The sequence below is a fragment of the Pongo abelii genome, chromosome 16 (assembly GCF_028885655.2).
Source record: "Pongo abelii isolate AG06213 chromosome 16, NHGRI_mPonAbe1-v2.0_pri, whole genome shotgun sequence".
Lineage (NCBI taxonomy): Eukaryota > Metazoa > Chordata > Mammalia > Primates > Hominidae > Pongo > Pongo abelii.
Window position 1 is genome coordinate 20,727,184 of NC_072001.2, and position 72,089 is coordinate 20,799,272.

The window sequence follows — 72,089 nt, forward strand, 5'->3', positions numbered from 1 at the left end:
ATATGATTTCATTTCTTTTAAATTTGTTAAGGCTTATGTGTCAGGATATGTTCTCTCTTAGTGAACATTCTGTATGTGCTTAAAAAGTATATGTATGGTATGTATATGTATGGTCTGTATATACATATATGTATTCATATATGTATACATATACGTATAAAAAGTATATGTGTGGTCTGTTTGTGCTTAAAAAGTATATGTATGGTCCAGCAGTTTGGGAGGCCGAGGCGGGCAGATCACGAGGTCAGGAGATCGAGACCATCCTGGCTAACACGGTGAAACTCCGTCTCTACTAAAAATACAAAAAAAATTACCTGGGCGTGATGGCGGGCGCCTGTAGTCCCAGCTACTCAGGAGGCTGAGGAAGGAGAATGGCTTGAGCCCAGGAGGTGGAGGTTGCAGTGAACTGAGATCGCGCGACTGCACTCCAGCCTGGGTGACAGAGCTAGACTCCATCTCAAATAAAATAAAATAAAATAAATGTATATGTAAAGTATATGTATGGCCGGGCACGGTGGCTCACGCCTGTAATCCCAGCACTTTGGGAGGCTGAGGCAGGTGGATCACGAGGTCAGGAGATCAAGACCATCCTGGCTAACATGGTGAAACCCCGTCTCTACTAAAAATACAAAAAATAATTAGGCAGGCATGGTGGCGAGCACCTGTAGTCCCAGCTACTCAGGAGGCTGAGGCAGGAGAATGGCGTGAACCCGGGAGGCAGAGCTTGCAGTGGGCTGAGATTGCACCACTGCACTCTAGCCTGGACAACAGAGTGAGACTCTGTCTCAAAAAAGAAAAAAATATATGTATTTTGCTGTTGCTGGGTGAAGTGTTCTATAAATTAGATCCAGTTTATTGATGGTGTTCTACAGTTCTCCTAGATTTTTGCCGATTACTTGTTCTCTCACTATGAAAGGGAGTGTGTGTGTTATATGTGTCTAACAATTCATTGTCCAGTTAGAGTTGCTATTATACCACTTCAAGTGGATGGAGAGCCTCACTGCCATCCATTAATGTGCATTAATCATTTTGAAAGTGAAAAGATTTTTAAAAATGTTTTTACTTTTTTAGGTATGGCCAAGTGAGATGGGGCTAGTGAAATGGGCATGAAAATTGGAAGCTGATAGTGTGTGAGCTAGACACCCATGAATGCTTTTTGACTGGGCAGTTAGAGGGATGATAGGTAATAACATAAGTCAGCTCCATCACACACGCTGGTGACTCCTGTGGAACAGACCAGCAGCTGCATTTGGAGATTCATTTTAGATTGTTCCGTTTCCTCTTAGAGCTGTGCTTGGTCATCGTGTTCTGAGTGGTCCATTGGCCTCCGTGTCCCTTTACGGGTGGACATTTGCTCAGTGACTTTTGAGCAGCTGGATCTCCTGCTGCAGCAGGTGAGTGAGGGAATGGACGGCTCCACGAACTGGCCGCCGCCCCAGGAGAAAGAGTGCATGGCCGTGGCAATGCTGAATCTTCCACGACTTCAGGTATTTGTGATTTCCCTTCCTCTTGCTCCTTTTATAAGTGTCTCAGCGATTTGTAAGGTTTATGTATTTTGAAGGCCTGTTGGATGAAGTATTTTAAAGTAAGATTGTAATGCACTAATAATGGACGCAAGGCTTAAAAAACTTGATCTGTTTATTTTGTTTGTCCTGGAAGTCAGCCTCGGCATGCAGGAAAAGTGTGTATGGATTGTGTTATTTTTGCTAGAATCATTAGTTTGTTGGCATTGTTACTGTTTTACTGTTGTTGCTTGTGGAGAAATGACTGGGTGAGATCACAGGTGATGGAGAGAGACAGCGCTCAGCTGAGACACCAGTGCTGGCCTGTCTCTCCTCTGTACTGTGAAAACCCTGCACCAAGAGGGTCCGGTCTTTGGTTTCCCTGGGCCACACTGGAAGAATTGTCTTGGGCTACACATAAAATACACTAACGATAGCTGATGAGCTTAGAAAAAAATCCCAAAAATATCTCATGATGTTTTAAGAAATTTTACTTTGGGCCACATTCAAAGCCGTCCTGGGCCCCGTGCTGCCCTTGGGCCATGGGTTGGACAAGCTTGATCTACTCAGTAAGCTCGGCTCCCAAAGCAATACCTTCCTTTCCTCACCATGAAGGTTATGGTTATGGTCAAAATAAAAGCTGCAAAAGTCTTCCTCCCTGGCAAAACTAAAGCTGAAGTGTTTGATCATCATCTTTTGTCTTTGTAATAAAACCCTCTAACTTAATGACAGGAACCACAGTTTTCTCGACATAGTAATTTTTCCCTTTTATTACAGTGGTTTCTGTGTAACAACCCGTCATGTCCCTCTTCCAGCCCCTCCCCTTTTTGCCCTGCTTCTAGAATGTACAGAACTGAGTGTAGTGTTTAGTTGCAGTAATGAACTGAGCAGAGGTCTGAAGTGTGCTTCTCTAGTCCTCTGTAGCACGCGTTTATCACCATACCTGTGGCATCCTGGCATTTGCGTGGGTGCACCCCAGGTGTTTGCTGCCCCTCCTGGTTTTCAGTGATGTTTCTGTTCTGGTCGGTGCTGTGGGGCGTGGCCTCGTGTATGTCTTAGGCTGTCGAGGTGTCCCAGCATATGGTTTTGCATTTGCCTCTCCGGGGTCCTGAGGGTTCTGTAGGTTTCACAGACTCTAGGTGAGTGTCGGTGGTCATTTCCTGACCTGTGATATCTACACCTAGATGAGTGGTGTGCTTTTGATTTCACTTCTATTCCCAGGGCAAGGCCGGGTCTCTGATTTCTCGTGGGGCCTCTTGCCACCCAGAGCCTGGGACGGGCAGTGTGTTGCCCCCTGGCTGTGGTTGGCTGGCAGGCAGGTGATCCTGAGTGGCTCCCAGCCTTCTGCAGGAAGCTCGGGTTCAGTGGGTCGTTGTGTGCCTTCCCGTGTGGGAGGTTGTGCTGAAGCCTGGCAGCTTGGCTCTGCTTTCAGAGCCCGGAACCTCTTGATTCCTGCTGTGTGTGCCCATGTGAATTTCGGTTTTGCACTTGAGGAGTTTCCTTGTGTACTCTCAGCTCCACAATCTAATTTTTAGCAGCTTTTTTTTTTTTTTAAGACAGAGTGTCACTTTGTCACCCTAGTTGGAATGCAGTGGTGCAGTCTTGGCCTGCCAGGTTCAAGTGATTCTCCTGCCTCAGCCTCCCAAGTAGCTGGGACTACAGGTGTGTACCATCACACCTGGCTGATTTTTTTATAGAGATGGGGTTTCATCATGTTGGCCAGGCTGGTCTTGAACTCCTGATCTCAAGTAATCTTCCCACCTTGGCCTCCCAAAGTGCTGGGATTACAGGCATGAGGCACCGCCTGTGGCAGCTTTTGTGGTTACATTGTAGCCATTATTTGTGTTTGGTGCAGATGGTTGGGGTGGGGTGGAGGTTGCTGTTGCTAGTTGTTTAGCTCTTCTGCTGATCTTGAGCTTTTCCATGTATGTGTTCATAGTGGGGTTACAAAAATTCCCCTAGAAAATACTTCAACTATTGTGGGTAAGAGTTTTTTTAGTCCAGTTTTTAAAAATACATAAGCTGAGAAGTTATTTTGTCTATTTAAATAATACTTCAAATTGAGTTTTATTCGGTGTTTAATAAGACTTTGAAATTCACTCATTTTTAGGGGTTCTAAGTGAAAATTGTTTTTCTCCTTTCAGTTGCATGCTGCCATTAGTCACCAGGTTCACCCGGAATTCCTTGGTTTAGGTCTGGGCAGCGTCCTCCTGAACAGCCTGAAGCAGACGATGGTGACCCTGGCCAGCAGCACAGGCATGCTGAGCACCGTGCATTCAGCCTCCCAGGCCATGCTGCAGAGCGGCTGGTCCGTGCTGCTGCCCACTGCCGAGAAGCAGGCCCGGGCGCTCTCTGCTCTCCTGCCCTGTGCAGGTGGGCTCGGGGAAGGAACAGGAGACGGCATGGGTCAGGGTGCTGGGAGGGGATGGCGTTTCACTCAAATTGGCACACACTTTCTAGTTCAGTTTCAGGCAATGAAGTGAACATAAGTCCAGGTCGTCGATTCATGATTGATCTTCTGGTGGGCAGCTTGATGGCTGCTGGAGGGTTGGAGTCAGCCTTACACGCAGCCATTACTGCGGAGATCCAGGTATGGCCTTGGAGGCACACGTGACCTGGTGGTGCGCTGAGATCGGAAATACCACACTCACACATGTGAAGAATAACTGAAAACAGTAAAACACTCAACTTTTATCATATCCAAGTATTTTCTTAAATTAAAATTCTTTTATGTGCTAATTTTAAAAATTATTGAGATGATTTAATTGTGATAAAATACTGCATGTTGCCTGTTTCAGTGAAGTTAACAGATAACCTGTTACTCAGGTAGACCATTCCCGTCACCCGGAAATATCCCTATGCCCTTGGCACTTGCAGCCAGGATACTCCCCTGCCCTCAGATGAGATGCATTTCGCCTGCTCTGAGTGTCGCAGCAATATAACTGTATAGTATGCACTCTTTCCTGCCTGGCCTTGGAGAATGATTTTCAGATTCACTCACTGATGTGTCTATTGTGACTTCGTTTTTATTATTGGGAAGTTTTCCATTTTCTGGGTGTAGTACTCTTTGTTAGTTCATTCTCCTATTGAAGGATATTAAATTGTTTTTGGTTTTTGTTTTCTTTTTTTTTTTTTTTTTTTTGAGACAGGGTCTTGCTCTGTCACCCAGGCTGTATACAGTGACCTGCAGCCTTGTCCTCCTAGGCTCACATGATCCTCCCACCTCAGCCTCCTATGTTGCAGGGACCACAGGCATGTCACCATGCCGGGCTAGTTTTTTGATTTTTTTTGTAGAGACAAGGTGTTACTGTGTTTCACAGGCTGGTCTCCAACTCCTGGGCTCGGGATCCCCCCACCTTGGCCTCCCAAAGTGTTGGGATTACAAGCGTGAGCCACCACGTCCAGGCTTTCTTGTTTTTGGCCGTGTAGAGCTGCCACAATTGTGCTGTGAACAAGTACTTTAGTGAACATATGTCCTCCCTTTGGGTAAACACTTGGAGTGGAATTTGTTAGGTTCTGGGGTCAGTGTGTGTTCATAGTTTCCCAAAGTGGCTCTGCCATTTACATTTGAGCCAGGACTTCTGTGTGTGAGAATTCTAGCTCCTTCTTGTCCTTGCAGAGCAGCTGGATGCTGCATGTGTGGGGCAGATCACATTGGGTTTTGTGAGAGCCAGTATGCAGGGTTAAGGATTTTAGGGACTTCACAGAAGGAGGCTGGAGAGCATCAGCAGAGGCAGCCTGGACCTTGGATCTGTAAACAGAAGACACTGTTTGAAACTGCACAACTGAGTTGGGGTTTCCAACAGGGCAGGTGGAGGCCTGTGGGTAGGTGTGTGCAGCAGCCACAGAGGCTGGGATAGCTTGGCATTGGGGTCAGGGCTCAGCCAGCCTGTGTGTCTTCACACCTGCTAATGAGATCACTTGTAAACAATTTCTGTTTATGAATTACAGGATATTGAAGCCAAGAAAGAAGCACAGAAGGAAAAAGAAATTGATGAACAGGAAGCAAATGCCTCAGCATTTCATAGAAGCAGGACTCCATTGGATAAAGACCTTATTAATACGGGGATCTGTGAGTCTTCTGGCAAACATTGTTTGCCTCTGGTTCAGCTCGTACAACAGCATCTTAGGTAAATCGTATTAGCTGTATTGTATTGTGTTTTATTTATTTACTTTTTTTTGTATTTTTGAGACAGAGTTTCGCTCTTGTTGCCCAGGCCAGAGTGCGGTGGCGCGATCTTGACTCACCGCAACCTCCGCCTCCCAGGTTCAAGTAATTCTCCTGCCTCAGCCTCTCGAGCAGCTGGGATTACTGGCATGCGCCGCCACGCCCCACTAATTTTGTAGTTTTAGTAGAGATGGGGTTTCTTCATGTTGGTCAGGCTGGTCTTGAACTCCCGACCTCAGGTGATCCACCCACCTTGGCCTCCCAAAATGTTCGGATTATAGGCATTAGCCACCACGCCTGGCCTCTTTATTTTACTTACTAACTTTTTTTTTTTTTTTTTTTGTGACGGAGTCTCTCTCTATCGTCCAGGCTGGAGTGCAGTGTCAACGATCTTGGCTCACTGCAACCTCCACCTCCTGGGTTCAAGCTATTCTCCTGCCTCAGCCTCCCGAGTAGCTGGGACTAGAGGTGTCTGCAAACACACCTGCCTGATTTTTGTGTTTTTAGTAGAGATGGGGTTTTACCATATTGGTCAGGCTGGTCTCAAACTCCTGACCTCAGGTGATCCACCTGCCTTGGCCTCTCCAAATGTTGGGATTACAGGCGTTAGCCACTGTGCCTGGCCTGTATTGAATTTTAATAGGTGATTATTGGTTTTCATATTAAGATAGTGAAATCCAGCACGAGGATCTCAAAACTTTGTTTGATGATTGAAGGAATATTCTGAAAATTACCTAGTATAGATTTTAGGGTAAAGAGCAGACCCTTTTAAATATAGGTGAGAGGAGAAGTTGGAGGGCATGATGATGTTCAAAAGTTTTTCCAGAAGAGAAATTGGGTGTGCAGTAAGCCTGTAAAAAGATTCTTGCTAATAAGCAGGTGGATGTAAATGAAAATCATCATGGAAGGTTATTTTTAAAACTGGTTGTATCATTGCCTCACTTCATATATTACAGAGTTATACATACTACTTTGTAAGATAACTTTTCTTTTCAAAACCAAAGTCAATGTGAAAGAATGGTGAGCATTGTTTTGGAAGGCCCGACTAGGAGGAGGTGGGAAGAAGTCAGACTCAGCCTGTGAACAGAGACTAACTTTGGCAGAAGCCAAAACAGTCAGACAGTGTTGTCTAAAATGATCATTCAAGAAGAGCGAGAAAACAAGGTGATTTGTGAAAGAGATTTATTAGAAAATGAAACACATTTGTACCTCTGTTTAATAAAAATCTGCTTTTTGTCACATCATGCTCCTGGTTTTTTGTTTCTACACATATAGAAAGCAGAGCCCTGGCAGGTTGGATCAGGCAGCTGAGCACAGAGCAGGGAGCCCTGGGCAGTGGCCGCAGCTCTCAGCTGGCCTGTTCATGGGGGGCATGGTGCATCTGCGGCGTGGGGTGGGCCTGCGGCGTGCGGGGGGCCTGCGGCGTGGGGTGCGTTTGCGGCGTGGGGTGGGCCTGTGTCGTGGGGTGGGCCTGTGTCGTGGGGTGGGCCTGTGGTGTGGGGTGGGCCTGCGGCGTGCGGCGGGCCTGTGTCATGGGGTGCATCTGCAGTGTGCGGTGGGCCTGCGGCGTGCGGTGGGCCTGCGGCGTGCGGTGGGCCTGCTGTCCACAGCCAGAAAAACTAACTTAGTGGACACACAGTGAAATTTTGAAACAGGAAGTTTTAGAGCTAGTTTCTATCATAGAGTTTAGCAAATGCTATTTTGCAAAATATTTTTCTGGTGTTTTGTTTTTCTAATCTGATAATGCATATTTCACACATTCTGGCCTTTAAGCAATGGAAATTAGAGAACTAAACTTAATAGTTTGTGTTAATGGAAAGAGCTGGAGATTTGTTCTCAGAAAATTTCAGTTGCAACAGCTTGTTCACATAGGTGAACTTCTAACACAGTAACTATAGGAGTAAGAATAAAAGCTGTGTTTACTTTCACAGAGTTCAGAAGACATGAGAAAATGGATGTTAAAAACCTTGTAATTAAAGTGTAAAGTTACGTGCAAAGTTTTAAAGTGAGCATTTTCCAGGAAGAGGTGATTTTCTAAGTTCTTGAATGCCTCTCCCTTTTGTGAGGAGGCTGCGTCGTGGGCTGTTGGTGTCTTTGGCAGGGGGTGAGTGCAGGGTTCCTGTTGTGGGTCCTTTGTTCTCACGAGGGCAGCGCCCGTTTCCCATCTCCTGCTTGCCCAGACTGTTCCCGTGCGCAGAGAGACTGGCCTGTTTCAGCTGCAGCGGTGTAGCCTGCGTTGGCTAGTTTGGCCGGCACTCACACCGTTTGCTGATCAGCACTTGAAGTGTGTCCGTCGTAGCTGAGACACTGAATATTTCATCTAATTTTTATTAATTAAAATGCAGGTTTAAAAACTTGATTCTGTTATTAGAAAGCATTTAAGAATGTCACTTGGCCACGTGAGTCTCCTTTGTCAACTATATATTTTATGAGTCTAAGTGCAGATCAGATATTTTCAATGCAAATTTCACTGCAAATTGAAATGTGCTACATATGTAAGCTATGCTGATGGTTTTTGAGGACTTAATATGAAATAACCTATGTAAAATATCTCAATCATTTTTCTTATATTTCATGTTGAAATGGTAATATTTTCAATCTCTTGGGATAAGTATGATACATTATTAAAATTATTTTTTATTTTTGAGATGGAGTCTTGCTCTGTTGCCCAGGCCAGAGTGCAGTGGTGCAATCTTGGCTCACTGCAACCTCCGCCTCTTGGGTTCAAGTAATTCTTCTGCTTCAGCCTCCCGAGCAGCTGGGACTATGGATGTACACCACCACGCCTGGCTGATTTTTGTATTTTTGTAGAGACAAGAGTTTCACCACGTTGGCCAGGCTGGTGTCGAACTCCTGATCTCAAGTAATCTGCCCACCTTGGCCTCCCAAAGTGCTGGGATTACAGGCATGAGCCCCTGCACCCAGCCATTATTACAATTAATTTTATCTGTGTGTGTGTGTGTGTGTGTGTGTGTGTGTGTGTGTTTACTTTTATTAATGTGACTAAGAACAATTTTTTTTCCCCCTGAGATGGAGACTCACTCTGTTGCCTGGACTGGAGTGCAGTGGCACATTCTCAGCTCACTGCAGCCTCTGCCTCCCAGGTTCAAATGATTCTTCTGCCTCAACCTCCTGAGTGGCTGGGACTACAGATGCATGCCACCATACCTGGCTAATTTGTGTATTTTTAGTAGAGATGGGGTTTCACGATGTTGGCCGGGATGGTCTTGAACTCCCAACCTCAGGTAATCTGCCCGCCTCAGCCTCCCAAAGTGTTGGGATTACAGGCATGAGCCACCGCACCTGGCCATGTTTATTAATATGACTAAGAACATTTTGAATTGCACTTGTGGCTCCACTGGTGTCCTGGGCAGGTGGCTCTGTGGTGTCCACACAGGTTGTCTGCTGTGTCTTCATCTTCGCTGCATGTGACTTTTTGGTTCCTGTGGCATGTGGAGTCCTGTATGGGACATTGGTTCTACAGTAGATTTATAATAAGGATGTACCTACTAAAAAATACAAAATAAAAAGAATAGAAACAAACATAGAAATAAGTATCACCTCACAAAAATTTTGGAAAGTAGAAAAAGGAAGATGCATTCACAGTTTTTCAGTAGCCGATATCCAGGCTGTCTTCATAAGCATGGATAACGTGTCCCTCTCCCGCATGGATAGACACCGTTTTCTCACCTTAAGTGTTTGTGATTGAAGGATTCTTGATGTGTTGACTTGGAGGATGCAGTTGTTGAGCAGTAGGTTATCTAAAGATTGTAAGAAACTTTTGGAAACATTTCATGTCCTTTTTTCCCTTGGAAAACATGGGTTGAAGAAATCGCCGCTTGCCAAAAATAAGCTGTGATATGGATTTCAGAGTAACTCTAGTTACATGCTGGCGAGGAGCCGTGGAATACCATTTACATTTGAAAATAGAGGGCTGTGAAGTTTTCATAAGTAGTGAACCCCGTCAGAATTACACATTTTGATTATGGCTCTAAATTTTATATTAAAGAAATAAAAATTTTATCGTATTTTATTACCATCTTTTACTCCTTCAGGTATAGCCTACATGCTAGATTCTAGACCTGTTTCTTGTGTTACAGTGGTGTTACCCAGGCAGGTTATCAGGTAGTGAAGGTGCTGTCTGGTGGTGGTGGTGAGCCCAGTGAGGGCACATCCTTGCCGTGTGTGATGAGGGCCTGTGGGTTGCTGTGGGATTCCCAAACCCTGGCTCCTCTGTCTCCTGCTTCTGTCCTTACTCACACTGCTGGTGGTTTTCTGGTGTGAGCCACGGAGGCAAGTGGGATTGACAAGCCTGCTGTCACATTAGGAACCTGAGTTAAAGTGGAGCTGAAAGCATGTCCTCACTCTTGATGTTGTGCAGAGAACCACTTGTGCTTCTGGCCCAATGGGGCGGGTGGAACCAGGCCCTGGTTTGGCTCTCCTCCCCTCCATGTTCCCCTGTCCTGTCTGATTTGCTTTCACACTGATGTAAGAGTTACTTTCCCTCGGCCTCCCAAAGTGCTGGTATTACAGGCATTAGCCACTGCGCCCGGCCAGCATCCTTTCAAGTACTGGGGTACACCCAAGCTCCCAGCTTCTAGCTAGGAGTCATTTGGTCCCTCTTTATCCCAAAGGACCTGCCACCATCATTGGTTCCCAAAGCCCAGCAGGGTCCAGGCTCTTCAGCCTCCAACCACTTTGCATTTCTTTTCTGCTTTTCGTTCATGGAGATAAAGATTAACTTATTTTTCAGCCTGGGCATGTCTTTTTTATGTACTTTATTTTTTATTTTTATTTTTTGAGATGGAGTCTCACTCTCTCACCCAGGCTGGAATGCAGTGACGGGATCTCGTTTCACTGCAACCTCTGCCTCGCGGGTTCAAGTGATTCTCCTGCCTCAGCCTCCTGAGTAGCTGGGACTACAGGTGTGCACCACTATGCCCAGCTAATTTTTATATTTTTAGTAGAGACAGGGTGTTGCCATATTGGCCAGGCTGGTCTCGAACTCCTGGCTTCAAGTGATCCTCCTACCTCAGCCTCCCAGAGTGCTGGGATTACAGGATTACAGGCGTGACCACCGCGTGCGGCCTTTATTTACTTTGTATATCTCATCTATTACTGCTGCAGTTTGCAGAAGAGAGGATGCCCTCAAACCTAACTTCTCCAGACCATCCCAAATGGGAAGTCTGCTCCACGTCAACAGTGTTGTTGCTTTTAAAGACTATATGTCAACATGCCAGATTATAGCAAAAGGATGTCGAGGGCGCAATAGGATAGCAAGCCTAAGAGTCCTGGAGAGAAGGTGGCAGAGCTGCGTTTCGAAGGTGGTTCCTTCTTCAGACCCTGCCCTTCCTGCCTTGTTCCTCCAGTTGCGAGAGCAGCTGTTGGAGCTCCTCCACGGGCGAAGAGGTGAGGCTGGACTGAGAGGGAGATGGAGAAGCTGCCAGAGGTTCTTTTGGATCTAGAATTGAGACAGCAGTTCCAGCCAGGTCTGGAGGTGGGTGCTGTCACTCAGCCCCCAAGGGAATGGTACTGATTGAAGAATGTGGCAAGAACTCCCTGGCCGGGAGAGGGAGGTGCTCGCTCCTTTGAATCGCCTGAGCCCAGGCTGGAAGGCCCAAGGGGGAGGACGAGGCCAGCTCACTCCAGCTCCATCCCCTCCCTTTAACCCTGAGCTAGTCACCCTCCCAGACTCCAGTCCCTTTTCCTAAGTGCCCTCCCTGCAAAGTCTGCATGGAGCAGCGCTCCCTCGCGCCAGCTCGCCCCGCACTTTCTTGTCTTTCAGCAACCCCATGGGTTTGAACCTGAGATGATTCATTTTCCTAAAAGCCTCTTTGGGCTGAGGGAAGGCGTGGGTGGCTCTGCCAGTTTTGGAGTGGGGGCCGCCTCTTCTCAGAGCCGCTGTGAGGGCCAGGGCCACCCTCCCAGGTGGGTGTCTCTGGGCTGGGCAGCAGCTTTATAGGCAGCCCGGGCCATCCCCACTGGTCTGGGAGGCTGGGGGTGCACCAGCTCCTGCTCCTGATAGAGCCAAGGCACCTTCCTTACCTGAGAGCTGAGTTTCTTGAAGAGTGGGCACAGAGGAGCTGGCAACGTGGGTGGTGTAGGCACCCAGGAGAAAATCTGTGGCTCAGTCTCAGGGAGAAGTCTCCACCAGCACAGCTGTTGTAGAGATGGGGAAACTGGGCTGAGAGGGAAGGGGGCTTGCCCAACTCACCAGCCCTGGAATGTTTTGAGCTTTGGGGGTGGATCTCCCAGGAAATGTGTTTTATGGCACCACCACCTCTGGTCACCCACCCTGAGGTGTGGCGGGCCTGGACAGCCAGCTTGACTGAGGGCCAGGCTGGTGAAGTCAAACGTACCACTCAGGAAGGAGACCCAGCCCTTCTCCAGACAGAGTTCAAATGTGCACTGCCTTCTTTGGGCCTCAAATTCCCCACATGAATTCCAAGGACCCTTCTAGCTCCTACACTCTGGGCCAAGGTTTCCTCTGAGCCCCAGTCAGCCTAGAGGACCTAGGATACATCTTCCTTGGACAGAGACCCACCATACGGGCAGCAGGAGGTAGGGGTGGGGGTAGGCAAGTTTCCTGTGGGGAGGTGGAGCTGTCATCAGAGATGGTGTCTGCAGACAGTGGGTGTATCGTGGCTCTGCTACTACTTGCTGGGTGGCCCCGTGACGTTTCTTTCCCCACTCTGGACCTCAGTTTCCCTATCTGTTCTGTGGAGATAAGATGCCTGCCTGCATATTTGTGGACTGGGATGTGTGGGGGCCAGTTGCAGTGTTTGTTGGTGTGGTCCTGGGGCAGCCTGCACCACCCCATAGAGATTTCTGGGCCCCACCCTAGGCTCACAGGACCAGAATCTCTGGGAATGAAGCCTGGGAATTTGCATTTCCACAAGCATCTGGCTGATTCTGACATGATTGAAAAGCACTAATAGTATATAGCAAGCTCTTTATAAAAGGTAAATTCATAGCTGCCTTTTACTAAGTATAAATCTCACCTTCCCTTCCTCAGTTGAGGACACACACCGCAGTTGAAAATCACTGTGCCTTTCCAGATGCAGAATCTGACGTTTCTGATGAGATTCTGTTAAGTGTTGCTTTCTGTAGTTTGTATTCCAAAACAAGGGGAATATCTTTCCATTTTTTCAATATAAATGTTTAGGTCAGATACGCTTTTTCAAACTGGACACACACAGTCACACAGTTTAGGATTTCAGCTATGGCTTCCTCTCAAATTATTAGCCTCTTTCTGCCAGGGAGCAGTTTTTCCCAGACAAGACCCTGGACACAGGCTGGTGGGGCCCCTCCTCATCAGAATCACTAGATCATGACTGACTCCTAGAGGTGGCTTTTTCTGCTTAAGTGTCAGCCCATGGGCTGGGATGTGACCCCCAAAGTTGCAGCAGAAGCTTCCACCCATCTTGGGCCCCCCCTGCCATCTATGGGGTAAGGCCTGTCCCTTGTCTTCTGGGCCCAGCCGGCCTCACAGGCATTCAGCAGATTGGAAAGTCGAAGCATGTGCTGTGCTTGGCTGGGCTCTCCTGCGCCCCTTTTTGGGGTGAGGTGGAGTGCATCCAGCCCCCAGAATCCCTGCCGTTTATTCCCCCCCCATCCCCACCCCCATACACACTCACAAGTAGAAACACAGGCGCAGTCACTGTCGCACACCACTCTGGACAGCACCATTTCCAGCCTCAGGGGGGCAGTTTCCTTACAGGGAAGTTAATGAGGCACTAAAGAAGGCTTGGGGACAGGGAGAAAATCTATCGAGAAGAGGCTCCTAGACCTGGTTCTGCCTCTGAATTGCTGGGGGTCCTTGAGAAAGTTGCTTCCCCTCTCTGGTCTCAGTTTCCTCAGGTGAGAAATGGGGGACCGGCCAAATGGTCTAAGGTTCTGGGAACCTCTAAGTCAGAGCCTGTAGCTGGTGGTCAAGATGAGGGAGAGGCCCTCAGGCTCAGCCGAATGCCTGAGAGTCAGGACAGGCCCAAAGGTGAGCAACCTGAGCACATCAGGTGGGTTCAAAGCTGGTGCATGAGCCCCACAGCCTGCAGAGCAGCTCTGGACTCGGGAGCCCGCTCGCACCAGCCCAGTGGGACTTCAGAGATGTGGGGTCCAGCCTCTCCTACTGTTGCAGGGCTGGGGGCTGGGAGCTGCAGATTCTGACCCCACAGCTGCCTTAGACATGCCAGATGGGCTGGGGCAAGACACACCCCTCTCTATGAACTGAGCAGTCAGTCCAAATAGATACACTAAAGAAGGGCTGTGGGATGGACCCAGCTGTAGCCTGGGGCTACAGACTAGTTTCCAGGGTACTCAAGCAGCTGGCCTCTGGGGTAGCAGCCCCGGGTATGAGAGGCAGGACTCAGAATCTAGGCCAAGCCTCTACAGGAATCCCCTCTGGAGAGCCTGGGCGCTCTGCAGGAGGGGCAGCAGGCAGCAGGTGCACCAGGAGCATGTTTCACAAGGTGCCCAATATTGCATCTGCTCAGATAGGCAGCGAGTTGGAAAGTGGATGCAGTAGGCAGGGTGGCGGCTGCTCCCCAGAGCCAGGAGTCCAGCCCAGCACCCACCTGAGTCCGCCTCAGTCCTGCTCAACTGGGTTATCTGTGCTCTTGGCCCTCTGGTCCCACCCACAGAGAGAGGGCTTTGGGGCGACTAGATGACCTGGCCCTTGTGGGAGGATGTAACTGACTCCTGAGCCTGGCGAGCCAGGCAGCCCCTCACCAGTGTCCCCACCCCCACATCTCCAGCCACCCTCATTCCCTGATCCTCCCATCTGCTCCCCTGACCCAGCGGTTTCCTCTGCTCACTCTCTTTTCCTGCTCCCAGGCTCGCCTGGTCATGTGTCTTTCACTCTCCTCTGAGTCTCCCTCTTTCCAAGCCGCCTCCACTCTACTTGACACACTCTCCCTTAAGACACCAGAGTACACAAGCGCAAGTCCCTGCACCTCACCTTTACTCCCAGACATGGGAGGGAGATGACATGAAGACCCAAACGCCCCTTGGCAAGAGATCTGGGGTATGCAGAGGGGCAGATCTGAGGCTGTGGAAGCTCCAGGGGCTCCCTGCCGGAGGCTGCATGTAAGCCGGCTATTGAATGTGGCTCTGAGCTGAGACCCCTCCTTGAAGCTCCAGACCAGGAGCCAGCTGCTAGCTCGACCCCTCCATTTGGTGCCTCAGAGAAACCTTGCACTCTGTAGGTCTAACTCTGAACCCAGAAAATCCCCCCATGTAGGCCCTGTCTCTTCATAGGGAAAGCACCACCTCAGACCCAGTTCTGCACCAGCTTGCTGTAGAAAGACCAGTCTGCCACTGTATGGCACACGGATGGCAGGGGCCGAGTGCAGGTGGAGAGAATAGAAGGTGGGCAGGGTGGGGGAGGCAGGGACATGGCTGTAGCCGTGGAGATGGGAGGACAGACAGGACTTGGGGGCTACTTGGATGAACCAAGGGGGGAGTCAGGAAGAGACACCCAGTTTTGTATCAGATGTGTAGAGCGTGGGATGCTGTTCATTGATCGAGGGAGGGGGAGGAGGAAGAGGTATGGCATGGGGAGGAGGTAGCTGAGCTCTGTCATTAATGTCATTTGAAGTCCCCAGGGAAAGAAAGGCCCACCAGCGCCTTCACTGCTTCAGCCAGCTCTCAGGGTGTCTGTGCTCCCTGGCCCTCTCAGCTCCTGCTTCATAGCTGTCAGCTGCAGTGGGGGACAGCTGCAGCAAGGGCCCAGCATATCTGTGTGTTTACCCAGGGGACTGCCGTGTGGCCCATGCCGAGCAGAAACTGATGGACGACCTTCTGAACAAAACCCGTTACCACAACCTGATCCACCCAGCCGCCACCTCCTCACAGCTCATCTCCATCGAGACGGAGCTCTCCCTGGCCCAGTGCATCAGCGTGGTAGGTGCAGAGGATACCTGTGGCTGAGGCTCAGGCAAAGAGGCAGCTCATGCCCAAGCCCCAAGCAGTCAATGTCCAGAGGAATGAAATGACTAGAGTTGACTTAGACTGACCAGTACACGGTGGGGAGGCTGGAGGAGGGTCCATGAGGTTTATAGGTGTCCAGTATTTAATGAGGTCATGGTTTTGTTAACAAAGAAGAAATGAGGGTGGGGGTGGGATCACCACTGGCTAGGCAGCCAAGGGGCCTGCAGAGACTCTGCTCAGCTGTCTCCAGCATGACCATGAGCTTCTCCTCCTCATCCCCCCAGCCCCACCCTACTCTCTCCCCCAGCTTGCTCAACAGGTGTCCTTACAGGCTCCCTACTTGTTGGGGAAAATAAGAACCAGACTGGGGGAACTGACGGGTACAGAGGCCCAGGTGTAGGTGCAGGACCACAGGCAGTGCAGCGTCTACTGAGCCAGGCGGGTGAGGGTCTGGAGAGTGGACATGGCTGCTGCAGGCATGGAAAGGAGGCGCAGGTGGTGGCACTCCCAGGGCCCATTGTCAGGGCCTCCATATGTGGACGTGTGCAGAGGTGGGGGTGCTGAGGGAGGAGGGGCCAGGGAATTTCTCATCTTCTCTCTACTGCCTCTGAGTTGGCGATGTCAGAGGGAGCCATGGCCCACTGTAAAGTGACACAATGTCCCCACCCACAGGGTTAGAACCCCTCCCCTGGAAGCAGCTCTGAGGGGAACAGTCACATGTAGAGAGTGCAGGACGCTGTGTCCAGCCGGGGGAAGGAGGTCACCAAGGGGGTTGACCCTCCTCTGGCCAGGTGGCTGCCTTCTGACACACCAGCCTCTCTCTCTAGAACGGTGGGCCCCACACACCCAGCCTGTGAAACCTACAGCCCTCAAGAAGGCTTTGGCCAAATTAATGAGCGGCTCCCTCTCCCAGGAGGAAGCACAGCTGAAGGATGCGGAGGGCAGTAGAGTTGTGTATGCTCCGCCCCCTCTCTCCAGAGTGGGACGGAAAGAAGGGGGCTTTCAGCCAGGCTGGCCCAGGCTGGGGTCTGAGTGTCACTGTCCAGCTATTGGCTTCTGGCTTAATGGGTGAGCCCAGCTGCTCCTGTGCAGCTGCCGCCCTAGTGAGGGTGAACCGGCAGGTGAGTTCCATTTCTGAAAGCCTGGGAATACAGTCAATATTAGGCTGTGGGCTGCTGGGCCAGGAAGGGGAGTTTATTTTTCAGGGTTTGTTTATCTATCTATTGAGTTGATGAGGGAGGGTTATAGGTACAACCACCTTAAAGATGGAAATTTTGAGAGAGCAGGCAGGGATTTAGTGCTGGGTAAACCTTCTCAAAGCAGCTCTTTTGGGGTGGCCAGAATCCAGTACCAATATCCTCAGCATGTTCATCAGCTGCTGGGGGAGTGCCGGACAGGATGAAAGCACAGGAACACTTTCTGGATGATAGAAATACTCTGTATCTTCAAAGGAGGTAGGTTCCATGGGTAATGTTAAATGAGTTAAAACTCATCAAAATGTAAACCAGATCTGTGCATTTCACTGAATATAAATTATACCTCCAATTAAAAACATTTTTTTAAAAGACAGATGGGCTGGACGCAGTGGCTCACACTTGTAATCCCAGCACTTTCGGAGGCTGAGGCAGGTACATCACCTGAGTCAGGAGCTCGAGACCAGCCTGGAAAACATGGTGAAATCCTGTCTCTATTAAAGGTATACAAAAAAATTAGCCAGGCATGGTGGCACACGCCTGTAATCCCAGCTACTTGGGAAGCTGAGGCAGGAGAATTGCTTGAACCCAGGAGGCAGAAGTTACAGTGAGCAGAGATCGTGCCACCGCACTAGCACCTGGGCAACAGAGCGAGACTCCATCTCAAAAACAACAAAAAAAGGACAGATGGAGGTTTTCAACTTTCACTAAAGGCAGAGGAGCTTGTGACAGATTCGCCTCCCCACAAGAGCAGTTAGAAAAACTGGACAAAAGTGTGCCCTGCCCCCAATCAAAAACAATTGTTGAAAGGTAACTGAAAACCTCAGCCAGAACTTGAGTGACCATGCCTAGGAGGTGACCCTGACAGTCTGTGGTGCTTTTCCCACATTTGGTGATTGGTCAACAGTAGAGGGCTAAGAGGCTAAGAAACTGAGTATGAAGTAGTACTTAAGGGGCTGGAGAGCCTACCTGAATGTTTGGCACTCTCACAGGGCTGAAATGATCTAATGAGAATTTGGGTCCCAGGAAGGAGATGGGACCTCGGTGGGGACCCTGGAAGGGCCACCCCTAGGAGTCCAAATGAATAAAACATAGACCAGCCATCATAAAACCTAAAACTTGCTTTGAACCAGCTTAGTCCCAAACTAGATGAAGGCGATGTGCCCTTACTCCAGTTGTGTGCCATAAAGTCAAAGTCAATACTCTCTGGAAGCAGAACAAAGTTTATTAGGAATGCCATAAGACAACACAAGACTAAACGAGAAAGACCAAGAAAAAACACAATAGAAACATACATGTAAGGAAGAACTTTTTTTTTTTTTTTGAGACGGAGTCTCGCTCTGTCACCCAGGCTTGAGTGCAGTGGCACGATCTCAGCTCACTGCAACGTCTGCCTCGCAGGTTCAAGCGATTCTCCTGCCTCAGCCTCCCAAGTAGCTGGGATTACAGGCACGCGCCACCATGCCCGGCTAATTTTTGTATTGGCCAGGCTGGTCTTGAACCCCTAACCTCAGGTCATCCATTCACCTCGGTCTCCCAAGTTGCTGGGATTACAGGCATGAGCCACCGTGCCTGGCTAGTATTTTGCCACAATTTAAAATAAATAAATGTTTTTTTTCAGGTTTGTGCTCAGACTCTATTCTAAACAGTCACGTGGCAGCTTACTCTTCTCCAGGCCTTGCTGCCGGCTTTTACATGTTTATTGTTTGTGCGTTCTTGTCATCTGCTCGGTAGATGGCAGCTTCCAGGTGCTCCTAAGGGGCCGGGAAAGAGAGTGAGAAGGCACGGAGGTTGCCAGGTCATCCCGCTTGGGGCCCCGCCCTCATCACCTCCCTCAACCGGGTCTCCTGCAACTCTTGGTGGGCCACCTCGGCCACCGCTTCGCCCTGAGCTTCCTGCTGCTGCAGCTGGGCAGTGCCTCCTTCTCAGAGGCCAGCTGCTGATAGGTGGCCACACACTGCTGCAGGTGACCCAGGTAATGGTCTCGCTGCTGCTGCAGACTCTGAGCCTCTTGGCTCTTCAGCTCCACCTGCAGGATAGGCGTCAGGGTAGGTAGTGGCTGGCTTCCAGATTCTGGGCCCATAAACAGGGTGGCGAGGGCACTGCGGGGCTCTGTCGCCTGCCCAGGCCCCTTGCCCTGGCCCCTTCCTCCAGGCCTAAATGACTACCTCCCTTGCCTAGAGGCCCATGCCTCCCTCCCCAGCCTCAAATCTCACACCCTTCTTCCCACCATTTAAACTGTAGGCCACAGACTGGTGGAAAAGCAGAGGGAGCCAACCACCATCTGCTAAGTTGTGGTGAGGTCGTTCTGTATGATCTCCAGGGTTTCCACGCACCTTCGTCTGCTCCCCCCAGAGCTCGGCCTTCCGCCCTAGCTCCCCCAGCCTCTCCTCCAGCTCCTGCAGCCTCACCTCCAGTTCCTGCATCTTCTCCTCCTGGTGCCGCAGCCTCACTTCCTGCTCCCACATCTTCTCCTCCTGCCTCCGCATCTTCTCCTCCTGTTCCTGCATCATCTCCTCCTGCTCACGTATCTTCTCCTCCTGCTCTCGCATCATATCTTTCTGCTTCCGCACCTTCTCCTCCTGCCTCCACATCTTCTCCTCCTGCTCCCGTATCTTTTCCTCCTGCTCGTGCATCTTCTCCTTCTGCCTCCACATCTTCTCCTGCTCCCGTATCTTCTCCTCCTGCCTCCATATCTTCTCCTCCTGCTCCTGCCTCTTCTCCTCCTCCCGTATCTTCTCCTGCTCGTGCATCTTCTCCTCCTGCCTCCACATCTTCTCCTCCTGCTCGTGCATCTTCTCTTCCTGCTCCCGTATCTTCTCCTCCTGCCTCCCCATCTTCTCCTCCTGCTCCCGTATCTTCTCCTCCTGCCTCCACATCTTCTTCTCCTGCTCCCATATCTTCTCCTCCTGCCTCCACATCTTCTCCTCCTGCTCCCGTATCTTCTCCTCCTGCTGGTGCATCTTCTCCTTCTGCCTCCACATCTCCTCCTGCTCCCATATCTTCTCCTCCTGCCTCCACATCTTCTCCTCCTGCTCCTGCCTCTTCTCCTCCTCCCATATCTTCTCCTGCTCATGCATCTTCTCCTCCTGCCTCCACATCTTCTCCTCCTGCTCCTGTATCTTCTCCTCCTGCTCCCGTATCTTCTCCTCCTGCCTCCATATCTTCTCCTCCTGCTCCTGCCTCTTCTCCTCCTCCCGTATCTTCTCCTGCTCGTGCATCTTCTCCTCCTGCCTCCACATCTTCTCCTCCTGCTCCTGCCTCTTCTCCTGCTTGCATATCTTCTCCTGCTCCTGCCTCTTCTCCTCCTCCTCCCATATCTTTTCCTGCTCATGTATCTTCTCCTCCAGCTCCCGTATCTTCTCCTCCTTCTCTCGCATCATCTCCTCCTGCCTCCGCATCTTCTCCTCCTGCTCCCGTATCTTCTCCTCCTGCTCTTGTATCTTCTCCTCCCGCTCCCGTATCTTCTCCTCCCGCTCCCGTATCTTCTCCTCCTGGCTCCACATCTTCTCCTCCTGTTGCTGGTTCAGGCGGTTCCACAACTCGTTCTCTTCCACCTGGGCTTGGAGCTTTGCTGACACACTCTGCAGCTCCTTACCCAGGTGGTCAGCCTCTGCCTGCAGCTGCTGCTGGAATAGTGAAAGTGTTGGTTTGAACCTCAGAAGGAAACAGACTCATGAGCTAGCCATATAAATGTAATCTATAGGCCAGGCACGGGGGCTCACGCCTGTAATCCCAGCACTTTGGGAGGCTGAGGTGGGTGGATCACGAGGTCAGGAGATGGAGACCATCCCGGTTAACACGGTGAAACCCCGTCTCTACTAAAAATACAAAAAATTAGCCGGGTGTGGTGGCAGGCACCTGTAGTCCCAGCTACTTGGGAGGCTGAGGCAGGAGCATGGCGTGAACCCGGGGGACGGAGCTTGCAGTGAGCCAAGATTGTGCCACTGCACTCTGGCCTGGGCAAAAGAGTGAGACTCCAACTCAAAATAAATAAATAAATAAATGTAATCTATAAAATAATGGTTTTCATCCAGTATCCTTTAAAAAAATATTTTAAGCACTAACTCTGAGATTCTGATTCCCCAGGCAGGGCCCCAATTTGTACATTTTTAGCACACTCTAGAGGATTCTATGGTGGGACCAGAACAGGAACCCAAATTTTCCAGCTCTTGGCGGGAGCCTCCCCATACCCTGCATGATCCCTAGACCATGGTCCCAGCTGGGTGGGGCTCCCACAACCCCCGGGGCTGCAGCCGCTCACCTGTGGCAGCAGGAGCTTGGCCCTCTCCAGCTTCCTTTTTAGCTCCTTTACGTTGAGCTGGATCTCAGACTTTTCAGATTCTACAAGTCGAAGTTTTTCTTGTAGTTCGGCATTTTTCTCCTTCAGCTCCTCATCGGTTATGCTATGGCCAGAGGCAGTAGAGAAAGGAATGAACGAAGAACAGAAAGGACCGCTTTGGTGATCAACCCTCTACTTTCAGCCCACAACCACAGAACCGTGGCACTGGAAGGGACCCCAGGAATTAAAGGTCACAGGTGGCAGGCCAGAGAGAAGACATGAGTTGCCTGAGGCTACCCCATGAGTCAGTGGCACAGCCGGAACTAGAGCTTCCCTGTGCACACATGAAAACCTGTAGGAGCCTCTCCCCATGCTCACCTGTACCCCCCACCTCCCAGCACACCACCCACGCTAAGGGCCCCCAGACCTCCCATTCCACCTTCCCCCATCCTACGTGTTCCTGTACAGTTCCAGACTCAGGGTGTCCCTCTCCTTTGTTAACTCCTCGATGTACTGCAAATAGAGAAAGGTTAAGTCAAGACAGAGCAGGCAGAGGAGTAGCTGGACGACCAGGAACAACAGCTACTGTGACTACTCCACAGTAACACTCCCTCACTCTCAATCACACCTGACATGTTCTCAAGGCATTTCCAAGCCCATGGTCTCATTTGTTTTTCATTTGTTTGTTTGTTTGTTTGTTTTGGCAGAGTTTCATTCTTGCTACCCTGACTGGAGTGCAATGGCATAATCTCGGCTCACCACAACCTCCCCCTCCTGGGTCCAAGTGATTCTCCTGCCTCAGCTTCCCGAGTAGCTGGGATTACAGGCGTGTGCCACCACACCCGGCTAATTTTGTATTTTTAGTAGAGATGGAGTTTCTTCATGTTGGTCAGTCTAGTCTTGAACTCCTGACCTCAGGTGACCCACCCACCTCGGCCTCCCAAAGTGCTGGCATTACAGGCATGAGCGAGAGCACCCGGCCCTCATTTGTTTTTCAAAGAACTCAGTGAAGGTGGAAGGGACAGGGAAAGAGACTGAATTTAGGGCTGGCTAACAGGGGCCCAGAGAGATCAGATAATATTGCTATTGTTATTATTCTTATTACTACCACTGTTGGAACCTTTATTGAGTGCTTCACCAGGCACTATGCTAATAATCCTATTTAATCCTCATAACCTCCATAGGAGATGGTTACCATTATTATCTCTATTGTGTAGATGAAAAACATGTGGTATTAAAGGTTAAGTGCTGCCTAAGATCACCTACAGCTGGGATTTCAACACCCAGGTATATCTGATTCTCTAAGCCCATTCTTTCGCTGGAGGTAGGGGCACAGTTAAGAAGGAGGAAATTAATCCTTTGTCGAATTTTTGAAAGGGTGATACGTTCGCATAGTCCAAAACTCAGAAAGTCCAGAAGGGAAATATCTCCCCCCCACACTGTGCCTCTATCCTGAGTTTTTTTTATGAATCCTTACAAACATGTTTTATGTATATTACCATAATATGTACACACACACACATATATACCTGCTCCCTCTCTCCACACAAATAATAACATACTCAAGATACTCTTCTGTACCTTTATGGTAAAAGTACCCTAACCGCCACTTAGGACTTGGCCAAGGCCACAGCCAAGGATGGGCAGGGCGGGCACTTGGCCTCTGAGTTCTATGTCCAGTGCTCACTCCCCACAATGCTCCCCAGCTCATCTGCAGCAGCCCACTCAGCCCCAGTCTGCCTCTAACAACCACACACAAAAGCAGCAAGAAATGGCAATGCTGCCTTCTGGGCAGGACACCTCCATCCTACAGAAGGGAACTTTAGGCTCACTCCTCCATCTGCGAAGCTGGGCTCCCAGTGTATGGGGCAGTGGTTGGACTCACCTTATCCGCCTTCTCCTTCTGTGTAGTGACGGCAGAGAGAGCCTGCTCTAACTCTCCTGCAAACTTCCATGAATCATGCAGGCGGCCGATCAGATCCCTGGCCTCTCCTGGAATGAGAGACATTCAGATGTGGCCCAAAGGACTCCCCCTAAAGGCCTGTCAAAGTGCCAGGTTCAAGGATGATGGGGTGCCAGATTCCCACCTTCCAACTGTTTGACAGCTTGCTGGCTGTAATAGAGTGCCGTCTGAAGCTCGGTTTTCTGACATGTAAGGATTCGTATGGTATGAACCTGGGCCTTTGGGAGAAAAGACAAGCAAATGCTGAAAGAGAAGCAAAGAAACATTCCCCAGAGGACAGGAGGGAACTTCACACCCTCCACTCACCTCTAGCTCCCTCCTTAGAGCTTCCTGATGTTGGTGGTTTGCCTTCTTTTCCTATAGAAAGAGGAAGACAGAGCTCTTGCTAGGAGGAGGCAGAGATGGCACAGCAAGAGACATGCCCCCAGAATGGCACCACTGCCCCAGGACAGGCCCACCCATGGGACCAGTTCATCAGGGACCCTGTGGGGATGGGGTGGAATAAGGGGGGTGAGCCTTCTTCCCCAGGCTAGGAGTGGGGGAGATGAGACTGGGGCCTCTACATCTGAGTGCCCCCAAACCCAGCGGTCATGTCATGAGCAAACAAAGAAATCGTGTTACTTCTTCCAGCTGAGCTCGGTTCTGTTGTTTCTGTGGGGAGAGTCAAAGGAAGGTGACTGAGGGTGGCCTCCTTGACTCTATTCCCCAGGCCAGGAAGCAGTAGGCAGGGGTCAGGAATGGATTTAAAAGGCACAGTTCTCAGACCCAATGGGAACACAAACTGGTAAACTCTCCTCAACTCCCAAAGAAGAAGGATTTGGGTCTTTGTTGGTTTTTGCCCACAGCCACGGAACTCAAAGTCTGAAACTAGATTCTCTTGAAAAGACAGTAACAGAAACCTTCAGAGATGGAGTGTGAGAAAAGCCCACCCTTCTGCCAGCTTGTGATTTAGAAAGGTGCATTCATTCAGCAAACGTTGAGCACATACAGGCCAGGGACAGTTCCTCACAGCGGGGATAGAGGTTAGAAAAGGCAGACAGGAGTCCTTGGCCCTGAGATTTCCATTCTAGTGGGCCTTTAACTGTCAGGCTCTCAGAGCTAACAGAAACCTCTGATACTCTCTAACTCTACCTCAGCAAATGCAAGCCCAAGAAGGAGAGTTTACAGCAGGCCCTGGACTAGGGATTAACATAAAAACACAATGACAAATCTCATTTAAACTTCACAAATACAAGTAAAACAATACCACTCCTGTTTTACAGATGTGAAAAGAGAGGCCCAAAGAGCTCAAGCAATTTGCCCTAAATCATATCCCTAGCAGATGGAGAGGTAGGATTCAAATCCAGAATTCTTAACCAGTACCTGGCAGTTCTTCCACAATCTTAACAATTACCCTCCACCACCCCTTGGGCCCGCTGTCCCCAGGAGCCTGGCCAGCCAAGACTCACATTCTCAGGTGAGTGGCAACCATCAGAAGTGGTTGTCTCAGAGTTAGTGCCATTATTTATTTTCTTCTTTTTGGTGTCGCTTGCTCCTGCACCAACACTAGGGTTGGTCTGGGCATGATGGTCTCTCAACTGTGGAAAGGAAGAGCAGTGATACTCATGAGAACTACAAGCTCCTACAGTCACATCCTGCTTTACAGTTTATACTAAATACTCTTATAGACCATCTGATTTAATGCCACCAACTGTAGGAAATGTTGTCACAATCACTTAGTGACTGAGAGAGATTGATACCATGGCTGAAAAAAAAGGCAGTAATGGAACTTAAACTCAGTTTTCTGACTCTGAGCTCTGGGATTTTGCCACAAATCAGCAGCTGCCAGGGACCAAAACCAGAGGCAGAGGTAGAAAAGCAAATATTAAGTAGGCAGGAACTGTACACCCTCACACGTCTGTTAGTGTTAAGAAGTACACCAGTACCTCTCAAACCTTTACATCAATGTATCCTCATGGCAGAAGGCAGCCTTTCTGTTAAATCCGGGAATTTAGCAGAAAGAGGACAACCCAAGCCTCATTTCAGAGAGAAGTTTTGTATACTCTTATAAATCTATGTGACTTTCATCCCTAAGTACATTAATGTTTCATCTCTCAATAGAATCAAGGGAAACTGATGCTTCAGAAAGATGCCCCATATTTATCCTGTGGCACTCAAAGTACCCCAGGTTGAGATGAGATGAGGAAGACTCAAGCTGTCAAGTCCAGTTTCCCAAGATCTGTTCCACAGAAGATAAGCAGATCTCACTCCAGAAACCAGTGACTGAGGGGCACTCTGGTCCCAGAACAATGGAGAATTCAAATCTGAGGTGCAGAACTCAGAAAAAATGTTAAAGTCTCTCTGGAGAGTAGAAGCCTGGGAGAAAATCCAACCCAACCCGTTCTCCCATTGCCACCCAGAGACACTGTCAACATGTGGAGCTCATGGGGGAGGTGTAGGCTTTTCACACTGTCAACGTCTGTGGTAAGGAAGTCAGGCAGCCTGAAACCTCTCTCTTCTAGGTCCCATGGTCCCCATTCCCCTTCCAGCTGGAAACCTGTGCTGCAACCAGAGGAAACAGAAGTGGGCAAGAACACTTAGGGGACTGGGTCCTAAGACCAAAGGCCGGTCTCGTGGTAGTAATGACAGTTTGTAGAGGGACTGTGACATCACTACATTCCACTCCTCGGTGCAGTGGCGGGGGTGGGGGGGACACATGAGTGCAATGCCCAAGTTGCCGCTTTGAGACTGGGGAGGGGGGTCACAAAATTGGGACCCAGATCCTTGGAGATGTGACCCCAAAGAGCCCCGGGAGGTCAGGCTTGGGGCGGCAGGAGGTGAGGGCCAAGTAAGGAACAAGGAGCCCCAGGAGTCACGTCCCCAAAGTCACCCTGTGGCAACTGGTGAGGGCAGGTTCTGGGGCACCCAGGTCCTTGGAGATGTGAGCCCAAAGAGCCCAGGGAGGTCGGGTTTGGGGTAGCAGGAGGTAAGGGCAGAGTATGGAGTTGGAAGCCCCGGGAGTCACCTGCTCAAAGTCACCCTGGGGTGCCAGGCAGGGCAGGGGCAGGACTCATGTGGGGGTTGGGCTGACTGACAAGATTTTGGTGTGGGGATCCCAGAGGTACTGGGTGGGGCCCAGCCCGGTGTGCCTCGGGAGTGGCACAGACTGGCAGCAGTTCGGCTGTCAGAGGGAGCCTCAACTTGGGTTGGGGTGCTGGTGCGTTTACCTTTTCCTTGGCCTCGGCCAATTTGTTCTGTCGGGTTTCTTTGTACATCGTGGGTTGGGTAGGGAGGTGCGGGTGGGTAGGGGGGTGGGGATGGGTAGGGAGGTCGGGGTGGGTAGGGAGGTGGGGGTGTGTAGGGAGGTGGGGGTAGGTAGGGAGGTGGGGGTGTGTAGGGAGGTGGGGGTGTGTAGGGAGGTGGGGGTGGGTAGGGGGGCTGGGATGGGTAGGGAGGTCGGGGTGGGTAGGGAGGTGGGGGTGTGTAGGGAGGTGGGGGTGGGTAGGGAGGTGGGGCTGTGTAGGGAGGTGGGGGTGTGTAGGGAGGTGGGGGTGTGTAGGGAGGTGGGGGTGGGTAGGGAGGTGGGGGTGGGTAGGGAGGTGGGGATGGGTAGGGAGGTGGGGGTGGGTAGGGAGGTGGGGATGGGTAGGGAGGTGGGGATGGGTAGGGAGGTGGGGATTGTCAGGGAGGTGGGGATGGTCAGGGAGGTGGGGTTGGGGCCACATCAGCACGATCCAGGTGAGGACAACTATACACCTCCAGTCACCTCTACGTCGCTGTGTGACTGAGCCAGAGGAGGCGTAACCAGGGCTGCACTAGAATGCAGAATAGGGGCGTGGCCTTAATGCTTGAAGCCCATTGGCCAATGAGAAAGATGAAAGGAAAAGGAGGTGTGGCCAGACAGCAGCGTGTCATGAAGGACCTGTGTGGTCACAAGGAAAGCTGCCCTTGCAACTGCTGTCCCCGCCCACTCCAGGAGAGGGGCGGGGCTGGCTTTCACTTGAAAAACTTTAAAACTTTATTACCTCAATTGAGGTACAAATCCTATTAAAATGGAAATTTTATAGTGTGCTTGATGATTGATAAAGCAGACTTTAGTATCCAACATTCCAATAAGATAAAGTAATCACAATGTTTTCTCTTTTTTAGAAAAACTTTCTCTTATTCTCCTACATTAGTGTTAAGTTTAAAAAAAAAAAAAAACAAGAAACATGTCTAATATCTTTAAAAACACAAAGCTTTTGAGCCCGGCGTGATGGCTCATGCCTGTAATCCCAGCACTTTGGGAGGCTGGGGTGGGTGGATCACCCGAATTCAGGAGTTCAAGACCAGACTGGCCAACATGATGAAACCCTGTCTCTACTAAAAATACAAAAGTAGCTGGGCATGGTGGCAGGTGCCTGTAATCCCAGCTACTTGGGAGGCTGAGGCAGGAGAATCCCTTGAACCTGTGAGGCAGAGGTTGCAGTGAGACAAAATCATGCCACTGCACTTCAGCCTGGGTTACAGAATGAGACTCTGTCTCTAAATATATACGTACACACACACACACACACACACACACACACACACAAAGCTTTCTGTTTAATAAGCACTCAAAGTTCTTTACAGGGTTAAAGCAAATACAGGACCCTTCTAATGTAAGGCTAAATGGTAAGTGATGGGGGAGAGAAAAAGGACATAAATAACTCCCACTCTCATGAGGTTAATCACTAAATCCTATTTTTCTAGAATCACCTGGCCTCTAAGCCCTGAAAATGAAACTGAATTTCTCACTAGATACTTGGCTATGACTTGCAATCATGAAAACCAAGAATTGTGTTTTGTCACTGTGTATTACTTGTTACCTGGGATCAAGGGTTGACTTTTTCATGATTTGCTCCATTACCTGTGTGCTTCTTATCTCAGACCAAACTAAGCTTTTTTATAGACTTCTACAATTTACAGTTAGTATGTAAGAGTGGCTCTCAAACATATAGTCTCTGGACCAGGAGCACCTGGGAACTTCTTATAAATGTAAATTCTCAGGCCCCACCCTAGACCTGATGAATCAGAAACTCTGGAGTAGGGCCCAGCAATCCGTGCTGCAATAAGCTGTCCAGGTGTTCAGGAACCTCTGCCATACAGCAGGTAGAAAAATGTGTTTCCTTCTATAGGTCCAAAGCCAGGGATACTATATGTTCTGTCTCGATATGAAACAATGACATGCAATTAAAAGACATAAATCTCCTTCCTACTTCCACCCTCCAGCCAGTGTGTTTTATTTTTATGAGTTCAATAAGAAAACGTGTGGCAATCAGAGATTTCATCTAAAAAATATATTTACAGGTATCAGTTCTCATCCAGCCTGATCTCATCCAATATCATTTCTATTCTCTTACATCTAAAGTTTTAGAAAAGGATCTTCACAATATAAGACTCCGGCGCACTAGGAATTCTATGATAAAAGGCAATGTAGATCTGAATGTCCAAACTTACTAGAGAAGAAAAGTGGAGTCACTGGCTATATTTTCAAATTGCATTCAACAGGAAATTAAAGTTTTGAATTTTTTTCACCTTCATCCTTCCAAGTTAATAGAATTAAACCAGAATACTCCATTCTTCCACAGCCTGTAGCCAGGCATACTTTTACTGTGTTACTTCTTGCTTGTCAATGGATATAAAGCAAAGTCCTGGTAGGCACATTTTGTATACTTGCAAAGGTGCAAAACTAAACAGTTCCCTCTATTCAACATTAAAACAAAAGTCCTGTAAACCTCAGATGGTGAGTGTAATACTTCAGCACTAGCACGAAAGCCTCAAATATAAAAAGATAGCAAGAATCTCGCTAGCAAACACAAGTAAGCTCTTGGCCGGGAGCAGTAGTTCACGCCTCTACTCCCAGCATATTGGCAAGCCAAGGTGGGGTAAGTCAGGAGTTCCAGACCAGCCTGGGCAGCATAGTGAATTCATATCTCTACAAAGGAAATTTAAAAATTAGCTGGGCTTGGTGGCACACACCTGTAGTCCTAGAGCTACTTGGGAGGCTGAGGTGGGAAAATCACTTGAGCCCAGAAGTTTGAGGCTGCAGTAGCTATGATCATGCTACTGCACTCCAGTTAGGGTGACAGAGCAAGATCTAGTTATTACATTCTGTCCTGCTCCTGTTTCCACTAAAATCACTAAGTTAAAATGTGTTCATTCAGCAGGATAAAAATTAACTGAAATTTGACTTTGGTGCTTTGCTAGCAAAAAATAAATAAATAAAGTGAAATGACAAATTACTTACTGGGAGAAGGTCTTTGTAACCTCAATGACAGATTAAAGGTTTGTATCCTTAGCCTATAAAGAAATCTTTAAAATTACTCAGAAAAAAAAATGAATGATTTCCAGCAGAAAATGGACAATGGAGAAACCGGCACCTCCCACAAGAATAAAGATGGCCAATAAGCAAATGAAAAAGATTCAAAAGCGCTAGAAATCAAAGAAAGGTAATGAAAACAATGAGATTTTCTGCTTAAAGACCAGTGAAGATGACAAATGGAAGGGGGAACCTGGAGCTCTGTCCCTGTTGGTGGGAGTATAAACCCAACCAATTTTCCTATAGGATGATTTCAACATTTCTTTTAAAAATCCTAAAACTGTTTTATACTATTTTCCTCTAGAAATTCTACTTCTATGAATTCAGTGTAAAAATCCTCACTCGAGTCCATTAAAATATATATAGAAGGAAATTCACCTCTGGGGTGGCAATCATTCACTTACCATACACCCAGCGATTAAAAGTGATGATGCCAGGATATATTTCTCCCATAGAAACATGCTTAAAATATAGTAAGTGACAAAAGACCATGTACTATGATTCTACTTTTTAAAATGTTTGTAGCATAAAAAGTGTGAAAAGCAACAAACCGGAATGTTTTGAGTGGCAAAATTAAAGATTTTTCTTTATATTTTGTCATCCAAATTATTACAAAAACAATGTGATTTCCTTTATAATCATGGAGAAGTGTTATTTTCATTTATTTATATTTACATTTCTTTTCTTTTTCTTCTTTTTTCTCCTGTATGTATCCCATGTAGGCTACAGAGCTTAAATCCCTGCCTCTTGAGAGAAATCAGCCCATTTTCGGGACATGCAGTACACAAAGCTGCCCCATCTTCCCTTTATTTTTATTTTTATCTTATTTATTTATTTTGAGATGGAGTCTCACTCTGTTGCCCAGGTTGGAGTGCAGTGGCGCATCTCAGCTCACTGCAACCTCCATATCCCGAGTTCAAGCAATTCCCCTGCCTCAGCCTCCTGAGTACCTGGGACTATAGGCATGCACCACCATGCCCAGCTAATTTTTCTATTTTTAGTAGAGAGGGAGTTTTCCCATCTTGGACAGGCTGGTCTTGAACTCCTGACCTCAAGTGATCCATCTGCCTTGGCATCTCAAAGTGCTGGGATTACAGGCATGAGCCACTGTGTCTGGCCTGTCATATTATTTCTAAACTTTTGAGTGACATTTCAATTAAGTTAAATTTAATTCTTACTGACCTGATCTGTTATCCTCTGTTTAATGATATCTTCCAGTTGAAAGGTGTTTCCTCTGTAATCACAGGTGCAAAAGGAAATACAACATGTATTCATTAGGTGGATATCCACTAAACCACGGGTTCACGCATTGTATTCCTTAGACCCTCAGCATCAGCAACATGTGGGAACTTGTTAGACATGCAAATTCCTGGGCCAGCCTCACACCTCCTGAATCAGAGAGTGGGGAAGGACAGCTATCTGTGCTTTAATAAGCCTTGAGATGCTCCCTGAAGTTTGAAAACTACAGAACTAGAATACATATGGTAGTAAGTGCTCATACTTTATCCAAGGTACTAGGGACTCTTCCCCTCTTTTCCATTCTCTTTTCTGTAGAAATAAAATGAGAGCTCCTTTGGATTTAATGGGTATAAGAAAGAAGGCAATGAGATGACCAGGGTTTCAAGTTAGAGTTCAAAATTTAATCGGTGGACAGTGACAGGATGCAAGCCTTCTAAACAGATTACTGCCAGAAAGCTGATTATAATCCATACATTAGATATCATTAGTGTATTGATGTTAAAATTTTTGGGTGGATTAATGGCATTGTGATTATATAGGAGAATGTCCTGGTTCTTAGATGATATCTGCAAAAGTACTTAACAGTGAAATGCTCTGATACTGCCAACTTACTTTGAAATCATTCAGGGGGAAGAAGGGCACATATACAATCTTCCATATGTGGAAGAGAGAAAACAAATATGACAAAACGTTAACTAGTGAATCCAGTTGAATAGCATACATATGTTCACTGCATGATTTTATCAACTTTTCTGTGTTTGCAAGTTTTTAAAATAAAAAGTTGAGGGAAAGAAACATCACCCCAAATCTTTCTATGAAATGGGACCATAGAAAAAGCAGAGAAGTGAACACTCTGCAGAAGAGTGCACCACACCCATCCGGACAGCATGGTCAAAGCGCAGCTCTCCTCCAGGAGGCTCTTCTCTGGTCTCTTCTGTGTTGTCACTTCCCCCACACGCAGCCAAGGCTTTTTTCTAACAACTCTTTTTCTAAAGATGTAATTTTTGTCATTCATCTAAGAAAGAGAAAAAAGAATTAGTATTCATTTAGAAAACAAAATTACACTTACATTTGTGAAAAAGCAAAAAATACTTTGAAAAATGGGGAAGCAAGAAACGTACTGTTCTACAATTCTGTTCTGTTCTTACCGTCTTTTTATTCTTCCAATGACTTCCTATTCCTGCTGCCTATGGTGGGGTGAGCTGCAAATGATTTCTTTTCCTCATTGGTTTAAAATGTCATGTTTATAATATACTACACTCCCCCAGAAGCATTTGGGTTTATTTCTGGGTTCTCTTCTATTCAAGTGATTTATCTCTTCACAAGCCACTATCAATTCTGATTATTAGAGCATCCTAAAGTTAAGTAATTGTTGTTTTTGTTTTTGTTTTAGTTTTTGAGATACAGTCTCTCACTCTGTCGCCCAGGCTGGAGTGCAGTGGCGTGATCTCGGCTCACTGCAAGCTCCACCTCCTGGGTTCATGCCATTCTCCTGCCTCAGCCTCCTGAGTAGCTGGGACTACAGGCACCCGCCACCACGCCTGGCTAATTTTTAGTATTTTTAGTAGAGATGGGGTTTCACCGTGTTAGCCAGGATGGTCTCGATCTCCTGACCTTGTGATCTGCCTGCCTCAGCCTCCCAAAGGGCTGGGATTACAGGCATGAGCCATCATGTCCACCTAAGTAATTCTTTGATTAGAATATTAGTATTTGATGGAGGTTGACCCTTTTGACTCTAAACTCAAATTCTTATTATCTCTAACTTCTAAAAGACAACAATTATGACTTCAGTGTATAAATACCAGCTTTTTCAGCTATCTTACAGAATGCTCTTATTTTCCTAATGTCAATTCAGTTTATCCATTCAGTTTTCTCTCCAAACACTAGTGTTTTCATTTTAGTATCCCTAATCTTTTTTTTTTTTTTTTTTTTTTTGAGACAGAGTCTCACTCTGTTGCCCAGGTTGGAGTACAGCTGCACAATCTCAGCTCATTGCAACATCTGCCTCCCAGGTTCAAGCAGTCTCTCACCTCAGACTCCCAAGTAGCTGGGACCACAGGCACATGTAACACACCCAGATAATTTTGTATTTTTTTTACAGAGATGAGGTCTCACTATGTTGCCCAGGCTGGTCTCAAACTCCTGAGCTCAAGTGCTGGGAGCTCCTGAGCTCCCAAAGTGCTGGGATTACAGGTGAGAACCACTGCTCCCAGCAGTTTTCCTAATCTCTTATCTTTATCTTTTGTAGCTGCACTGGCTTATTTGGTTATTAACTGTTAATGTTAATTAACAGCGGTAACAGTAATACTGGACATTTTGTCTTATTCCTGATCTTAAAGGGATGTTTTTAGAATTTCACCCATCATGCATGATGGCAGCTTTTGGATAGATGTATTTATAATCCACTAGGAGTAAAAAAAAATTAGAAATAAATATTGAATTTTATCAAAGGTCTTTCTAACATATATGGATGGAACCGTGTATTCTCTCCTTAACATCTTGCCAGCAGGAATCATACCAGATCTTCTAATAGTGATTCAAGAGAATAAGGCTCATGTGGTTGTGTGGCATAATTTTCCCACTGTGCTACGTTTGCATCACTAGTCATGAATGAGAGAGTGTGTGGGTTTTAATGCTCTGTTTGTCAGGTACCTTTGTCAGGTTTGGGTTTTCATGCTCTAACAGTTTCAAAAGAAAAAAGTTTGAAAGTTCTACTTTATTCTTTATATGTGGAAATTGCAATAAATTACTTGTGATTTACTGAAAACTTTGCTTGAAGCTCTGATATAATTTCATAGCGAAACCAAACCTTTCTTTCTTTTTTGTGGGGGAGGGTGGGAGGAGCAGGATGGGAGGACACTATCTCATTGATACTTTATGTTTCTTTTTCTCCTTTAGAATTTATCTTCCAGGGACAATCTGACAATGATGAATTTAACTTAGATTCACAGATTTTAAAAATAATTCTTTTGATATTCTTGGTATCATTTATTTGCTTATTCTCCAGCTCTGTTGCCCAGGCTGGAGTGCCATAGTCCAGTCATAGCTCAGTGTGGCCTTGAACTCCTGGACTCAAGTGATCATCCCCTATCAGCCTCTCGAGTGGCAGAGACTATAGGCTCACGCTACCACACTCAGCTAATTTTTTACACTTTTAGTGGAGATGGGGTTTCACCATGTTGTCCAGGCTGGTCTCGAACTCCTGGGCTCAAGCAATCCTCCCTCCTCAGCCTCCCAAAGTGCTGGAATTACAAGTGTGAGCTACTGTGCCTGGCGCGATTCTCATTTTTATTATAATAAAATTTTAAGATTGGATAAATAATATAGCCCAATTATTGGAGCCGGACTACATCTACTAAAATTAAATGAAATTTCACTTGTCTGAAATCATGACATACTTTGGAAGATATCTTTTTCATGGTATTAATTAAAATTATGACTATTTGGAACTCATCAAAATCTGTGGAGCACCTTAAAGACGTAGGCGGCATCCTCCGGAGCAGTCAAAACAGTTACAAGAAGAGGTTCTCAGGACAGCTTTGTCAGGAGAGATATGCTATGCATATAAAGACATAAGGGAGACAGAAAAGAAACAATCATTTTACACACAGGCCCCAAGTTGAAAGCTATAGGCTGGGTAATGCGGGCACTGATTTTTGCAAATCACATGCTTTCCATATGGCAACTCTATATACTGTGCTTTTGCATTAGAGAGTAGCAGCAAGATTTTCAGTTTTCTGTTTCTTTGTTTGTTTGAAGACAGGATCTTGCTCCACCACCCAGGCTGGAGAGAGTGATGTGATCATAGCTCACTGCAGCACTGAACTCCTGGGCTGAAGTGATCCTCCTGCCTCAGCTACCTGAGTAGCTGGACTACAGGCATACACCACCGTGTCCCACTAATTTTTGTATTTTTTGTAGAGACAAGTTCTCACTATGTTGCCCAGGCTGGTCTTGAACTCCTGAGCTCAAGCGATCCTCCTGCTTCAGACTACCAAAATGCTAGGATTACAGGTGTAAGCCACCACACCTGGCCAACATATTTGTTTTCAAAGGATGGTTACTAGTTACCACAAGAAAAATAGGGAAGGCTGGGGCACAGTGGCTCACACCTGTATCCTCAGCACTTTGGGAGGCCAAGGCAGGAGGATCACCTGAGGTCAGGAGTTCAAGACCAGCCTGGCCAACACGGTGAAACCCCTTGTCTTCTAAAAATATAAAAATTAGCCAGGCTTGGTGGCATGCACCTCTAATCTCAGCTACTCAAGAGGCTGAAGGAGAATCACTTGAAATCAGGAGGCGGAGGCTGCAGTGAGCCAAGATCGTGCCATTGCACTCCAGCCTGGGTGATAGAGCAAGACTCCATCTCAAAAAAAAAAAAAAAAAGAAAAATAGAGAAGATTTGTTAGTAGTCTGTGAGTTCCACAATCATGTCAAGCATATTAAAAATTCCTCAAATTCCTAACTACCTTTTCCTGTCTTTTTTGAAAAGAGGATTTATCTTCATCAGAATTTTTCTTTACATTTAAAACACCTGCATCTTCAGTTGCCTCATCATCCGGTGAAGCAAAGGTCACTCTTTTCCAGCTTTCTTTACCTTGTTTACTGTCTTCACTTTCTTCCAGGTCATCATCTCCATCCCTGCACTACCAAAACTCTTACAAAAAAAAATATACTGCTTTCCATTAGAAAAACAAAAGGAAACATATTTTCCCTTAATAAAGTTCTTCTTTTATATGCCTAATGCCACCAAATGCTCAGAACTTCCAAAATCATTCAGGTATGGAGGAAGAGAAGGTATCATTTAAGTGACATGCTATGTAAGAAACAGAACAAAAAGTGTCCAATATATAGAAAATAAATTATTCATCAATCTATAATACAAACCTCCTATCTCACAAAAATAACAGGATATTTTGGGCACAAAACCAAATCAAAGTTCCTGGTAAGAAAGGTTTGATTGCTACTGCCAGTAATATTTTTCTTCATTAAATGATCTCTAATGTCCCTTTAAATCCAGACTTTCCTCTGGCTATCTTGAGAATATCTGATAGGAGAGAATCTAACTTCTTAAAACAAACATATGTGAAAACCACAAGTACCAATACATGATTGGGCAATTCCAGCTAACAATGTAAAGGATGGTTCTAAATACATTTCAGAAATGCTTAGTTCTTCTGCTGCTTCTTCAGCAATTTCATCATCTTGTTTGAACCAGATCATCATCGTGATCACTTGCTATGTCTTCATCACTTTCAACTGGATCAAAAAAATCTTTGTACTTCATATTTCTGGAACTTTTATCTGACAAAAATAAAAAGTTTTTAAAACTATTAACTAGGAATAGAAAAATACATCATTAACACATGCATATATATTTGTGTGTATACTGTATGTCTACATTACTTTCTAACTTAATAACACTACAAACCAAAAATAGTTATTAGGTGAAATTGGCAACTAAAAACATTACCATAAAACTGTTATAAGAACAACTGGAACACAAACTGAATGGAAGTACAGATTCATTTATAACTGATAAGATAGAGCACAACATTTCTTAGCTTCAAATCTTCTAACCACAATTACATCTCTCCTAGAAAAACAGAACAAAAGCTAATTTGAGGAGGAGGAAAGTGCTCTCTCCTCTCTCAAAACTTTACCTGAAGTTTTTTACTTCCAAACAGTCCCCCTTCATCTTCATCAGAATCAGTATCTTCAGAAAAATCAGTATCTGCCACCTCATCATCATCTTTTCATTCCTCTTCTTTTTCTCTGTTTTCTAAATAGGCCTCCATTTCAGAGAGTTGGAAGAATTTCTCATCTACTATGGACTTTTCTCTTGGTTTTCCATGTCCTTTGCTTTGCACCTTGCTCTGCTGTTCCAATTTGTTGATATCAAAGTCAAGATCAGAATCCTCATCACTGAGAACTGGGCTTTTCCTCAGATCGAATTTGCTTGAGTTTTTTGTTTTGTTTGGTTTTTTCGAGACAGAGCCTTGCTCTGTCACTCAGGCTGGAGTGCAGTGGCGTGATCTCCTCTCACTGTAAGCTCTGCCTCCTGGGTTCACGCCATTCTCCTGTCTCAGCCTCCCAATTAGCTGCGACTACAGGTGCCCACCACCACGCCAGGCTAAATTTTTTTTGTATTTTTAGTAAAGATGGAGTTTCACCATGTTAGCCAGGGTGGTCTCGATCTCCTGACCTCGTGATCCACCCGACTCAGCCTCCCAAAGTGCTGGGATTACAGGTGTGAGCCACTGCACCTGGCCTCAGTTTCACCTTCTTTAACATGTAAGGGCATAAATAAATGTGAATGCCTAATCCAAATTCATTCCTCTCCAAAAAGCATCCAACTCTGGCCGGGCATTGTGGCTCATGCCTGTAATCCCAGTACTTTGGAAGGCCGAGGCGGGCAGATCATCTGAGGTAAGGAGTTTGAGACCAGCCTGACCAACATGGTGAAACCCCATCTCTACTAAAAATAAAAAATTAGCCAGGCGTGGTGGTGTGTCTGTAATCCCAGCTACTCAGGAGGCTGAGGAAGGAGAATCACTTGAACCCAGCAGGCAGAGGTTGCAGTGAGCCTAGATCACACCATTGCACTGCAGCCTGGGCAACAGAGCAAAACTCCATCTCAAAAAGAAAAAGCATCCAACTCTCTGAAAGTTGGTTTTGAAGGAGGCTTCTCTCCTACTCATACCCAGACCCTGCCCCTGAGGACCCCTCATCCCTAAAAGGTGAGGCGTCCAATCATCTGGGAGGAAAAACAGCTTCAATTGCTGCCCAGCCCTACAACCCAGTTCTTTTGTTAACTCTTTGTTGTGTGATCTTTGTCACTCCATCTCTTTAAAAGCTGTGTGCTGTGGGGTTTTTTTTCTTTGTTTTTATTTTTGTTTTTGTTTATGACAGGGTCTCACTCTGCCACCCAGGCTGGAGTGCAGTTGTGTGATCTAGCTCACTGCAACCTCTGCCTCCTGGGCTCAAGCAATCTTCCCACCTCAGCCTCCTGAGTAGCTGGGACTATACGTGCATGCCACCACACCCAGCTAATTTTTGTATTTTTTATTGTAGAAATGGGGTCTCGCATGTTACCCAGGTTGGTCTCAAACTCCCGGGCTCAAGCAATCCTCCTGCCTTGGCCTCCCAAAGTACTGCGATTATAGGCGGGGATTATGGCTGGCAAAAGCTGTGATCTTTATGGATTGGGAAGAACATGAAGAAAATAGAGGCTTGCTTGGCTGGCTAGATCTTGGGAGATTTTGTTGCCATCCTAGGTCTTGGGCCTCTCTTACCTGGAGCTGCTGCAGATATTTCAGTCACAGCTCACAATCCTGATTTCAGCTCTCCCCTCCCCCATCACAAGACAACCGGGAGCTTTATCAGAAAGCCTAAGCCTGACATTGTGATCTGTACCCCGTGCCTCCCCTGGGAGCCTCCACCCTCCACTGGCCTCTGTTTGTGACATTCACCTTGATGTCTGAGTGCCAAGTTCCTCCCTTTTGGTGTCCCGCAGCAACAAATCAGATGAATACCAAAAATTACATAATTCCTAGGAGCCAACCAGGGGAAAAGTGAAGACCAACCATCCAAGGAAAAAGGGTATAGATTATCTATCACCCCTGGTTCAAGTTAATTAAAGAAATGCAGGCTGATCATGGACTCAAAAACAGCCTGATCCAGAAGTGTGGGGGAAAAAATGCCAGCTCCAGCAGCTTTGTCCTTAGACCCTGAGGTGGAAGCAAAGTTCACATCTACTGTCTCCATTCTGATGGAGGCCACCCGTGGTCGGCGGGTGCATTGGTTCACTCTGCGCATGCATGAATATAGCCTCAAGATCTTCCCAGGCTTCCCACCCATCCTTCCTGCAGAGGTCACTATATGTTTGGATAGATTCCAGGGTGTCGTGGGGCCACGTTTGCCAATGGGCGGGGTGGGGGGCACCACCATGAAAAGGCTGTGCACTTGGGGCCCTCAGGAGTACCCCTGTCTCCATGAGCCTGCTTTGGCAGGACAGGCTGATCCTGCTGTGCTAAGCCTGGTCATCTCACTTCCACTTCTATTCTGGGCCAAGCACTTCTGGTGCCTCAGGCTCCTGCCCTGTGCCAGCCTGTGGGTGGTACGATTCTGAGGTCCACGTTGGGTTAGAGCAGTAGATCTCAGCCAGGAGACACTGTCACAACTAGGGAGAAGGTGTTGCTGGTATCTAGTGGGTCGAGACCAGAGATGCTACTAAACATGCTCCAATGCATGGGACAGCCCTCAGAACAAAGGTCTATCTAGTCCCAAACGTCAAAGAGAAGCCCTGGCTTAGGGGAAGGGGTGTCCTCCAGAGAGCACGGCTTTAGGCTTTCAGCCCCTCTAAGAATGAGGGTTCTTGCTTTTTTTCTTCATCTCTCATCGGCCCAGACGTAGGGGAGGGAAGAGTTACACCAGGGTAGGATCCAAGTACTCCTGAACCTCTAAGCCAAATGTGGTTCTCCAAATAGCACAATTTCCCCTAAAAATGAAGTCTGAAATGGAATGGGTGAGAAACATGCTTCCTTCCATCTTCTAGTACGTTGGCTCTAAAACTCATCTTAAAAATATGACAAGGCATTCATTGTAGCACTGTTCATAACTGAAAAAGATTTTTTAAAACCCTAAATGTCCACTTATAAGGGCCAGATAAATTATGATGCATTCATGCAATGAAATTATATGCAGTTGTTGAAAGACTGAGGTAGCTCTAAATATAATGATATGAAACAATCTCCAAGACATATTATTAAGAATACCAAGGCCAGGCATGGTGGCTCACACCTGTAATCCCAGCACTTTGGGAGGCCCAGGTGAGAAAATGGCTTAAGCTCAGGAGTCTGAGACCAGCCTGGGCAACATAGTGAGATCACATCTCTACAAAAATAAAAAATGTAGCCAGACATGATGGTGCACACCTATGGTCTCTGCTACTTGGGAGGCTGAGGTGGGAGGATCATTTGGGTCCATGAGGTTGAGGCTGCAGTGAGCTATGATTGTGCCACTGTTCTCCAGCTTGGGTGACAGAGCAAGACCCTGTCTCAAGAAAGAAAGAGGATGTGGCCGGGCACAGTGACTCACGCCTGTAATCCCAGCACTTTGGGATTAGCCAGGTGTGGTGGTGGGTGCCTGTAATCCCAGCTACTCGGGAGGCTGATGCAAGAGAATTGCTTGAACCTGGGAGACAAAGGTTGCAGTTAGCCGAGGTCGTGCCATTGCACTTCAGCCTGGGCAATGAGTGAAAATCTATCTCAAAACAAAACAAAAACAAAAACAAAACAACGACAACAGCAACAAAAAAAGATTCTGTGTTTTAAAAAAAGAAAAGAAAAGAAAAAGAGTATCCATAATATATTATTACAGAAAAAAATGAAGCTGAAAAAAATAAAAATAAAGAAAGTTGCAGAACAATGTGATTTGGGGGAAAATTTGCATGCAAATGCAAATAAATTTGCAAAGAAAGAAGACTAGAAGGATACACGCAAAAGCATTCATACTGGCTACATCTGAAGAGAGGAAGTAGAGGTGGGAGCGGGAGTGCACTTTTGCTTTATGCAAGTCTATAATGCTTGATTTCTCTTTCAACAAATGTGTGTATTCCTTTTGTCATAAAAAGAAATTAATCGGCCAGGCACAGTGGCTCATGCCTGTAAACTCAGCACTTTGGGAGGCCGAGGTGGGAAGATCACCTGAGCTCAGGAGTTTGAAACCCGCCTGGCCAACATGGTGAAACCCCATCTCTACCAAAAATACAAAATTAGCTGGGCATGGTGGCACGTGCCTGTAGTCCCAGCTACTCGGGAGGCTGAGGCAAGAGAATCATTTGAACCAGGGAGGTGGAGGTTGCAGTGAGCCAGGATTGTACCATTGCACTCCAGCCTGGGCAAAAAGAGCAAAACTCTCTCTCTCAAAAAAAAAAAAAAAAGGAAAGAAAGAAAGAAAACAACTAATAACAACTGCAACCTTAAAGCATGAGAAACCAGGGCAGGAACGACTAGGTCAGTTAGTCTTGGAGGACAACGATATACATTAAACACAGTGTTGGAGGGCCACTGTGGTGAGAGGTGAGAATAATGAACAAATAGTGCCTGCGGCACTAAAGGCTCTGGCTGATTTAGAAGGAAATGGGATAAACTGAGTCAAACACAAAGCAGAAAAGAGGGAACTCCCTTCCATATGCAATTGATCTCAGGACATCATTGAGTCTACAGCCTGGCTGGAAGTCACCCCCATTGGGATAGACGTCAATGTGGCCCCTGGGCATGTAAATACCAGTGCTCAAGCTGAAGGAATGCATGTAGGTGTGGGGGACATCCACAAAATCTGCATCGTCAGGGGAGAGCCTCTTGTGGATGTCTGTCCCTTCAGAAAATTAGCCAGGGGTAGTGGCGGGCACCTGTATTCCCAGCTACTCGGGAGGCTGAGGCAGGAGAATGGCGTGAACCCAGCGGGCGGAGCTTGCAGAGAGGCGAGATCTCGCCACTGCACTCCAGCCTGGGTGAAAGAGTGAGACTCCGTCTCAAAAAAAAAAAAAAAATTCCTTCAGAGATAAAAATAATTTCTTATGTTTTTACCAGATTGTTGCAGCCTAGTCAAGCTGCTGTAACAAAATACATCAGCTGGGTGACTGGGTGGCTTATAAACGACAGAAATGTATTTCTCACAGTCCTGGGAGCTGGGAAATCCAAAATCAAGGCGCAGGCATGTGCAGCATCTGGTGAGGGCCCATTTTCTCACAGATAATGCCTTCTCCCTGTGTCCTCATGAGGTGGAAGGAACAAAGGAGCTTTCCTGGGCCTGTTTTATAAGTGCACTAATTACATAAGAGGTTCTTTCACCTCCCAAAGACCTCACCTCCTAATACCATATCTATATGAGTTTTAGTACCTAATTTACACTTAATATGAAATTTGAGGGAGCACAAACATTCAGGCCATAGTATATATATCAATATCATTTTTTATATCTTCTCTATTTAATATTTATAATCAGTATTGAACATCACAATGTCTCTCATTTCCATTTTCTTCTGTCTCAAATCTTCTTTATTGTGACATTTTTGATCATTTGTATTTGATTTTTTACTTCTCTTCAAATAATCCTATTTTCTTATATAAAAAGTTGGTTGCTCCATTCTCCCCTCATTAATTTTGTTTGTAACATACTAACCTTACTCAGTGCTGTAAGTTAAACGCAGCTTTCTTAACTGGACCATCAAATAGGCTACCTCTTGTAAATAACTATAAAGCTGTTCATACAAGGTCTAAAACATAATTCAATTTGAAAAAATTAAAAATAGGTATTAAATATCTATCCAAAAAAGAAAAGTATAACCTAATATTTTTATGAATTTTGAATCTAAAATTAAATGCTGGTCAATAATGAATTTTTTTATTGTGAAACAAAATATTTAATGAAGGTGTTTTACTGTGATATATATTATTTATAATTTGATAGCCTTTACTCTAGTAAAATGCACAGTGGATTAATAGTTCAGAAACCAAGGGATGTTTTCAGTTTCTGCTATTATTCAGCTATTTCACTTTGGGAGTCACCTACATCTCCAGGTCTAGTGCTTTTCCAGTGGCTTGAGTAGGAAGACAGCCTGGATTATGTCTTGGCACCCTCAAAAGCAATGAGACAATGAAGACTGTCAATGCAAATATAATATTTATCTGTTTATGGAATCCCTTTGTTATTTGCTTTTATATTTGGATATCTCACTTATACTAGAAATCAATAAAATAATGAACTGCCACTCTGAAGATTCAGAAATCAATCTTCTTTCTGACAAGTATAAAACTACTCCATGTAATCCATTTTGTGCTTCATTTTCTTTGTTTGCTTTTCAAATAATTACAAAGCTTTCTACTAAGAAATGTTCTCTTTCACATCCCCTTGAAACGGAGATGTTGAGTAAGTCTTTGAGATACCCAGGACTCTAATGGAATGGCAGCTGTTCGATATATTGTAGGGTTGGTTGAGTAATTAAATAAAACATTAATTTTTTTTTACATTTTATTTTACCTAGTACTGTTGCAGAAGTAGGGGGTGGTTATACAAAGAGACTTATGAGCCGGCCTCCTGCCTTTTAATCACTCACATTCTAATAGAAAGAACCCACAGATATTTAAGCATGCTTGAAAAATCATGGAAGACTCTGTGTAGAAGGCAATGTGTGAGTTATCAAAAAGCCAATTAGCATATAATCCATTTAAGACAGAATGGCCATTTCAGGAAGAGGCTATAATGTAAGCATTGCACAAATGACTCAGGTGAGAATAACACCAGAAGACATATAAATAGCTTTGCATGTCAGGTGCATGGGGATAAGTAGGAGATATGATGAGAGGAGATGGAGGGAACAAATAATTAATGACATTTTATATCTTGCTAAAGTTATTGAATTTTATCCTGGGGATTTTAGGTGGAGAAGTGACCCTACCAGGAGTATGTCTGAAAAACATTCTTGTATCAGCAGCATGAAGGATACATCTGACAGGAATCTGAAGCAGGATGAACATTTAATAGATGAGAGAGATGCATAGAGCAGCAAAGACAGTGCACATTAGTGAGCCTTCAAAAATGTTTATTGAGTTGAAATGAATGGAAGACGTTTGTTGAAACTTTCCTTTCTCACGTCTTATTTTTAGAAAATGTCAATAATAGCTCTTCATTGGGTTGCTTCAAAGTTACTCAGCTGAACCCCAGTGAGGGTGTGAGATAGTTGGAGTCTGGGTGAACGACCCATGTCATCACAGGTGCTTCAAAAATGTCATCAAACATTCATCTACAGATGGCCCCGTTGTTCTGCATGGTCTTTACAGGTCCTGAGTCTTATGCTGCAGTCTGATGCACAAAATAGTATTCTGCTTTTTGCAATGAAATCAATATGCACCTTAATTATTCCCTTCATGTTTGGACAAAGGACATGTCAGCAGGGATTGCGCTGACTTTGGTTGTCATGCACACTCCTTGGTTGCTAACTCTGTTTAAAGATTTTGTTTATTTTTGCGTCTGTGTCATTTTCAGAAAGTTTTGCCAATAAAATAAATCATTTAGAAGTTTCCTCAATAATTCTCAAAGGTAGGATATACCAAAGAAGAAGCTGCTTTCTGATAATTAAAAGCTGACTGCAACATTTTAATTTTTAAAACATTTTCACATTTTTATAAATGTGTCATCATAACACTGTCATATAAATAAAAAGAAATATAATTTTTCCCATGTTGGAAATGAATGGTTTAAAGATTGACTTTGGAGGAGTGGGTAAAAAAGTGCTTGGTTCAAAAGGAAAAAAAATCTCACCACTAAATATCACTATTTCAATATCCATAGTACATTTATTGGTGGTAATATTTTGTTAGTTTGGCTTTGGCAATAAAAAATATTATACACATAAAATATTTTATCTTTTATATCCATATGTTTCCAAGCCTCATATTCTAAAAAGCCTAAAAACAATGACAAGCCCAGTAACACTGATGACCTTGGCAAGCAGAGTGTAGCCTCTTATGTAGCATTTTACATTAAAACAAATCAGGGACCCCAAATAAATGATTAAATCTGGATACGGTGCAAAAAATGTACAGAATTGGTCTGAAGCAACTTATTATCCTAAAAATGTAACGAAGATTTCAAAAACTTCATATCAAAAACTCTCATGGTACAACTGGAAGAGGATTCTATTGTTAGGAAGAGGCAATTTTAGTAGCAAAACAAGTGGAAGTTACTGAAAAATTGATTGACCTTAATTAGTGATAAAAAGTGATAATTTTTTTACTTAATAAAAATTCCTTAATCACATTTGGTGAATACTAGGTAACCAATGCATTCTGTAAACTGAGAAAGAAAGGGAAGAACTCTAGCATTCATCCTAATATTCTTATACAACTGCAACTAAATAATTGATGAAATATTTTTTAAATTAAGAATTCCAGCTGATAAAGAAAAAAAGATTAATAGAATTGTAGTATCAACATATTGCACCACGAATGAAATTGTAGACACAAAAAATTATTATCAATGGCTACCCAAAATTATGAGAAATGCTGCAGAAGATTAGGCTAACACTTGAACCCACTGTCAATATTAGCATTTTTAAAAAATGGAAAGGAAAGTGTACACATTATTTACATTATAGGAAATACAAATATTTCACTATAAATCCTATAAAATAATTCAATATATTTCTTTAATAATAAGAGAAGCAAGAAGTAGCAAGAGGGAGTTTGCTACCTGGGAAGGGAAGGTGTTAAATGACATGGGAAGTGAGGTGTGGTATGTCAACCAGCTGACAAACTTCAAGACCCAAATATGTCAGAAGGCTCTAGGTAGCAACAATGGATAAAAGGCTGTTCCATGAATAGGACATAGACTGAGACTAAGCATACATTTTGTGTGTGTATGTGTGCTCTGGGTTGTGATGGAGAAGTCTGGAAGTTCAAGATTTCGGCAGCATAGTTACTGAGGGAATAGATGAGCTATGGAGGCTGCCTACCTGAGATGTGTTAGGCCACATACATCCAAAAGCATAGAGATCTCAATCAAAATTAAAGCAATTTGACTAAATTGGGGAGAAAAATAAGATTAGGTAATTGCCTCATAACTGTATATTTCAAGAGCAAAGTTTTGGAATCAGTTATATAGAATCAGTTTATATATATATATTTTTTATATATATATTTTATATATATATATATATATATATACACACACACAAACACACACATACATATACATATAGTGGAGATATGTGTCTATAGAGGTATCTATCTATCTACCTATATTCAAGTTTGAAGATCTATATGTCCAAGTTCTAACATTATATAGCAGTATGTTCTTGGATTATTTACTTCATTTCACTGAGGATATTTCTCAGCTGTTTAAGGAGAACAAACTGTATATATCACAGTAGAGTTGTGATGGTTAAATAAGATATTATATAAAAATGAATATTAAAATATATGTCATATTTTAGATACTCAATATTTTCAATAGAGAATAGAAAGCTACTTATTTGCTTGTGCCGGGGAAAAATAAGAGGAAGAAAAATAGGGAAAACATACACTCTGAGAAATGATAGGGAAGACTTGAAAGGAATAACTTCAGTGTTACAGGAATGAAATTGGAGGCTCTTGGTTTATGGTTATCACTCCTTGGTTTATGGCAATAAAGGAACAATGTTGGAAACCAGAAATCCACATTGGATAACATAGATTTGGGGTCCGGGCAAGATACAACAACATGTGTATTGGTACAGAGTTTTCCAAATATATTGAGGGCAACTGGGATGATGATTGTGCCCAGTGTTTCCCAATCTTCTTTTATTATCACTCCTCTCCCTACCAGGATCCCTTTTAGATGCTTTTATAAAATCACCACCATTCTGTCATGAAATTAAATTTTAACAATGAAGATCTTGTCCTATAGTGTTAAACTGCGGAGACCCAAAGTGTTGTAATTTTTTTTGTTGTTGTTGAGACAGAGTCTCAATCTGTCACCCAGGCTGGAGTGCAGTGGCATCATCTCCGCTCACTGCAAGCTCCACCTCCCAGGTTCATGCCATTCTCCTGCCTCAGCCCCGAGTAGCTGGGACTACAGGTGCCCGCCACCACGACCGGCTAATTTTTTGTATTTTTAGTCGAGATGGGTTTTCACCGTGTTAGCCAGGATGGTCTCCATCTCCTGACCTCGTGACTCGCCCGCCTTGGCCTCCCAAAGCGCTAGGATTACAGGCGTGAGCCACCGCGCCCGGCCCAAACTATTGTAATTCTAAAGAATATTTTCCCCCTCAAGAGCCAATCGTAACCGCATTGTGGACAATAATATCCTTTTGAGAATGCCTGACTCAGTCTAGCAAGATTTTAACCACGTAGGGTTCTTGAGAAGGAATGAAGACTGAGGAGATTAGAGAAGTAAGAAATATCCAGATGTTAGGAAAACTGATGAGTTAATATATATGAAGGGTTTGGGGTCTCCGTGGGTAAAGACTCAGTGTTAGAAGTGGAGGCATTTTCAGGAAATAGAGAGTAACTTAGTTTAAAAACAAAGGAAGGCAGAAGCTCAAGATAGGGGGAAAAGTGTGAGAAGGCACCTTTACTATACTATGGAAGATGTGAATATAAGAGGGTAATATAAATTAATTTCTAGGAAGGGAAGGATGCTTTTGAATTGTTTATATTAATCTTACATTCTAGCTGTATAAATTCACATAGGATGTATATTTAGGTAATGATAATGCTGATGTGTTCATTTTCAAGATTTTCAAGGACTGCGTGGAATAGGATGCTGATATGGGCTGCCACATCATAAACAAGCTGGATTATTCCTCCTTGCCAGTTTAAAACAACCCACTGGGTTTTCAGGGAACACAGTCAAATCTTAGGAAACAAAAAAATACATTTCTCTCCATGTGTACATTCATGAATATTTACTGTTTTATTCCACTGTCTTGATTCAGGTCATATAAATATAATTTAATTTTTAGCTTTTACCCGAAAATCATGAGAATTATTTGCATGTCAATCATTTTATAATCATAAAATATTTCAGAAATAGACTTAGCAAACAATCATAAACGACATTTATTTTTCTCATTGTAGCAGCAGTTACTTCCTGATCCTTTATTTTATATATTTTATAATGGCATTATGATAGATTTTGATTTCTAGGCACATTTCCAGACTTTGTCAGTTCCTGATATTAACGAACAACTCATTGCACATGCTTTAGTATATTCTGAAATGACAATCTACTGAAGATAACGACTTAGATTGCATGTCTTTCCTTTTCACTAGACAATTTTAGACTTTGGAATTTCTGAAAATGCAGCAGAAGTACTTAGATCCACAGGACAAAACCATACCTGGGCCTAGTTTGTACCCACTGCTAGAGGCCAAGGCTGTACAAATAAGCAATGTTTGGGGCTGGACCAATGCGACATGTTTACTGTGCAACGATGATGAATGCATGTTGTTTCAGTCAGGAGACAGAGATGCTCTCTAATCTTTTTTTTCTTAGCTTAAAAAAACTAAAGATGAAATTTGCTGAGGGATATGGGGAACGTAGGAGAGAAACCTCAAGAAGTTTCTCTTTTGATTATCAGATTTCATTCCATTCTAACAGTGGGGAGCAATTAGTCATAAAGAAAAAGACACAAGGGTGGTAATGACAGTTGAAAAGAGTAGCAACAATTAAAATTATCCATATGCAATAACTCTGTGTGTGTGCATGAATGGTTGTGCGTGTGTGTGTGTGTGCACGTCTGTGTGAGGGATAAAGAGTAATATGCTTATATGTGCTAATTGCATTATTGTGCATGTATGCATATTTTATAATTAATTATCAATCTCCAATGGGGTGGAGTGGGTAAAACAACCTGGTATCTACATTTTATTTCAGGAATATGACTGCTATTTCATAAAGAAGATTTATTTCTTACATAATTTTACAAGAACGTTTAGTAGTCATAACAAATTCTGAGTGAAACATGTCAGTTTGATTTAAATTGGAGCTAATGGAAGTTCTGTGTTTGTTACATAAGATAGCGATTGTTATTGCAGCAGGTTTCTGTCAAGAATTTATCCTTTTAAATTTTAACGATTATTTTTCTACATAGTGGTCATTTATTTGCTGCCACCAATTTAATATTTCTAAAACAAATTTCAAAATTATATATATATTAATAATTTCAAATCAGTTACTACTAAACCTATTAGAGTAAAAGCATGTATCATCTATTGTAATGAATTAATTATAGCAGATATAGAAACATTTGGCTGTAGTCCTGTTCCCTTTAGTCCTCCTTTCTGGTCTAATTTGCCCTTAACGTTTTCTCTGTTTTTCCTTTCTGCCTTGATCCTCCACTTGCATCTATTTATCCTTCTTTTTCATCATCCTCTCGCCTCTTCAGTATTCACTACTATGCTTCTTTCCTTTTTCTTCTCATCACTGTTGTTATTTCTTGCTTTGTGTACACTTTCTATTCCTCATACTTTTTTCCACTTCTATGTCACTTTTATCCAACACTGTCCGCTCTTCTTTCTCCATTCTTGATGTTATTCCCTCATAAAATGGAAAGACCTTAGGCAAAGACAATGACTTTTAAAATTTGCATTTCCCATACTTTGCAAAATGTTTGGGGCATACATACTGGTAAATATTGACTAACATTTTCTAATAATGTATTGCTAAATTTGGGAGTAGGAAGTTTTAATATCTAATTCACGCCAGCACTGTGCAAGATACTAAGAAATTTATTATCATAAAACTGTAACATCATTTTGCTAACCACAAATTTATTCACTGTATATCATATCTCCATAGTTTGAACACATTCCTGCTGCCAGATTTATTCATAACAAATGTATGTCTCCCTAGTTCAATTCAGCTGTTCTCTGAAAATTAATTCAGAAAAAAATTGGTTAGAATCTTGGCCTCTGATACATTCTTCTATCAAAAATATCAATCCCACTACTAGTAACTGCTACTTTTATATCTGCATTTTGACTTTGTACTTGCTGAGTGTCATTACTATCAGTCACAGAGCTGTGTTCTGTATATAGCAGTCTTGCTAAAGATTACTTTGTTTTGGGTTTATGCACCAAATAGGATTCATCTCCTACAAGGTTCTCAAACAAGAGCATATCGAGATAAAGAACAAAAATTTTAGACCAAGAGCAAAGCTGAAGTAAAAGCTTGATTGAAAAATATGCCTTAGGGTAATTTACACCTGTAATCCCACCATTTTGGAAGGTGGAGTGGGCAGATTACTTGAACCTAGGAGTACGAGACTAACCATGGCAAATGGTGAAACCCCATCTCTACAAAAAACACAAAAAATAATCAGGCATGGTGACACTAGCCTGTGGTCCCAGCCACTTGGGAGGCTGAGGTAAGAGGAGCACTTGAGCCCAGAAGATTGAGGCTTCAGTGAGCCTGAGCCATAATCCACCACTGCACTCCAGCCTGGGCAATGGAGTCAGAGCCTGTCTCAAAAATGAAAAAGTAAAATATGCCTTGGTAACAAAGTTAACACTAATATCCTACCTCCTAATGCAAAATGTAGACCTTTGAACTCACACATCCAGTTTTATCTGAAAAAAATAAGATAGCCATTTCTAGATCTTCATAGAAGTCCACAACCCTCATCCAGTTACTCAATTACAAAAAAACAAAAACAAAAAACAAACAAAAAACCACAAATAAAATAACACAGTGAAAGTCAAGATATGAGCAAGCACATGGTCACACTTCCTCTGCATGACAAATACTGGAGTAGCATAGTAGATAAAATCAGTCATCTCTAAGTTAGCCTTTTGATAGATTTCAAGAATGGCATCTGAAAAAGAAATTACTCCAAACATAACATATCCCAGAGAGGATATTTTAAAATCTGCATTCCAGCAGCTATAACTGCCTGCTAAAACCAGAAGCTATAACTGAGCCTGTACTAATTAAGGAGAATTTGGCAGAAAAAAAAATATGTACTCTTTTTGAACCTGACCTAATCATTGAGATATGACATGCATGGGGACTTATGGGAAATTTGAATTAATCAGTAGGCTCATGGCATTTACTTGGTGGTATCAAGCAGGTTATTCCAGCAAGACATCAGTGATTTGATATCAAGGGCAGGAAATGGCTGGAGTTATATAGAAAAAAATAATGGAGACTAGTGAGGCTGATGACTCTTTGAATTGTAGAAACACAGAATTATAAAGATGTACTCTCTGATAACAGTGAGAAACTATCGAACGTTTCTGTGCCAAGATCCATTTAAGGTTCTAGTTAGAAGGCAAAATCATGCAAGGGACACATTATCCAAACAGAAACATAGAGAACCAGAGCAAAGAAGAAACCTAGTTTTATAAAAAAATTGAAACTTGAGGTCAGAATGTAGGTATCAGGATAAAAAAAAAATGAAATGGGATGCACAATCACAACTGTGATAATAATTTTAATAATCTTTAAAATACTGGATTAGAATTACAAAAACACACCATGCTTAACGTTATTATAAACCAAAGAAATCAAATTTAACTGCTTATACATAGTAGCTAAATAATGTTCTTGTTGTGCAGAAAAGCAAAAATATAAAAGATTAATTCTGTCTTCAACAAAACAATCTGCTCTTTCCACAAGCCTACTGTATAACCTCTGTAGGGATCTACTGTCCATCGGCTTCCTTCCCCGTATGTTCCCTAGAGTGTAGGAGTATGTTTGATGTGGTTACCCAGGGGATTTTATTTTTCATGTGGTCACATGAATCACCACACCTGCTTTAAACCCATTGCTACAATTTAAATGATCATGGTAGGAATGACACCTTCAGCTATCGTTTTTCTGTCACAACAGTCTGCCTTAACTTCCCTATATTGTGTCTTCCAGTCTTCTGGTCATCCACCTAAATCTACCCAAATTCCACTATGTCATCTGTTGCCTCCTTGACTGCTTTCTACGCTCTACATCCAGCTATTGTCTGTCATGATATTTTCTGGGTGTCATATTTCAGTGCTCATCTAGCTATTCAAATATTTTTTATTGCTGGTTCCACTGCCACATGGACCTTATTTTGGATTTTATTATGACCTCACAAAAAGGAGTCACTAATGAAAACTAATGAAAACACAATATATTTTCAATTTAATAAAATATTAATTTCTCAGGAAAAGCGTGTTTCCCTGGTTAGTATTTTTGAGTATTGGATTACTATGTATATAATATATATATTTATATGAGTTATGTATTACAGTTGACCCTTGAACAATGTGGGGATTAGGGGTGCTGATTTCCCACAAAGGCAAAAATCTGTGTATAATTTTTGTCTCCTGAAAAACTTAACTAATAGCCTACTGTTTACCAGAAGCCTTACCAGTAACATAACATTTGATGAACATATCTTTTAAATGTTATATGCATTATGTACTGTATTCTAACAGTAAATTAAGCTAAAAATATAAAATTATTATTATAAGAAAGATAAAATATATTTACTATTTATGAAGTTGGTCACCATAATTTATTAATTCTTATTTTCTCATTGAGTAGGCTGAGGTGGAGGAAGGGGAGTGGTTGGTCTTGCTATCTCATGGGTAGCACAGGCAGATTTGTGGAGGCTATAGAAGGGAAGTCAGGAGAAGCAGGCAAAGTTGGCCCAACTTTGTGAAAATACATAATAATTTCTGACTTTTTTGCTTTTTAATTTCTCTAAAAATGTTCCTATATGGTAAAAATCTGTCTTCCATCATGTTTCAGTCCCATATCAAAGAAGGTTCCTTATAGTAAGAGAAGTCAAAAGCAGTCTTGAATAATTGGAAACCTTTTGACCGATTGTCAAAAGTCAACTTGTTTTCTGGCATTGCTTATTTTACATCTTCCCCATCATCATTATCTGGCACTAGTTTAGAAACACTCATCTCTATCAAGTAATCTTCTGTTAATTCCTCTTGTGTGGTGTCTGTTAACTTTTGAATTTCTCCAAGACTCATATCTTGAAACCATTCATACTTCACCTTTTTTTGCTATATCCACAATCTCTCTTATTATGTCCTAGATTGGCTCTGCCAGAAATCCTGTGAAGTCAAGCACCGTTTTCTGGATACGGTTTTCTCCAGCAGCAATTTATTGTTTCAACCTTGATGGTTTTCATTGCTTTTCTGTAACAATGATGGCAAATTTAACAGTGTAATTCTTCCAGATGTTCTATCAGGGTTCTCTTCCATAGAGTTGAAAATTATTTCCATAGAGTGCCATGCATAATGAGCCTTAAAAGTCCTTATGACCTTTCACCTGCATTAAAAACCTGTTCAGGCAGATACCTTTTCTTTTCAATTATTTTTTATGGCATCTGGGTACTCATCTGCTGCCTTTTGGTTGATAGGAGCTGCTTCTCCTGTTATGTAGACATTTTTAGGCCAAACTTTTTTTTCTAAAATTATCAAACCATCCTTTGCTGGCAATAAATTTTCCAGCTTTGATACTTCATCTTCCTTTTGATTTAAGTTCCATATAATGGTTAGTTTTTTCTTGAATTATATTAGAGTCTATTGGTATGTTTTCCTTATAACAATCCTATGCTAACATAAGAGCTGCATTTTTCTATACTAGCATAAGGGTATGAGATAAAAAATGTATTTCATGAAAAGTGCAAGGTTTCTGTACCTGCTAGCATAGCTGCAGCAGTTTTTTTTCTTACATTGACAATGGTGCTTACACTAGTTTCATTTATTTGAAATGATGGGCAACTGTAGCTGCAGACCTCAATCTTTGGTATGTACCAAGCAATTTGACTTTTTCTTGTAATGCCATGGATTTTCCATGCTTCTGTGGAGCACTTCTAGCATCAATGGCAGCACTGCCTATAGGTCCCCTGTGTTATTCAAAGTCTATGATATTGCACTAAACACAGTGAAAAATAACAGAAGAACTGTGAGAGAACACTTTTTACTTGAATACACAATTTACTGAAGAGATGAACTGTTCACTCGAAGTTGACTAGAGCCACACCATGTTTTTAGTGGATGCCTGTAACACAAACTCACCAAAATAGCAACAGGAGGTGGCTACAAAATCATTACAGTAGTACAAAATGTACTATAATTTTAGGCAATTATGTTTTAATACCGGATTTTTATGTTTGTTTTCATTTCTCTTCATTGTGAATGGTGCCATGTATGGTCTGTAAGTTTTGTATAAATTTTGACATTTTATAATAAATTTGTGTGTATTTCATGATAGTAAATAATAAAATTGACTAGCATCTACATATATTTTATGCATTCATGAGCTACCTAACTTTTCATAAGTTGTATTGATAAATTATATTTTGTGCAGTTTGTCTGCAATTTTTTTCAAAATGTTGCAAATTTTCAAAACATTGTCCAGTATATTTATTGAAAAAATATGTATGTATAAGTGAAACTGTGCAGCTCAAACCCATGTTGTTCAAGGGTCAACTGTATTTATATATATTATGTATTTCCAATATATGTGTTTACATACATAAAACAATCAGGAATGTAAATATGATATCAGCATGCTTAATGTTTACTGACATTGAAAATCCTATTTCTAATCTTTCCAGCTACTTGTAAGAGAAATAAATTTAAGACTAAGTTAAATATTCTAAACCTCATATGGCAAAGCAAGATTTTCATTCCACTTCATCTCTTTTTCTGTTTCTGCTTGACTTTGAGGGGCGTAAAGACAAAGACTCCGTGAGCATGATTCATCAAGTTTTGCTATCAATGTGCTCAACATTTTAAATATTATATATATTTTTATGTATAGCAAAGACATTATATTGTGTACATGATAAACATTTATTTATTTTTAAAAGCTCTACCTTAAAGAACCTCAAAGTTGAAATAGCACAGAGTGGGACTTAGTAGAAAACTGCTGTCAGTGCTCCAAGATGAAACCAAAATGGTGAAGTCCTCCAAAATGAAGCAGAATAATAACTGCTGTCAGTCTTCCAACTTTCATGAAGTCAAAACAGTGATGACGATTACAAGGACCTCAGAGTATTGAAGTTAGGAGTCTGGGTCAGGGCAGAGAAGATAAAAGACTAAAGCAAAGAAGACAGAAGAAGATAATGGAAGAAGGGGCTCTGGCCTGGCATCACCATCAAAGCTGGACAAACAGCATTTCATGGGAAAAGACGAGTATTTTTTTTCACCCTTTTCTGGAGTCTGGGAACATTGTGACCTTTTAGTAGTAAGAATGTATTTTTTCCTATAATGGGTTTATCTCTACACTCACTCAGACTATGCTGGCTTAACTACAGACTCAGGGATTTTTGCATCATTGGAAACAAAGTTCAAATTAAAGTTAGTGTAATAGCTATGTGCATAATGGATGTAATAATGATCCAAGAGTCTTATAAGAATATTCTCAGCATATTCAGGCTGAAAATGCAAGCAAAGCTGTGACCCTTACTTTTTTATGTTGAGTAAACAACATTGCCTCCAGTGCCTGGGAAGATTACAACTATAGATCAAAGCACAAAGAACACTGTTATGAATGTGAGGCACTTGTGAATTTCTACTATTAATACAAATTCAAAGAAAAATAAATAAAGACAGTATCTAAAATCAGCTTCCCAGTGCCAGTCTTAGAATTTTCAATACAAATATGCATCCTTTTATAGAATGATGGGTACCTGAAAAGTCCTGTAAATTTTTACATTCAAAGGAATTGTACCATGTATTATATTTAAGAGAGAGATTATTGAAATTTGAAAGTGAATTACTGTGCAAAATGAAGAATTTTATTTTAAAGTAAATATTCACTTGAGCTTAGTTAACATTTTTTTTGTCTAAAGATTGCATTCTTTTTATTGCTGTAATGTTTTAAAGAAACTAAAATAAAAGATGCAGAACATTTTTAAAGTTAATTTTTATATACAGAACATGTTTCAAAAAGGGAAAGAGATTCCAAGTTTTAGGAAAGATGTAATAGAAATACTTCTCAGTGTTCTTCATGCTATGTACAGCTAAAATTGTAAAACAACATAAAAACGTGGAGAGAAGAAGGCAGACATGCTAAAGGCCTTGTGCCAGAAGAATTACATGAAGGTGAGTTCCACTGGGGTTTCTTTTCACTTCATTTTAACTGGACTGGATACTGGAGAAACTTACAACCTAGAAACAGCAAAGAGTCACACCAAGAAAAAAGAAAAGCTTGTCCTCTCTAGACAAAGGGCCAGGAAAGGAAGATCCTAGCAAGCAGTAAAATTTTTCAATAATGATACTTCTCTACTCCTACCCTAGCCATGAGAAAAACCTAAACCTGTGTCTCCATCTATACACACATCAGCAAAGCCTGAGTGGAAAGCGAATACTTCCAACTTTGCATGACTATAAGAGGTGCCTGTCCCACTCCTTCCTCAAGTAGTGTGAGAAGGGGGTTATTGGAAAACCAGAAATTTCACCAACACCAAAAAATAACATCTTCTACCCCACCCCCCAACCTTATAGTGCCTTCAGAGGCACTAGGTACCTGGACTTCTACCACCACCAGGAGGTAATGAGAAACTTCTGCTGCCCTCTGTGGTGGTGGTGTAGGAAGATTAGTGGAAAGGTGGGACTTTCATCCTCTTCAGTGGATGAAGAGGACATGGGGCCTCTGTGTTCTTTTTCTGCAACTTCTTATGCATGTACAATTACTTAAAAACGCAAAGCTTCAATACTAAAAGAAACACAAGGAGGAAGAAAACACATTTAATGGTTGCTCAAATTTGATTTCCAATCATCTATTTCACTCACAAACGCATGGAGCAGTAGAATATAATAGAGACCACAGAAGCAAACCCAAACTTATATGGTCCAGTAACTTTTGACAAGGGCAATAAGAGGTTACAATAGGTAAAACATAGTCTCTTCAATACATGGTTCTGGGAAAACTGGATTTCCACATGGAAACAGGAAAATTGGACCCATTTATTATACAAAACACAAAAAAAGTTAAAATGCACAAAAGATCTAAATGTAACACCAGAAACCATAAAACGTTTAGATGAGAATGCAGAGAAAAAGTTCCTTGTCAGCAGCCTTGGCAATGATTTTTTTTTTGTTTGTGTTTTTGGATATCATATCAAAAGCTCAGGCTACATAAGTGTATTAGTCCGTTCTCACGCTGCTATGAAGGAATGCCCCAGACTGGGTAATTTACAACGGGAAGAGTTTTAATTGACTCAAAGTTCTGCAGGGCTGGGGAGACCTCGGGAAATTTACGATCATGGTGGAAGGGGAAGCAAACACATCCTCCTTCACATTGCAGCAGGAGAAAGAAGTGCTCAGCGGAGGGGGAGAAGCCCCTCATAAAACTATCAGATCTCATGAGAACTCACTCACTATCAGAAAAACAGCATGGGGGTAACCACCCCCATGATTCAATTACCTCCCACTGGGTCCCTCCCATGACATGTGGGGATTATGGGAACTACAATTCAAGATGGGATTTGGGTGGGGACGCAGCCAAACCATACCAATAAGCAATGCTATAAAAATAAAACATCAAATTCAAAAAGTTTCTTCAAAGCAAAGGAAACAACAAAATAAAATGGAAGCTAGGGATTTGGAAAATATTTGTCAACCACATATCTGAAAAAGGGTTAATACCTAAAATTTGTAAAGAATTCATGCAACTCAGAAAGACAAATACCCAATTAACAAATGGGCAAGGAGCCTAAAGAGACATTTCTCCAGAGAAGATATAAAAATGGCCAACAACTATATAATAAGCTGCTCGATATCATTAATCATCGGGGAGATGCATTCAAAACAACTATATGTTATCACCTCATCCTCTTTAGGATCAAAATATCAAGAGATAACAAACATTGGCAAAGGTATGGGGAAAAGGGACCCTTTGTATACTGTTGTATGTTGAATGCAAATTATTATAGACATAATGGAAAACAGAATGGAAATTTTTAATTTAGTCTTAAAATAGGACTATCATATCATACCACCCCACTACTGGGTATATATCCAAAGAAAATGGTATCAGTATGCCAAAAGATGTTTACACTCCCATGTTAATTGCAACATTATTCACACTAGCTATGATATAGAATCAACATAATTGTTCATTAATAAATGAATACATAAAATGTGGTATATTTAATCAATGGAATATGATTCAACCTTTTTTTAAAAAAGAAAACCTCGTCATTTGTGACACATAGTGAACCTGAAAGACATTACGTTAAGTTAAATAAACCAGGCACAGAAAGACAAAGACCACATGATCTCATTTATATTTGGAATCTAAAAAAGCTGAACTCATAGAATTAGATAATAGAATGATGGTGCCCAGGGGCTGCAGATGGGGGTGCGGACGAGTGTTGGTGTGATGTTAATCAAAGGATACAAAATTTCAGTTAGCTAGAAGGAGTAAATTCAAGAGATGTTTTGTACAACATAGGTCTATAGTTAATAACAATGCCTTGAATTCTTGAAAATTGCTAAGAAAAGAGATGTTAAGTGTTCTTGCCACCAAAAGTATATGAGGTAATGTATATGTTACTTGGCTATATGTAGCAATTTCATAATGTAAACATACTACAAAACATATTGTACACGATATATATAATTTTGTCAATTAAAAAATAGATGTTTATGAGTAAATAAGAAAAAGACTAAATCACATAAAATATATTAAACATGGATTAAACATGGCAATGTTTGAAATTATCATAGCTGCCTCACTATATATATTAATCTCCTCCTTTTTAAGAGGCCACATTAAATTTATTTCAAAAGAACATTGGCGATTTAGACCAAGCACATTTATAAAACTAGGACAATTAGTAGCAGGGAGATAACAATACATTTCTGGAAGATAGAAGGCAGATGGAAAGGTGGTAACTGATAATTCAGAGAAAAGTACCACAGCCTAAGTTTCTTACGGTATCTCAACATGTGAGGTAAAAGCCTTTCTGTGCTTTAGACACCCGAAATTCCCAGGTCTCAAAAATTCTGAGATAAATATTTGGGAAAAGGCAAATCTTAGGAATTTAAAACCATCCTTGAAAATGTAAAAACAATTTAGAATGGTGCTAAAGGCATACAATGCAATAGGAAGGTTTCAAGCAAGTAAGGATAGGACAAACATGAAATGGTAAACCTTGGGGGCAAAAATTCCTTCAAAATACCATTTTATTTCTTTTTCCACAGATAGGTTTTGAGAAAAAAGCAGATAAAAACTTGCACTCAGAGTTGAGACTGGAGAAATATATAATATAAATAAATTTATAATATAAATAAATATATAATGTGAATTTAAATTACTTGATAAAAATCAGGATTTTTCTTTTCAGTTTTTACTTCATATTTGTATTTATTTTGTATTTGTTGATGCTCTGTTGTTAGGAACATATACATTTAAGATTGTTATGTTTTCTTAATGAATTTACACCATTTATAGTTTGGAATATTTCTCTTTATCTCTAGAAATAGTATTTTATCTGAAGTCTACTTCAGACTTTGTTTTTCCATGGTATATCATTTTCCAATCTTCTAATTAATATATCCATAACAGCCTTTCTTTACTTGGTACAAATGCAGCCCCCTTCTACAACATGACCTTCCTTATAATTATTTCTTATGCCCTGTGAATTATTACAAGCTTTCTCCATCCTAGCTGGTGGAAACAAAATGTTTCCTAGCCCTCTGGAAGCTCCAGTTGGTTTGTTGTGTGCTTCAAGGTGTGTCTTTCCATTATTCTAGAGAGATTCCTCACACATGTGTACATCACTCTTTGGTCTGATTCAGGGAAATGCCTCAGCACATCCCTTGAGCTGTCACTCTCTCTGTATCAGCTTCTTCCTCTTAGTACCCCACCCAGCAGTCTAGCCATCTTTGCCTTCCTGAACTTAATGCCCTCATCTCCACATATAAGCAGAAGAACACTGCTCCTCCTGGGTTCTCCCTACTTGTTCTGAGGCCTGACAATGATTTTGAATTTACTCTGTTTTCCTTCTCTCAGGTATCACAGTCCTGTGCTACCTAATGTTCCTTGTCTTAAAATAAATCATTTTACATTTTTTGGGGGGAAGGTTCTAGTTGTATTTAGCATGAGGGCAAATCTCATAAAAGTCAATCCTTCATGAAAGAAGGAGCTACCCAGTTATTTCTTAAACCATGAACAAATAGCCATAGATCAATAGTTATATGAAGAAAATCAGCATCTAGGAAGAAGAGAGGGAGGTCAATATATTTAGAAAGTTGAGGATAAAACAGAAGTAGATCAGTGCACAATGGATAATATTTAAGAAATTACTAATTTATTTTCTCAGTGTTATTGGAGAAGATACTGTATATAAAAAGATAGAAATGCCATAAAAAATAGAAACTATGCATCTCTGAGAAATTAAAACTATGATTTTAAATACAAACTAATGTGAAATGAGAGTAGTACTAAAGGAAATTCTCTAAAAATATAAAAATATGAAAAGGTATGTAAAACAGAAAAAATAAGAAACAAAGAGGTCTATAGTGAAACAGCTACATGTTGTGCTGCAACAAGAAAGATCGTAACTAGAAAACATAAGACAAAGATGCAACAGAATGTTGTGGTAGAGTCATGAACAAAATACAAAGTAAGTTAAAACATTATTAAAAATTGAAGTGAAAATAAAAACAACCCCAATTATAAATGACACTATGAATAACTCAAACATGATGATTTGGCATTTCAAAAGCAAATGTGAACCTAAAATGCTAATTGGCTTCCTATTTATGTATTTACAAGATCAAGATCACTAAAAATATTTTGCATCAGTTTACAGAAAAAAATGCTTACAATAAATGAATACACATTCATATGTTTATAATAGATATGGTACAGCTCAGAATAGGATGAAAATGAAGGCAAATGTTAGAACAATGTACAGTCCTCCCTTGGTATCCATAGGGAATTGGTTTCAGGACTCCTTTGGATACTAAGATCCATGGATGCTCAAGTTCCTCATATAAAATGACATAGTATTGGCTGGGTGCGGTGGCTCACGCCTGTAATCCCAGCACTTTGGGAGGCCGAGGCAGGTGGATCACGAGGTCAGGAGATCGAGATCACCCTGGCTAACACGGTGAAACCCCATCTCTACTAAAAATACAAAAAAAATAGCCGGGCGTGGTAGCGGGTGCCTGTAGTCCCAGCTACTTGGGAGGCCGAGGCAGGAGAATGGTGTGAATCCGGGAGGCGGAGCTTACAGTGAACCGAGATCGCACCACTGCACTCCAGTCTGGGTGACAGGGCGAGACTGCGTCTCAAAAACAAACAAAATAAATAAATAAAATGACATAGTATTTTCATATAACCTACGTACATTCTCCCATATGCGTTACATCATCTTTAGATTACTTATGATACCTACTTCAATATAAATGCATGTAAATAGCATACTGTATTTTTATCTGTATTTTTTACTGTATTGTTATTTTTTGTGTTTTTTTAAAAAATATTTTTGCTCTGTGGTTGGTTGAATTCACGGATGCAGAAGGTTATAGATACAAAGGGTCAAATATATACACGAATTTTTATTTTGTATAGCGAGTGATTGAGAAATTCAGAGTCATACGGGAAACACTGAAATTAGATTGAAAATACTTGCATTTTCTTTCTTTTTTTGCAGAGTTACATTTCATGTATTAAATTTTTATATGTTGGTCAACATAGCTTTGTTGGATTAATTTTGATTTTTAAAAAATATTGAAATATTCTCTGTCTTGATTAGTGATTGTAACAGCTTCACTGAGGCATAATAGAGATATCAAAAAGCTGCACATATTTAACGTGTACAATGTGATGAGTTTGGACACTTGCATACACCCATGAAATCACCACCACAGGGATATAAACATCCATCACCTCCAAAAGCTTCCTCAGGTTCCTTTGTTTTCTTGATTGCTGTTGTTGTTTTGGTTTTGGGGTGTGTGTGTGTGTTGGTGTGTGTGTTGGTGTGTGCGTGTGTGTGTGTGTTTTAAGAACACAATATGAGTTCTACCTTCTCAAAAATTCTTTAAGTGCACAATAGAGCGTTGTTAACTTTGGATACTATGTTTTATGGAAGATGGCTAGTACTTATTCATCTTGCGTAACTGAAACTTCATACCCATTGAACAATAGCTCTGCATTTCTTTCTCTCAGCTCCTGGAAACCACCAATATACTCTCTGCTTCTATGAGTTTGATTATATTAGGTCTCATAAGTGAAATTATAAGCTTTTTGAGATTAGAAATATTAAGATTGATAAAAATATTATTTTCCAAATTCTTCCAGCTTACTCTCTCACATGCAAGCATTTTTCCTTATATGCAGTTGTTATGTTCTATAAATTCACAGATAACACTGAATTAACAAATGTTGAAGGCTTACTCCTGGGAGAAACACAGGCTTAGATTTCTGTGAGTCTCTGGTCACATTTTACCAAGCAATCAACACATATCCTAGTTTTATGTCTATTTCTATTTAAAGACATGTTATTTAATCTATGTTAAAATACAGATTTATTTATATGAACTCAGCCAACAGCACTATATAAATTATGTCTGAACAAAGCTTGGCTAATTCATAGATTTTCTTCCTAAGACATATCAGCTGTTTTCCCTCAGAAAAACCAAGCAGCACTTCAGCATTATCTTTGGGAGATATTTAAATAGTGAAATCACCAAGAGAAAGGACAAAGTTGTGAAAAATATGGCACCAATTAGATCATGAAAGGGCCATTTCTTTACAATATAGAGTTGAAACAAACAGCTTTGGCTCATTTAATTTTAGCTGGGAACCTGTGCACAATGTGAATGAAAGTTTTTGCCACTCACCACTTGTCCACAAATGACCACAAAAGTGCTGCTAGTGTTAATTTTGAGGTTATAAATAAATTTTATGAAGTAGACAAATTTCCAAGGGATCCAAGATTAATGAGGATCAAATGATATTAAAAATTAAGAACAAATAAAACTTTTATATTAAAAGTTTTAAACTTACAGAGGTTTTACACTTACAGAGTTATGAATGTAAAAATGAACAAAAATGGTTTGTATAGAGGACTGAATTCTCAAATTGGGAATAAATTGCAAAATTTATTGCAAAATTGCAATAAATTGCAAAAAATTAAGAAGAAAACATTTGATGAAGATTGTTTTCTTTTTTTTTTTTTGAGACAGGGTCTTGCTCTGTTGCCCAGGCTGAGTGCCATGGTGCGACCCTAGCTCACTGCAGCCTCTGCCTCATGGGTTCAAGAAATTCTCATGCCTCAGCTTCCCAAGCAGCTGAGACAGGCTAATTTTTGTATTTTTAGTAGAGACGGGGTTTTGCCATTTTGTCCAGGCTAGTCTCGAATTCCTGGCCTCAAGTGATCCACCCACCTCGTCTTCCAAAAGTGGTGGGATTATAGGTCTGAGCCACCATGCCCAACCCTGATTTATAATTTTGATTAGGGTAAATAAGATACTTTTAATTCTGTTTGAAGGAATTACTCATAAACTACAGATAGCATCCTCTTAAATATGAGGTTTTCCCTAACAGAAGAGTGCGTGCTTACACTTTCTTTTCACGATGAGGACATTTATCGCTCCATACAAAACTAAAAATATTTCATTTAGAAGATATCCAAAGGTGTAACTTATTTCATTAAGTGTATGATACCACATAACTGAGTGAGGAATGAGGACCGTGATGGGCAAGATGAACCAATAGCTATTGGTCCAGTATATGGAAATTGAAGTTAATGGGAAAACATTGGTACAGAAAACTACCGACAAATTGGTACCTGTGTTATTTTACGTTCAAAAAGTACTTAAGAATTCTATGAAACAATTTCTGCTCCACTAGAACTCAATTATATGTTAAATGAACTAAATGCCATTTCATTTACACAGAGGAATCTTTAATAATGATTAATGGAAATGTAATCAAATATGAGTTGAGACTCCAATGTGTTTCACAATAGAATATGAATGAGTTATATCGGTACTAACTAGACCCATTATCTATCTCATGATGCTGATGAGGTCAAGTTTGAGGGTCTGATCCTTATACAGCACATCAAACAAAAAGACTATTATGTAGCATAACAGATGGCACCTTACAATCAGCTCTTCACCTTATAAATGTACCCATTTGCCACAATAGAACAAAATGATTATGAATAAGGAAAATCACTCAAATTGGCTAAAAATATGGTAGACAGTAGTTTTGTTTTGGAATGCAAAAAACAACAATTGGAAGACTTATTAATATGTAAGTTCTTAAGACTGATACACTAAATAAATTACATTTACTTTCATAAAAGGAAGAAGGAGATCTTTTGTTTCTCATTCTTCAGTACCACAACCACCTATTAACCAAAGTTTGGCTAAGTGCATGACATTAGCAAATTAGGGAATAATTAGTAACGTACAATGTGTGTATTTCAATCCAGATAAAAATAAAATTTAATAATTTAAATATGCGTTTTTGGGTTTTTTTGTTTTTGTACACAAACACAACACACAAATTGAATAGCAAATATATGCTACTTATTTGTAAAAGGTACATTATTGTAAGCTTTTGCATGTTTTATTCGTATTCTGTTAGTTTTTATATTTACTTTATATTAGTACAAATGACTATGTACCATGTTATTTTCTGAAACTCATGGAAATCTGAAATGTTTATAAATGTGTTCTTGCATTTTTTCCCTTAAATTAGTTGTGTTGTGCTGTCAGAGTCACTAATATATTTCCCTTACATTTTAATTCTAATACTGACTCTCCATTTATCTGTGTAATTATACTGAATTCCTAACATCCCAGCATTATTAAGGGAGCAAAAAAGCATAATTTATTTTCTTTATTACCTAGTGTTTTATGAATACCTTTTGCTTTGGTAAAAATATTTGACTCACTGCATAAATATTTTCCCTTTATGCTTGTAATTTATGTAGAGTAGAATATAAAATTGTTTATGATTAATATATGATTGTAAAAACTAAATCAAACTACCACCTATTTTTTATTCATGAGCACATTGTGTATGCTGTGCCAGTGATTATGACAGTACTCAAGGTGATGCTTACACAACATCACAATGCCACGTTGACATTTCTGCCACTATAAGACCAAAAAAAATCATTGTTAAATTTAGTTTAAAATCACTACTAAATTTAATTTGGCATTATACAAATTTTAGCATAGCGACATCTTTCATGTAGTTTTTAACTCAATTTCTCACCTTGTGGACCAATGCATGTACTGAGTTATTAAGGTCTCGTGTAAAGACACCTACTGAGAAAACTACCTGTTCTTCAATTGAACTATCTCAAAGAGATGACAGAAGAGACCGGGTTATTGGAACTCAAGCCTCTTTATCAAAGAATGTGAGCAATGCATAGTGGATTTCAAGCCAAAGAGAAATTGTATTATTACTGTAATACCCACGTGAACTATACTTTCATGAGCAGTTCCAGTTTGTAAAACCCTCTCCCTGTGCTAAGTATTCTTTTCAGCTTTATATCTTCCAACTGAGCCTACTACTAGACTTTGAAACACAGGTGTTTTAAAAGGTGTCATGTCAAGGAGTTCTAATCCAGCTGTGTTATAACATGTTACTTTTAAACATTTTAGCTTTGAATGTGTGTTGAGAGGATCTGAAAGATTATGTTAATATATTTTAAGGTGTTACATTCATCGTAAATTTTCTTAAAGAAGATATAATTAGAAAAAGTATGCTCTTGGGAATTACAGTTCATGAGGTATCAGAATTGGTTTTAAAATTTACACAATAGGTTTCCTATTTGAAAACCTACCAAGATAAATTTATTAGTTTGGCTTGTACAAAATAACAAAATACATAAGGCATATTAGCTCTTTCCAGCTATGAATGAATTGATTTAAATTCTATAAATCCTTATTTCTTTATTAGTAACTCATACCTTTAGGAGATTTTAGAAAAAGTATTCTGTCATGTCCATACCATATCTTTCTCTGTCCTTACATTTCACGACTTCAAGTACAGAGATTAAATTATTTTCCTTATTACCTCTTCCATCAGCTGATGCTGTAATCACTGACATAAGAAAGGGCTGTATATGGTTAACTGTCCTGCCCCAGATCCCACACCAAATAAAGACTGTGTGCATGGCATCCCATTTTAACTCAGTCTTACACATTTCCTTTAGCACCACATTAAAATCTTTTCACACATTGGAGCATTCTCTGTAGTTTGTTCCTAGTACTTATATATATCAGTGCTCACTTTATATATCTAAACTTACCTCACAAAAAGATTTTCTCTCATTTCTTCTCTTTATTCCCCTTTCTCTTCCATCTTATTTCACTTTTATCCCCCTATTCATTCCATTTATTAGCCGAAGACAGACAAAAACAAGCAAACAAATAGAAAAAAAAAGTTTAAACAAGGGGTCAAAGTGAAGGTAAATGTGAGCATTTGGAGAAAAGAAAAATAAATGGAATCCTGTTTTGAGTTTTAATTAGACAGTTTTCAGTTAATTAAACTTTTAATGGCTTTAAATGCCAATTCGGTGTATTTACCCAATTCAGTAGTCACTTCCATTTATTTTCTCACAAAATGTATGTGGGTTTTCCAAATTCACAGGGGTGAGAAGTATGGAGAAACGGTCAGCATCAGAGAAAGCCCTGACAAGTAAAGGCCACCATGCTGCAGGCTTTCTATCTGATGTCACACCAAACAAAGCAGATGTGATTATGGAGCAGTCGTGTGCCCAGTGGACCTAGCATTCTCTCTCTCTGAAGTTACTGGTAGAGTTCTGTTCATGTTGCTTATTTTTAATTCTCATGCCATGGAGGACCTGTTTCAGGAACTCAAGTTTTTATTTGATCTTTGCTGATTTCTATTCATCTGGATCCATTGGTACAGTATCTAAAAGAATGCTCACATAATTTGAATTTGAAGATAGACACTTCTAAAATCACCAGCACACATCCAGTTTTTCCAGCGTGTCCACATACTTTTTGGCTCATCAAATATTTTTGTTAGGTAATGATGGAAGGCATATCCAGTGAGGAAAATGTTGGAAGCGTGTGCTCATACCTCCGTATTTTTTTAAAAAGCCTTTCTTATTTTTTAATGGCTTTTATATTTAGAAAGGCTAGTTTAGGTTTTTCTGTTTATGCTTTACCCAGTTATCCCTTCAAAACCACACAGAATAAATACAGCGGTTTTGCATATGGCATTCCGATTAATACTCAGATCATCATACATTCATGTTCCAAACACTTTACTTGTCTATGCCACATCTTGTGCCTTTAGATATTTCTATGACATGATTTTCTTCACACTTGATCTTCCTGCTCACAGTTTTTTAGATCTTCATGAGGAAACATTTCTTTTCCATACAAAACCCTGAGCTGAATACTGTACACTGGATGTATCTTCTTCATCAAAGATATAAAGATACTTCATTTAAAAATTTAACCTGAAATAAACACTAATATTGATGACTTTCAGGATTATATTGGGCTGTTCATTTTCCTCATCATCTTTCTTTTAAACAACCACTTCATCTTTTCCCTCGCTTTTATTCCTTTCTCTTCTTCAACTACTCTATTCCTAGGTAGGGCCAAATACAGCAGCATTATGTTAAGGACGGGGAAGACAGTGTTACAGAAGAGGTGACAGAGGAGTGGGAGGGAGATGACAAGAGTGCCGTGGGGACAGATTATTAGTGGTGTGTTTCGAGTAGTGTGAGAAAGTAATGAGTAGGATGGTGACCCAGGACATCATTTCAGAGCGAAAGCAGGGTGAGGCTTGTTTCTACAAGAGATGGACACACCAACATGAGGTGGATTAGGAAAGTGTCTCTGTGCAAAGAAGGGGGAAACAAAACGGAGGGCATGTTGTCAGAGTCCAGGCTGGGTAGAAAAGTGCTGTAGGTGAGAAACGATATGGCATTCAAGCATGGAAATCAGAGTCCAAGAGGGGCCTAGAAATGTGTGTGCAGCCTGGTGTGGGGTGTTAGAAGTTGAGCAGGATGAGAACATTCTGTTAGGGGACACTCGGGCTGGAAGTTCAAGTCAAACCAGCTCAAGAAGGGCTTTCTTGTAAACAATTGACTGCACATTATGGGGAAATCTGGACAAGGGAGGGAGGATCTTGATGCAGGGGAAGAAGCATCAGTGCATCAAGAAAGGGACAGAGGTGATGAAAAGTCTGCGTATTAAATATGTGTTTGTTATTTCTCTTATTTCTAATTCTGATCCAACCACACAAGTTTTTACCCTTCAAATTTGTAAATTCTTTCTTCAATCAAGAGAAAATCTGGCTCTCTATTCTTAATATCTTTACATATTTGAACATTCTGTGTGTGTATGTGAGTGTGTTTGTGTGTGTCTGTGACAGAGAGAAAAAAGAAAGAGAGAGAGAGAGAGTTTAGTATTTTGGGGCTAATACTGAGATTATTGGTAAACTAAATAATTTTTAATTACTCTGTATTGAAGTTTTATGACTACTTTTCTTTCTAACATTTTATGAAAAACTCTTCAAAGTGATACAATACTTACTAAATAATATGTATTTTTAATCTAAGTTTCTTAGAAACTAAATAATTTTATAACATAATGATTAAAGTTGCATCTACAAATGGCATGGTTACACTCCTTACTCAGTAATATAGTATATAAATTTATAAACCAAATTAAATTCTTAATTTCAAATATAATAGCTAGAATAATAATAAAAGAAGATAGAGAAAACTTTTAGTAATGTGCTTTTGTGCATTTTAGTTTTTATTCAGTTTATGAAATATATATAATTTGCATATTTATTCAAATGCATTACATATAGTCTCATTTTTAAGACAGGCTACATTTTGAAAAGGACCTTATACAACAATTTAATATGAAATAATTACTTTTTGCAGTTAATATTTTCAACTGCACACCCATATATCTTGGTGTCATAGGCAGAGTAATGGCCCCTCAAAGATTTCCATATTCTAATGCTTGAAACCTACTAATATGTTACATTAAATGGCGAAGAGGAAATAAGGATACGTAGATGAAATTAAAGTTGCTAATCAGCTGACCTTAGCATGATTATATTCAGTCCAATGTAATCACAAGAGCACATAAAGGTGGAAGAGAGGACCAGAGATATGGCAGTATGAGAAGGACTTGGCTCAAAGCGACAGATTTTTGAAATGGAGGAAGGGGCCAAGAGCCAAGGAAACTATGTGGACTCTAGAAGCTGGAAGAGGCAGGGACCAAATTCTCCTTTCCAAGAATCTTCAGAATGAAATGCACTCTACTGACACCTTAAATCTATGTTGGGCTTCTGATCCACAGAACTCTAAGGTAATAAATTTGTGTTGAGGACCAGAGATATGGCAGTATGAGAAGGACTTGGCTCAAAGCGACAGATTTTTGAAATGGAGGAAGGGGCCAAGAGCCAAGGAAACTATGTGGACTCTAGAAGCTGGAAGAGGCAGGGACCAAATTCTCCTTTCCAAGAATCTTCAGAATGAAATGCACCCTACTGACACCTTAAATCTATGTTGGGCTTCTGATCCACAGAACTCTAAGGTAATAAATTTGTGTTGTGCTAAGACACCATATTTGTGGCCATTCTTTATGGCTGCATTAAAAAATGAACACACTCGATTTTAAGAATTTTGTAACAATATCATATATATTACACTTAAGTTTTATATGATATTATTTGTATAGTTTATGTTGGCATAATATAATTTTAATGTAGAAGATGTATGCTATATGGATAAAATATTATCAACTACATTATGATGGTAATAACAAGTGATTTATTTTTTTACCCAAAATAGATTTTTCTCCAAGATTTTAGCAGCTTATGATTAAGAGGTAGATGAACGTTTACATGTTTCCCTAAACTTTCTAGAATATGCTAAAATAACTATTTTTCTCATTCGAGAAAACATTTTCTTATAAATGAATACACTGCTAATCTCTGCAATGTGTAATATGTAATGCTGGTATGGTAAATTAAGAAATATAACCAGTGAATCAGAAATCATTAGTTTTGAGGATTGTAGACATTAACAAAACAACAACAGAATTCATAAAATACTATATATCATCTTGAATGCTTTTCTTCATGCAAATAACTGTTAGGACTTTTAAATCAACATTTTATTAATGTAATCTCAATCATTGTGCTTTAGGCGTGGTGTTTGAAAAGTACATATTTATATGAAACTACTTTGGGACTGACTGATTTATTCTTTCCAAAGCCATTTGGTTAGAGGCCTCCGTTCCTTTCTATCTCCCCTCCTTCCTTTTTTCAATTTTATTTTTCTGTTATTTTTGTATACACAAGTACTTAAATTAAGTGCTAATGATTGATAAACAAAAGTGCATATAGTTATTGAAGAGCTTTATGATCCAATATAAAAACATGTTATATAAGATATTCAGAATTGTTGAAAATACTGGAAATGATAAATTATTATACCAATATTAATAAACATAAAAAATAGCACAAGCTTATGGCATCAAATCCATACTGTAAACAAATATAAGACAACCAGTAAAAAGTCACCCCTTCTTCCACTTTTAATATCCATTCTCCAAGAAAAAAGTGGTTTAAACTACATAAAATATTAGGTGTTATCACAGAATCCCATTTCTAAGTACATAGCCACTGGAACCTTTATTTCTTGAATTATCCACATGAAACAACTCCCACTGACTTCCCATAGTCACTGTGAGAGATAAAGAACACAACATGTTTTCCCTCTCACACTGCTTTGAGTATAATAAGGAATAGCATTATTTTGGTCTTAAAGACCCTGGTATCCTAGATTTGCGGTTTGTTGTAATGGCAGTTAAGTTTACTGTGTCCTTAGCATAAGGTAGCTGCATGTCTAAACTAAGAATAATTAATTCTTTTGATCCAGGAGCATGGTATGCCTTTCTACTTGTTTGTGTCCTCTTCAATTTAATATCATTAAAATGGACATACTGTAAAAAGCAATCTGCAGATTCAATGCAATCCCTATCAAAACACCAATTTTTTTTTTACAGAAATAGAAAAAAAAATTCTAAAATTTGCGTGTAACCAAGAAAGAGCCTGGCTAACCAAAGGAATACTGAGCAAAAACAGCAAAGCTGGAGGAATTGCACTATCTGACTTCAAAATATATTACAAAGCCACAGGGAATAAGAAAACATGGTATTGGCATAAAAACAGACACATACACCAATGGAACACAATAGAGAATCTAGAAATAAATCCATATATTTACAGCCAACTGATCTTTGGCAAAGCGGTAAAGAATAAACACTGGGGAAAGGATACCTTCTTCAAGAAATGGTGCTGGGAAAACTGGATAACCAGAAGAAGAATGAAACTGGACCTCTATCTCTCACCATATAGAAAAACCAGTTCAAGATGAATATAGGCCCAAAACTACTAAAAATATTAGAAGAAAACATAAGGAAAATTGTTCAGGACATTAGTCTAGGCAAAAGCTTTATGACTAAGACCTCAAAATCACAGGCTACAAAAATAGGCAAATAGTACTATATTAAAAACAAATCCTTCTGCAAAGCAAATGAAATAATCAACAGAGTGACAAGGCACCCTTTTGAATGGGAGAAAATATTTGTAAACTACTCATTTGGCAGGAGATTAACATCCATAAAATACAAGGAACTCAAACAAATCAGTGGTCAAAAACAAACCAATAATCCCATTAATAAATGGGCAAAGGGCGGCCGGGTGCAGTGGCTCACGCCTGTAATCCCAGCACTTTGGGAGGCCGAGGCAGGCGGATCTGCTGAGGTCAGGAGTTCAAGACCAGCCTGGACAATATGGCGAAAACCTGTCTCTACTAAAAAAAAATGCAAAAATTAGCCAGGTGTGGTGGCCCGCTCCTGTAATCCCAGCTACTCAGGAGGCTGAGGCAGGAGAATCACTTGAATCCAGGAGGCAGAGGTTGCAGTGAGCGAAGATCATGCCACTGCACTCCAGCCTGGGTGACAGAGCGAGACCCCAACTTGAAAAAAAAAGAAATAGGGAAAGAGAACATTGAGAGCACAACCACTAAAAATGTTAACATCCTGCAGCATCGGGGCCTGCCCTGGACTCCAAGCGTGGGGCCAACTGAGAAGACAACAGCAACATCCCCAGTGGAAGGGAAGGTTCTAGACTACAAAGCACCTTCATGTGTGATTATCCTAAAAATCTAGGAAATAGGCAGGGTGGATATGCTGGTACTTATTATACAGATGAGATAACTGAGGCACAGGGATATTATGGGATGGGTAGGATAGGTGCCCTGAGCATGTGGGGTAAGGGGGCAATCAGAATTCATGGCCCCCCATGAATTCATTACAGGCTGCCTAAGTAGTCTGGATTAGAGCCTCCTACTCTGTGTCTCAGTTTCCAAACCTATTCAGTGAGGGATTGAGCAAGATGTTCTCACTAAGGGCTCCTATAGAAGCCTGGGTGCCATTCTCAATTCCTTCCTTCCCCACTTCCCACTCAATTTCTTCCAGTTCTTCCATCTTACCATCTCTGGAATCCACAGTGCCCACCATCTCCTGAACCATTGTTTCTGACCTGGAGGACTGCAGAGCCTCCTAATGGTATCCCTGCCCACAACAGTCCCTCCAGGGCCCTCACCACTTGGCACGTGGCACATACTCAGGTCACTTCCTGCTCGGATCCCTTCAGTGGCTTCTACCTGCTCAGGGTCAAGTCCAAATCCCTTCCCTTGGCCCCGCTCACATCTCTCCAGCCTTATCTCTGGACACTCTCCTTGCTTGCTCCACTCCAGCCAGCAGCGGGTCATCTTAAGGTCAGGACTCTGGTGAAAGGATTCAGAAGCCCAAATGCCAAATGTGAATGCAGAACTAAGAGCCTACTTCCGCTTCAACACACCAGTGGTGAGGCTGAAGTCCTGACCTCCTTCTGCCCAACTCCCACATCTGTCTCCCACTTGCTTCTGAATTTGGAAGGGGGGAAGAAGCC

General features: G+C 42.0%; 1 protein-coding gene and 1 pseudogene across 2 annotated transcripts; one reads left to right on the forward strand and one right to left on the reverse strand.

The window, feature by feature from the left end:
• The first annotated feature begins 10,847 nt into the window (after positions 1-10,847).
• Positions 10,848-15,091, forward strand: LOC129050000 (uncharacterized; annotated as a pseudogene).
• A 2,996-nt stretch (positions 15,092-18,087) lies between these two features.
• On the reverse strand, positions 18,088-31,243 carry LOC129047458 (golgin subfamily A member 6-like protein 22). Of its 2 annotated transcripts, none has more exons than XM_054532242.2 (9): positions 30,537-31,243; positions 24,484-24,612; positions 23,342-23,392; positions 23,160-23,253; positions 22,958-23,064; positions 21,527-21,585; positions 21,055-21,196; positions 19,202-20,419; positions 18,088-18,544 (listed from the first exon to the last, which is right to left on the reverse strand). In XM_054532242.2, exons 1-9 carry the CDS (start codon positions 30,627-30,629, stop codon positions 18,482-18,484), a joined length of 1,956 nt encoding a protein of 651 aa, XP_054388217.1. In that variant the 5' UTR covers positions 30,630-31,243; the 3' UTR covers positions 18,088-18,481. The 2 variants fall into 2 exon arrangements, with proteins under 2 accessions (XP_054388217.1, XP_063572518.1); XM_063716448.1 differs by having other exon boundaries at positions 18,094-18,544; positions 19,202-20,416.
• Between the last annotated feature and the right edge of the window lie 40,846 nt (positions 31,244-72,089).

What these genes read in the sequence shown, in the direction of transcription:
- LOC129047458 (XM_054532242.2), bottom strand. Translation starts at nt 30,629, where the DNA reads ATGAATACATGTTGTATTTCCTTTTGCACCTGTGATTACAGAGGAAAC. An exon ending in AACAGAGGATAACAGATCAG is followed by an intron (nt 24,613 to 30,536) that starts GTCAGTAAGAAT and finishes TCCTTTCCACAG; the next exon opens with TTGAGAGACCATCATGCCCA. An exon ending in CTCTAAGGAGGGAGCTAGAG is followed by an intron (nt 23,254 to 23,341) that starts GTGAGTGGAGGG and finishes TTTCTCCCAAAG; the next exon opens with GCCCAGGTTCATACCATACG.